This window comes from Pinus tabuliformis, chromosome 8 (genome assembly GCF_031772625.1).
Source record: "Pinus tabuliformis cultivar Carrire ecotype Pingquan chromosome 8, CPIR1, whole genome shotgun sequence".
NCBI lineage: Eukaryota > Viridiplantae > Streptophyta > Pinopsida > Pinales > Pinaceae > Pinus > Pinus tabuliformis.
In genome coordinates, this window is record NC_142294.1 from 1067889787 (window position 1) to 1067961875 (window position 72089).

A 72089-nucleotide genomic window follows, 5' to 3' on the forward strand; every position below is an offset into this window, starting at 1 on the left:
TACAACGATTTTCCTTGTACTTGGCAATCCAGTATTTATTACAATGTAGGAAAAACTGACTAATGTAGCCAAGGATTGGCCACGCTGAGAAAATTGGTATAGGTGTCCCTCTTTTATAGGATGTTGTTGCCTAGAGTATTAATTTGACTAGAGTGGTTTTGCTGGCGTGGTTGGTGCTGACTCATGCCTGTGTGGCCACTCTAGTCATCCTTGTCTCGTTCTTCCTGGTAGTCACATAAGTCACTCCACGCTTCCTCCTATGGGATCTTGATCTTATTTCATCTTCTATAAACCTCATTAGCATCAGTGTATTTGGAAAATGAAGGCTTGACCAAAAACACATGCTTCAGCTCATGTTCAATGTAAATTTGATTGTTAATTGCTTCTAGTAAAGCCTTTCATGTTATGCTGCCCTTGATGTTGGATAGATTTGCAGCATCTGTGGCTATGCCCTATAATTTCTTGGCATAATCCCCTATGTCCATGAGTTTTTCATTTATAACAAATAGAGAGGGAAGGTATTTTTGATGTAGAGGTTGCATTCTGTTGAAAAATCTGTTGACCTTCAACTCTAGAACTTGGCATTTTTCTTGAAGCTGTACATTTAAACTCTTCTTTGTCAGCACCTTTTTAACTTGTAGTATGGTCTCTGTCCTATCCTCTACTCCCAATTATTCCAGCTCATATCTGTCTCTTGCATTCAAAAACTTGATAATTTTTTTTGTTGTTGATGGCATATCTCCCAACTCTATATTGGTGGCTGAAATGGCTTCTTTGGCTCTCCACTAAATCTTTCTGCTCAAAAATAATTTGGATCCTAGGCTAAATTTCATTCATACGTGCTATTATTTTATGCCAAATGATCTCCTTAACCCTCCCTAGACTATTCCAATGGAGGATTCTTTTTCTGACTTCTGAAGCTTCTCTATCAATGCCTTTGCTCTCTGCATCTCTACCAAGGGATTGTTTTCAGCACTTCTAATATGATCTTGTAGCACACCAACTTGGGATTCCAACCTCTTGATTTATTCATTATGAAGATTCATTCCTTCCATAGATCTTGCCAACTTTTTTGCACTACTTCCTTCTCATATGGCTGCACCTGGTGGAGTAGTCATGGGTAGGGCTATTAGAGGAAGGGCCTCCACTGTTGTGCTAGCCATCTGTGCTTCTTTTTCTTTCTCCTGCACGATATTTTCCATCTCTATCTCCATCTGTTTCATTTGGATGGACTGATCCACTATGAGTTTCATCATGTCAGCCTTTATGCTCTTTGTTTCCTCTATTTCCTTAGTCAGTGGGTCATGTGTAGTAGGCAGCTTGAGTTGCTTCTTCGGAGCTGCAATGTCTAACTCTTTCTTCTTTATTACTTCTTCAGATGCTTTTTTATCTAAGCGATCATATCCAATTTTTATTACTAAGTCTTCCAAAGACTTAATCCTGGTGTCCTTTGACAATGATGAAATTCTCTCCATCTTCAACTGAGACTGAGCATTTGAGAGGGCCACCTACATTTTGAATAAATTCATGGAAGTGTTGGTTAAAGTAGATGAAATCATTTCCCCTGTTTGCTTGTGCATCTCCAGCTAATCCATTGGATGGACATTCTTGACATCAAACTCAAAGAAAGTCTACTTGTAGTCTGCTCGAGTTTTGGGCTCTAATTTTTGTGCCTCCAAAAATGGTATATGCATTTTTCCCTTCTCTGAGTCAAAGGTAGAGTAAAGTTTTCCTTGTGGAGTTTCACTCTACTTCCAAAACTGAGCATAGGTGCTCTTATTTAGTATTTCATTTCTGATTTTGACTTCTCTCAAGGTATCAAAAATTATCTCTTCTTTCTCTTCAGTCACCTTTGAAGATAAGGACACTTGAAGAGAATGTTGTCTTTCTGAAATTAGAGTAGAAGGAAATTATTGTCCTCCATCTGGGGATGAGTCTGGAATATCATATATGTTGATCACCATCTGCGGTGGTGATCCTTTATCTCTGTCCATGTGTTTTCTAGCTTTTTTTTTGTACTTCAACGTGAATTCTTTCATGAAAATATCAGTTCCTGGTGACTGATCTTCTCTTGATCTCCTCCCTGTTATTCCTTGTTCTTGTGCTTTCCCCTTTTTTGTCCTTTCTTCAGTAATTTGTTTCTCCTACTGTCGTGGAGTTTGTGCACTAGAAGAGGAAATTACTTGCTCCTCAACTTCCTGTAATGTGTCTGGCATCCAGTCTATTTGATTCATATATTTCTCGATTTTGGGACTTTGAGTGTGGATGTAGGTAGTGGACTCCACCCTCTTCTTATAAATAATGCACCATAGATCATAATACCATGTGAAGCTATGGGTAAAATTCATCTCCCTTAATCTTTTGTCTGCCTCCTCTACTCAAGTGCTTGTTCAATCTCTTGAGTGAAGTCCTGCTACTATGACTGCTCACCCTGTATACTTGGTGCCAGTTTTTCAGATGAGTCTACTAGCTGTACCTACACAGTTTCATCTGTGTGTACATGTTGTGCCCCCTTCTGTACCTGTTCTTGCTGCACTTCCTTTTCCTGTCTATGCAGCTCCTATTCCATCTGGAGTTTCTCCTTTGACTTATGCAACTCCTTCACTATTTCTTCCATCCTATGTTTTTCTCTTTGCCTTTACGCGGTCCTCCTATTGCATTGTTGCCTCTTCACCTCTATTGCCAAAGCTTCTTTCTACACAAGTGGGTCTGCTTTGAACTTGCATCTTTGTTCCGCATCTACGCAGTCGACAATCTTCCTCTGGCCTGTTTCGCATGCCGATATGTTTACATCTACTGTTGCTGCTGGTTGTTCTCTCCTGGATGCTGCTTCACTAACCATTCCATAGCAATGTTGACCAGTTCATTGGGCCTGGAGAAGATGTAACAATATCTCCATGGGTCTTCCTCCACCAAATGACATGCCCCGTGGATCCGCTAAAAAATGTACTCTCACGCAGTGATCTTTCATAATACAATGTAGGTCATACGGATTGAAGCTTCGAATGTTGAAAGGATATTTCTTGATATACACTATTTCAAAATCTGCATGCTTGAGGTTCCATATCTCGTACAACCCAATATGTAATGGAAGAGTGGGCCAAGGTGCCTTCTTCTTCCGATGTAACCTAGTTGACAGTGCTACCGAGATGTGGTATGATACTTCTTGCATGACGAGCTTGTCCATGGAAAACTTTGGCAAAACATGCAGAGGCTTCTTCGTGCTGTACATCCGTATGAAGGTGTCATTTGGTGAGACATACCAATCCATGATGTCGATCAGTGCCTCCATTACTGCCTTTGACATGCAAGGTGGATCCTGCTAAAATATCATCTTGTACACCGGGGTGAAAAATGATCTGACAGTTATGTGATAACTCCTCTGAAGCGGCATTTGGAAAAAAATTTACAATAAGTATTGACAGAGGTTTCCGCCAATTTCCATGCCCACTTCATGCCCAGGAAATCCTGAAGGGCACAGATTGCATCCAAGATGTAAGCAGACATGTATTTTTTTGCTTGCTGATCTTTGCGTGGTTGCCAAGCTCCTATTACCTTTTCCTTCATCCTGTGAGCCAATATGTCAGACCATTTGCATGATTTACCTTCACTAGCCAATTGGTCCAACGTGATCACCCAACTCTCCGGGCAGGTCTCCATGCTCTCTTAGCCATACAAGTTGTTATTGTTCTGTGATTTTGAAGATTGGCAAGACAAAAGTCACAAAAGATACATCAAACCACTTATGAATCTAGGACCTAGCCTTCTTGGACTCAGAGAGGGCTCTCTCTATTTAATTATGATTTAAATTTGTTTTTAGTGTTATAATGTTTTAGGCTAGATATTAAGAAAAAAATATTTTGTTTGTTTGTTTATTCATTTGGTTGGGGAAAATGTCATTTTTTTAATATTTTCCATTGGGCTATGGAGTCACAAGTTAGGTGGTAGCATCAATCTTACAGAGCGTTTGCAGGGCAAGCTAATTGTCTCTACTAGATCTTTAAAGTAGAGTGATAAATGGGATGACAGAAAAATGATATCAGTTAGGATTAAAAAGCATTCAAGTATTTTTTAATCATACTTCAGAGGAAAACATATAGATTATAAACACAGAGAGCAATAAGCTGCTCCAACAACATATCTTAAACTATAATTTCTACTTCACAATTAGAATGAAAGATGCATGGGTGGATAAACAGAAATACATTAAACACAGAAAGAAAAACATCACCAGGTCAAAACAAATCAAGTATCCTGTAAATTGTCCTTTTTTTATGCTCCAGCTCAAAAGTACAATACTCCAAATAGAAAAATCATTCCAATGACTAGGGTCCAACCCCTAATACTCCCAATGCATGGAGTATTTAAACAAAAAACTACAACGATTTTCCTTGTACTTGGCAATCCAGTATTTATTACAATGTAGGAAAAACTGACTAATGTAGCCAAGGATTGGCCACGCTGAGAAAATTGGTATAGGTGTCCCTCTTTTATAGGATGTTGTTGCCTAGAGTATTAATTTGACTAGAGTGGTTTTGCTGGCGTTGTTGGTGCTGACTCATGCCTGTGTGGCCACTCTAGTCATCCTTGTCTCGTTCTTCCTGGTAGTCACATAAGTCACTCCACGCTTCCTCCAATGGGATCTTGATCTTATTTCATCTTCTATAAACCTCATTAGCATCAGTGTATTTGGAAAATGAAGGCTTGACCAAAAACACATGCTTCAGCTCATGTTCAATGTAAATTTGATTGTTAATTGCTTCTAGTAAAGCCTTTCATGTTATGCTGCCTTTGATGTTGGATAGATTTGCAGCATCTGTGGCTATGCCCTATAATTTCTTGGCATAATCCCCTATGTCCATGAGTTTTTCATTTATAACAAATAGAGAGGGAAGGTATTTTTGATGTAGAGGTTGCATTCTGTTGAAAAATCTGTTGACCTTCAACTCTAGAACTTGGCATTTTTCTTGAAGCTGTACATTTAAACTCTTCTTTGTCAGCACCTTTTTAACTTGTAGTATGGTCTCTGTCCTATCCTCTACTCCCAATTAGTCCAGCTCATATCTGTCTCTTGCATTCAAAAACTTGATAATTTTTTTTGTTGTTGATGGCATATCTCCCAACTCTATATTGGTGGCTGAAATGGCTTCTTTGGCTCTCCACTAAATCTTTCTGCTCAAAAATAATTTGGATCCTAGGCTAAATTTCATTCATACGTGCTATTATTTTATGCCAAATGATCTCCTTAACCCTCCCTAGACTATTCCAATGGAGGATTCTTTTTCTGACTTCTGAAGCTTCTCTATCAATGCCTTTGCTCTCTGCATCTCTACCAAGGGATTGTTTTCAGCACTTCTAATATGATCTTGTAGCACACCAACTTGGGATTCCAACCTCTTGATTTATTCATTATGAAGATTCATTCCTTCCTTAGATCTTGCCAACTTTTTTGCACTACTTCCTTCTCATATGGCTGCACCTGGTGGAGTAGTCATGGGTAGGGCTATTAGAGGAAGGGCCTCCACTGTTGTGCTAGCCATCTGTGCTTCTTTTTCTTTCTCCTGCACGATATTTTCCATCTCTATCTCCATCTGTTTCATTTGGATGGACTGATCCACTATGAGTTTCATCATGTCAGCCTTTATGCTCTTTGTTTCCTCTATTTCCTTAGTCAGTGGGTCATGTGTAGTAGGCAGCTTGAGTTGCTTCTTCGGAGCTGCAATGTCTAACTCTTTCTTCTTTATTACTTCTTCAGATGCTTTTTTATCTAAGCGATCATATCCAATTTTTATTACTAAGTCTTCCAAAGACTTAATCCTGGTGTCCTTTGACAATGATGAAATTCTCTCCATCTTCAACTGAGACTGAGCATTTGAGAGGGCCACCTACATTTTGAATAAATTCATGGAAGTGTTGGTTAAAGTAGATGAAATCATTTCCCCTGTTTGCTTGTGCATCTCCAGCTAATCCATTGGATGGACATTCTTGACATCAAACTCAAAGAAAGTCTACTTGTAGTCTGCTCGAGTTTTGGGCTCTAATTTTTGTGCCTCCAAAAATGGTATATGCATTTTTCCCTTCTCTGAGTCAAAGGTAGAGTAAAGTTTTCCTTGTGGAGTTTCACTCTACTTCCAAAACTGAGCATAGGTGCTCTTATTTAGTATTTCATTTCTGATTTTGACTTCTCTCAAGGTATCAAAAATTATCTCTTCTTTCTCTTCAGTCACCTTTGAAGATAAGGACACTTGAAGAGAATGTTGTCTTTCTGAAATTAGAGTAGAAGGAAATTATTGTCCTCCATCTGGGGATGAGTCTGGAATATCATATATGTTGATCACCATCTGCGGTGGTGATCCTTTATCTCTGTCCATGTGTTTTCTAGCTTTTTTTTTGTACTTCAACGTGAATTCTTTCATGAAAATATCAGTTCCTGGTGACTGATCTTCTCTTGATCTCCTCCCTGTTATTCCTTGTTCTTGTGCTTTCCCCTTTTTTGTCCTTTCTTCAGTAATTTGTTTCTCCTACTGTCGTGGAGTTTGTGCACTAGAAGAGGAAATTACTTGCTCCTCAACTTCCTGTAATGTGTCTGGCATCCAGTCTATTTGATTCATATATTTCTCGATTTTGGGACTTTGAGTGTGGATGTAGGTAGTGGACTCCACCCTCTTCTTATAAATAATGCACCATAGATCATAATACCATGTGAAGCTATGGGTAAAATTCATCTCCCTTAATCTTTTGTCTGCCTCCTCTACTCAAGTGCTTGTTCAATCTCTTGAGTGAAGTCCTGCTACTATGACTGCTCACCCTGTATACTTGGTGCCAGTTTTTCAGATGAGTCTACTAGCTGTACCTACACAGTTTCATCTGTGTGTACATGTTGTGCCCCCTTCTGTACCTGTTCTTGCTGCACTTCCTTTTCCTGTCTATGCAGCTCCTATTCCATCTGGAGTTTCTCCTTTGACTTATGCAACTCCTTCACTATTTCTTCCATCCTATGTTTTTCTCTTTGCCTTTACGCGGTCCTCCTATTGCATTGTTGCCTCTTCACCTCTATTGCCAAAGCTTCTTTCTACACAAGTGGGTCTGCTTTGAACTTGCATCTTTGTTCCGCATCTACGCAGTCGACAATCTTCCTCTGGCCTGTTTCGCATGCCGATATGTTTACATCTACTGTTGCTGCTGGTTGTTCTCTCCTGGATGCTGCTTCACTAACCATTCCACAGCAATGTTGACCAGTTCATTGGGCCTGGAGAAGATGTAACAATATCTCCATGGGTCTTCCTCCACCAAATGACATGCCCCGTGGATCCGCTAAAAAATGTACTCTCACGCAGTGATCTTTCATAATACAATGTAGGTCATACGGATTGAAGCTTCGAATGTTGAAAGGATATTTCTTGATATACACTATTTCAAAATCTGCATGCTTGAGGTTCCATATCTCGTACAACCCAATATGTAATGGAAGAGTGGGCCAAGGTGCCTTCTTCTTCCGATGTAACCTAGTTGACAGTGCTACCGAGATGTGGTATGATACTTCTTGCATGACGAGCTTGTCCATGGAAAACTTTGGCAAAACATGCAGAGGCTTCTTCGTGCTGTACATCCGTATGAAGGTGTCATTTGGTGAGACATACCAATCCATGATGTCGATCAGTGCCTCCATTACTGCCTTTGACATGCAAGGTGGATCCTGCTAAAATATCATCTTGTACACCGGGGTGAAAAATGATCTGACAGTTATGTGATAACTCCTCTGAAGCGGCATTTGGAAAAAAATTTACAATAAGTATTGACAGAGGTTTCCGCCAATTTCCATGCCCACTTCATGCCCAGGAAATCCTGAAGGGCACAGATTGCATCCAAGATGTAAGCAGACATGTATTTTTTTGCTTGCTGATCTTTGCGTGGTTGCCAAGCTCCTATTACCTTTTCCTTCATCCTGTGAGCCAATATGTCAGACCATTTGCATGATTTACCTTCACTAGCCAATTGGTCCAACGTGATCACCCAACTCTCCGGGCAGGTCTCCATGCTCTCTTACCCATACAAGTTGTTATTGTTCTGTGATTTTGAAGATTGGCAAGACAAAAGTCACAAAAGATACATCAAACCACTTATGAATCTAGGACCTAGCCTTCTTGGACTCAGAGAGGGCTCTCTCTATTTAATTATGATTTAAATTTGTTTTTAGTGTTATAATGTTTTAGGCTAGATATTAAGAAAAAAATATTTTGTTTGTTTGTTTATTCATTTGGTTGGGGAAAATGTCATTTTTTTAATATTTTCCATTGGGCTATGGAGTCACAAGTTAGGTGGTAGCATCAATCTTACAGAGCGTTTGCAGGGCAAGCTAATTGTCTCTACTAGATCTTTAAAGTAGAGTGATAAATGGGATGACAGAAAAATGATATCAGTTAGGATTAAAAAGCATTCAAGTATTTTTTAATCATACTTCAGAGGAAAACATATAGATTATAAACACAGAGAGCAATAAGCTGCTCCAACAACATATCTTAAACTATAATTTCTACTTCACAATTAGAATGAAAGATGCATGGGTGGATAAACAGAAATACATTAAACACAGAAAGAAAAACATCACCAGGTCAAAACAAATCAAGTATCCTGTAAATTGTCCTTTTTTTATGCTCCAGCTCAAAAGTACAATACTCCAAATAGAAAAATCATTCCAATGACTAGGGTCCAACCCCTAATACTCCCAATGCATGGAGTATTTAAACAAAAAACTACAACGATTTTCCTTGTACTTGGCAATCCAGTATTTATTACAATGTAGGAAAAACTGACTAATGTAGCCAAGGATTGGCCACGCTGAGAAAATTGGTATAGGTGTCCCTCTTTTATAGGATGTTGTTGCCTAGAGTATTAATTTGACTAGAGTGGTTTTGCTGGCGTTGTTGGTGCTGACTCATGCCTGTGTGGCCACTCTAGTCATCCTTGTCTCGTTCTTCCTGGTAGTCACATAAGTCACTCCACGCTTCCTCCTATGGGATCTTGATCTTATTTCATCTTCTATAAACCTCATTAGCATCAGTGTATTTGGAAAATGAAGGCTTGACCAAAAACACATGCTTCAGCTCATGTTCAATGTAAATTTGATTGTTAATTGCTTCTAGTAAAGCCTTTCATGTTATGCTGCCTTTGATGTTGGATAGATTTGCAGCATCTGTGGCTATGCCCTATAATTTCTTGGCATAATCCCCTATGTCCATGAGTTTTTCATTTATAACAAATAGAGAGGGAAGGTATTTTTGATGTAGAGGTTGCATTCTGTTGAAAAATCTGTTGACCTTCAACTCTAGAACTTGGCATTTTTCTTGAAGCTGTACATTTAAACTCTTCTTTGTCAGCACCTTTTTAACTTGTAGTATGGTCTCTATCCTATCCTCTACTCCCAATTATTCCAACTCATATCTGTCTCTTGCATTCAAAAACTTGATAATTTTTTTTGTTGTTGATGGCATATCTCCCAACTCTATATTGGTGGCTGAAATGGCTTCTTTGGCTCTCCACTAAATCTTTCTGCTCAAAAATAATTTGGATCCTAGGCTAAATTTCATTCATACGTGCTATTATTTTATGCCAAATGATCTCCTTAACCCTCCCTAGACTATTCCAATGGAGGATTCTTTTTCTGACTTCTGAAGCTTCTCTATCAATGCCTTTGCTCTCTGCATCTCTACCAAGGGATTGTTTTCAGCACTTCTAATATGATCTTGTAGCACACCAACTTGGGATTCCAACCTCTTGATTTATTCATTATGAAGATTCATTCCTTCCTTAGATCTTGCCAACTTTTTTGCACTACTTCCTTCTCCTGTGGCTGCACCTGCTGGAGTAGTCATGGGTAGGGCTATTAGAGGAAGGGCCTCCACTGTTGTGCTAGCCATCTGTGCTACTTTTTCTTTCTCCTGCACCATATTTTCCATCTCTATCTCCATCTGTTTGATTTGGATGGACTGCTCCACTATTAGTTTCATCATGTCAGCCTTTATGCTCTTTGTTTCCTCTATTTCCTTGGTCAGTGGGTCATGTGTAGTAGGCAGCTTGAGTTGCTTCTTCAGAGCTGCAATGTCTAACTCTTTCTTCTTTATTACTTCTTCAGCTGCTTTTGTATCTAAGGGATCATATCCAATTTTTATTACTAAGTCTTCCAAAGACTTAATCCTGGTGTCCTTTGACAATGATGAAATTCTCTCCATCTTCAACTGAGACTGAGCATTTGAGAGGGCCACCTACATTTTGAATAAATTCATGGAAGTGTTGGTTAAAGTAGATGAAATCATTTCCCCTGTTTGCTTGTGCATCTCCAGCTGATCTATTGGATGGACATTCTTGACATCAAACTCAAAGTAAGTCTACTTGTAGTCTGCTCGAGTTTTGGGCTCTAATTTTTGTGCCTCCAAAAATGGTATATGCATTTTTCCCTTCTCTGAGTCAAAGGTAGAGTAAAGTTTTCCTTGTGGAGTTTCACTCTACTTCCAAAACTGAGCATAGGTGCTCTTATTTAGTATTTCATTTCTGATTTTGACTTCTCTCAAGGTATCAAAAATTATCTCTTCTTTCTCTTCAGTCACCTTTGAAGATAAGGACACTTGAAGAGAATGTTGTCTTTCTGAAATTAGAGTAGAAGGAAATTATTGTCCTCCATCTGGGGATGAGTCTGGAATATCATATATGTTGATCACCATCTGCGGTGGTGATCCTTTATCTCTGTCCATGTGTTTTCTAGCTTTTTTTTTGTACTTCAACGTGAATTCTTTCATGAAAATATCAGTTCCTGGTGACTGATCTTCTCTTGATCTCCTCCCTGTTATTCCTTGTTCTTGTGCTTTCCCCTTTTTTGTCCTTTCTTCAGTAATTTGTTTCTCCTACTGTCGTGGAGTTTGTGCACTAGAAGAGGAAATTACTTGCTCCTCAACTTCCTGTAATGTGTCTGGCATCCAGTCTATTTGATTCATATATTTCTCGATTTTGGGACTTTGAGTGTGGATGTAGGTAGTGGACTCCACCCTCTTCTTATAAATAATGCACCATAGATCATAATACCATGTGAAGCTATGGGTAAAATTCATCTCCCTTAATCTTTTGTCTGCCTCCTCTACTGCAGCTCTGCTATTGCAAATGAAGGGACCAATTTGGGACTTGATAATGAATTGGGATTTCTTCTTGGCTGATACAAAATGCATCTCATCTACGCTAATCATCTATCTGATGTACTCCATTGAAACTATCCTCATGGGGAGGAAATTTGGCAGCTTGTAGGGGCCTAACTTACAGCCATACATTCTTATTTCAGTGTAGTTTCGGTACAAGTACCAATCACCAGTTCTCGCTTGATCAGAAGTTGCATAATTCTATTTATATATTCATTTATCCTTGGTTTTGTTGTCCCACTGAGGAGGCTCATGGTTGGGTGGACAAACATTTCCACAAATGTCTTGTAACTGAAGTCCTTTTGATCTTTCATTACCAAGGTTGTCAAAATTATCACTAAATGAGGTTCACCTTCCTCATTCATTTTGTCTAATGAAAACTGGAACCTGTCTTCCTGATAATATAAAAACATGTAAACCAACACTGAGGAGTAATGAAAAAAATCATCTGTGAAGAAATTGACCAGTTGTTCATGGATTGCATCTGATAGAAACTAGCTAAAGTTGAAAAGGACATAAGGCTTGGATACAGTTGAGAGGATAGATAGGAAAGCTATAATAGCTTCATCAATCCATTGGTTAGAATAATAGCCAATTAAATAGGAAAGGAATGTGGCAATATGTCTGGTTCTGTCAGGGAAAACAAAGGAGGAAAAAAAAGGGTTTTTGCTTGGATTAGGTGTGTTCTCAGCCATGAAAAGTTCTAATGTCTTAGCTCTATTGGATAAATCAAGATTTTGGTACATTTCAATCAGAACTTCATGTGAAAAAGGAACATCTCCTTCAATAATCGGGGCTTGCATCATCTGCATAATGGATTGAGCATCAATTGTGAACAAAATATCTCTTGTTGGGGCCATCACTGCTCTTTGCTGTGGATTGTAACATGAATGACACTTCCTGGTTGGTGTCCCAAAGGCCCATGTCATCCATTTCTTCCATGAATTTTTCCTCCCAACAGCAATATATATTAAACAGATCAAATTCTGAGAGGGTTTCATGGATCTTGTAATCCCTATCGGCTAGTGGTAAATGACGTAAATCCAGTGGTGGGTGCACCATTGGGTTGAATACTTCTGGTTCTTTCTTCTTTGGTGCCATTGATGCTTTCTCTACAACTTTCCTCTCAGAATTGTCCTGTGCTAAATATGTAATAGAAAAGGGATAAAAGAAGTGGGATTTCAGTGACGGAGAGAGAATAGGGATTTAAACAAAAATGGGATTCGAGAGTGGGGAATGATGATTGCTACAAGAAAATGAGTAATCCTGCACTGTATTACTGTACTTTGGCTTCACTATGCATTCTTGATAATGGCGGAATGGAGTGGAAAGATGCCTGCAAGTGCACAATAACAGTTAAAATTCGAAATCAGCGTACTAGTAGTTTTATGATTTGTAATCGTGCCCTTGGATTGGTCTGATTTGGCACAGGTCTGTTGGCTAACAGCCCAACCCATTTATTTCCCAATGGTAAGAATTGGAATTGATTGGGTGGATGGGACAACTTGGCGCAATGAGGTGGCAGGTGTCCAACGATCAAATGGGTGAGCAGTTTATGGTATCGAATACAACTTTTCGGGAGGCCTGGGGAGCGATATGTGGTATGAGAGGGGGGTGTGAACTCATGAGGGCGTGACACATAGGGGAGCGAAAACCGTCGTCTTTGGACCCCCCTTGGATTAACTTTTGGAGGGTGAGCGAGGGTCGAAAGAGGACATGGGCCATTAGATCAGGTGGAGTGAGCTGGGTTGGAGCGATAGCTGGTGGGTGGATTAAACATGATGAGACAGGTGAGTGCGTGGTGGGGTTGGGTGATAAATGAGGGATAAACTATAGGTGCAAGGTGGTAAATATTTAAAATTTAGGGGAATAATGATATCAAAGTAATATAATGCCCCTTCCTTGGTTTTTCTTTTGATTTTTCTCTCCGACCTTAGGACAACATTAGCATATGTCCTTCTATTCTCAATCTACCTGCCCTTGTTCTATAGCGTAACATTTTTGTTCTTTTCCATTTGTAGGGTGAACTTAGACTTGCAGACCCTTTCCTCTTTTTTTATCTCTTTTTTCTTTCAAAAACTAAACTACTCTATCACTTATTTCTCCTCTTGGTCTAGATTAAACAATTGAACCAATTTTATTTTCTACCTAGCTACTAATTTGCCAAGATTAAGTTGTTTGGAAAATCTTTATTTTCTAACCTATGAACATAAATTGAAATTTGTTCAGTCATGATTAAACTGTATGATTTGAACAACATTTGGGGCTCTCTTTTCTTTTCTTTTTCTTCTTTTTTATATACCCTCTTTTCATTTCTTTTCTCTTTTTTCTCTTTTTTTTTTTATGAAATCAATTTAAAATTGACATCTTATGAACAATTTGAAACCTGCAAACTATGAAATGCTTAATCACCTTGAGATCCTATAAATTATAGGACCTTAACAGTGTCTCCAGCTGGGGATGGAACTTCTCAGCTTGAAGTGCCAAGAACGCATGACTAGTAGCCTTGAGTCTTTCAAATCTGCTTTGTATTCAATCTGATTTCTTCTTGTTAAATGAACTAACCAACTAAACCTGAAAACTGTGATATTTATAATGGAGTAGGGAAATCTCTCTGCTTATGAAAAATAATGTTTCAGCATCCTGCCATTGACAGGACCTCCTGATAATTCTGTTCCATCCAATTCTTTGAGAAAAAATGCATTATTCCCTCTGAAAGCTGAAATGATATACAGACCCTTCCAAAGATTCTCAAATTTGCCATGTTTTCCTTTGTCTTCTCTTCTTGAGTCACACTTTAACACTTTGTCTCCTATTTTGAAATCATTAGCCTTAGTTCTTTTGTCAAAAAAATTATTTATATTTTCTTGGACAACTTGAGTTTTGTTGTATACTTCTTATATGGATTGTTGCAATTGAATAGTTTGATATATCCTCCTTTGTATATCATTAGGTTCACTTTGTATCTCCTCGATGACCTTCATAACTAGTACTCCCATGGAAGAAGGAAATACTACATCTATACCATAAACCAATTGAAATTGGGACATGCCAATTGATTTCTTTGTAGTCAATCTATCAACCCATAATGCATAGATCAATTTGTTGTGCCATGACTTCTTATTGTCCTCCAGTATCTTCTTAATAATGTTTACCAAACTTTTATTGGAAGACTCGGCCAACCCATTACCTTGATGGTAACAAGTTGTTGAATGTCCCAAAGAGATATGATATTTGTGACAAAAATCCACCATCATTTTTGACTTGAAATCTACAACATTATCAGTAATTAGTTTCCTAGGACAGCCAAATCTAGAAAGGATATTGGTTTCAAGGAACTTTATTATGACAGAATCAGTAGCAACTCTTGAAGGAGTGGCTTCTATCCATTTGGTGAAGTAATATGTGGCAGTTAGGATCCATTTATGTTGGGCAGAGGATGAAGGATGAATTTCGCCAATGAAATCCAATCCCCACTGTTGGAAAGGGATTTCAACAAAGATGGGTTTCAAAGGCAAAGGTAGTAATTTTCTCTTTCTTTCAAAGAGTTGGCACTTGTGGCAAGCAATTACCATCTTATGGATGTCTGGGAATAATGTAGGCCAATAATAACCAGCTCTAAGGATTTTATTAGCAGTTGTCTTCCAATAAAGATGGCCTCCATAGTCACCTTCATGGAATTCCTGCATAACTTTGTCAGCATCATCCTTTAACAAACATTTGAGTAAAACACCTCTAGCATCTTTAAAATACAGTATACCATCAACAATACAAAATTTGATAGCTTTTAATTTGAGAAATCTAGCTTTTTGGATAATCCAGGAGGAGCATTTAAATTGAAAAGAACATATAAATGGTCTGCATACCAGGGATAATTTAAATATGCCTCATCTATTGGTGGAGTCGCCAGTTCCTCAAGATCATCCAAAGGAAAGACCATGTTGATGTCTAAAGCATTGAAACTTGATTCATCCATCCATTTGGCTAATCCATGTCCTTTGATCAACTTGGTGGGCTTGATTTCTATATCATATTCCAATATCACAGCTATCCATTTGCCTCTCTTCCCATCTGGTCCATTTTGAGTAATAATATCTTTTACCACTACATTGGGCACATAAGTAATGATATGAGAATGGAAAACATAAACCCTGAAGTCTTTGATTGCTTTAACTAAACAAAATCCTTGTCTTTCCATGACATTGTACTTCAAAGAAGCATCTCTCATAGCTTTGCTAAAGAATGCTATTGGTTGTTCATGTCCATCATTTTTTTTCTGCAATAACACAGGAGCAATAGTTTGTTCAGATGCAAAAGAAAATATTATGAAATCCTTAGTGAAATCCGGGTTGTTTGAAATTGGAGCTTGTGTTAATGCATGTTTGACTAGCTCAAAGGATTACTTGGCTTCCATATTCCATTTGATTTCTGTGTCCTTTTTGAGCATGTTTGTTATATTTCTGAATAATTCAGCCAGATTTGGTATGAATCTTCTTTAAAAATTGATTTTTCCATTAAAAGATTGGAGTTTTTTCATGTTTCTTGGATGACTAATTTTAAGGATGCCTTCAATCCTACTAGTGTTAATCCTGATTCCATCGTTAGAGATGATATGGCCTAAAATATTTCCTTCTTCAAGCCCAAACAATTATTTCTTAGGATTAAGTGAAATACCAAACTTTCTGCACTTTTCAAATACTTTTCTTAGATGTGCTAAGTGTTCTTCATTATTTTTTGAAAATACTGTGATGTCATCAAGATAAATCACAATGAAATACCCAATATGTTCTGAAAAAGAAATGTCCATTGCTCTCTGAAAAGTAGCACCTGCATTCATTAATCCAAAAGGTATTTTAATATATATGAAACTTCCCCAAGGGGTAATGAAAGCAGTTTTATCTTGATCATCGGGATGTAATAAAATTTGATTGTATCCTAAGAAACCATCTAACAAGGAAATCCTACTAGAACCTACTACCATTTTCAATATGTGATCCATATTTGGTAGGGGATAGTTGTCCTTATGAGAAACCTTGTTTAAATTTCTAAAGTCAATGCACAGCCTTATTTCGCCACTTTTCTTTCCGGTAGGCACAATGTTGGATACCCATTTATCATATCTAATTGGGACTATGATCTTAGCATCATACATATTTTTTATTTCTTTTTCTACTAGAGGCATTAGGACAGGGCTTATCCTGCATAATTTATGTTTGAAGGGCTTTTGATCTTCTTTGATTGCAATCTTGTGTTGTATAATGCTAGTATCATAGGATTTTAAATCTTCATAACTCCATGCAAATACATTTATGAATTCTTTGAATAGAGCTATATATTTTCTTTTAGCCATGAGAGGTAGTGATTTTGACAGTTTTATGATTTTGGGGTTCTGTTCACTACCTATGTTGCATTCCTCTATGTTTGTTCATGTTGGTTCCATTTTTGGTTTTCTAGCAACATCATTAAAATCAAATAGTTCCTCTAAAGGAGCAAGTCCTCTAGGCAGAACATTATTTTTGAGTTGCAATACTTTGAATTCTTCTTTTTCTGTATTTTTATGTATTTAAGTTTTGTGTACAATTTTATTTATAGGAAATTTCTCCTCATAAACAGTAGTTTGATTTAAATGAGTAGCAATTTGATCCAAATCACTATGTACAATAGTGTGACTATCTATTTCACTTTCCAAATCTATGTTGCAGTCTTCAAATTCATCTTTTGATTGCAAAAAGCTTTCAATTTGTTTTTCATTCCCAAAAACTTGCCAGTATCTCATGTTATCAAGCACTACAGGACGATGCTTTACTTCAACTATGTATTGTTTGTTTGGATGAGGTAATTTGCAGGTGCTGGCTGAAAAAGCTAGTCCATTAGCCAGAGCATTCTGGAGCCTAGGTATAATAGCAAGGTCATACTCTTCAAGTGTTTTGAGGAAATCAATTACCACATTTTGATATTCTCTCAATCTAGGGTGTTTAGCCAATTATTGTCCTTTAATTTGTCTAATGATAAGCTTAGAGTCTCCTTGAACATAAATCCTTTTAGCACCTATCTTTTTAAGCAACTTCAAGCCTAATAATAATGCCTCGTATTCTGCTATATTGTTTGTGCACAGGAAATTCAGTTTATAAGAGCAACCTTGAGCCTGATTAGTTGTTGGATTATATAACCAGATTCCTGCCCCTAATCCTGTTTTACCACATGAGGCATAAAAAGTCATATTCCAAAGAGGTTATGTTTTAGGGTTTTGCTGCATAATAGGCACTTGAGTGTCATGTTTTTCATTGAATTCATTTTATTCATGTTTTACCTATGTATCTATGTCTCCATCATCTTCATTATATAGAATAAAGGAATCAATATCAGTGTGAATTGAGTAGAGGGGATAATTGTATGGTCTTTCTTGACTACTCACCATGTACTTCATTAATGTTTCTCTATATAGTCTCCTTGATTGACCAAATACTGGTATTGTGGCATATGTCATATCCATTTTAAGTGTTCCCTGCAACTTAGCCCCCCAAGACCTTGATAATAACATACCATACTTAGGAGGAATATTTGCTACTACAATATCCATCACTAAACTTTTGGCTACTATTTGGGCTAGTGTGACACAAAGGTCCTTAATTAGACCTAGACATCTAACCTTGCTGGAGTCAAAAGAACAAAGATATTTGTATGGTCTAGTAACTTCCAGTCCAAGTTTTTCCATAACAGTCTTTGGCATGAGATTATGTGATGCACCTTAATCCAACATGGCATTATGAAGAATCTTATCATGAATATTAAGACTGACATAAAATGGAGGAATGCCCCCTTCTTAAGGCTTGCCATCCACTTCTGGTCCAAACAAGAGTTCAGGCTGGTCATCATTTAAATTCACTATATATATGTTCTCTCCTACATTGAGTGCCTTTAAGACTTGAGACCTATAGATATTCTTGTTCACCAATTCAGTAAGGGCGATAGAGACCTTGAGTTTTGAAATTTCATTCTCAATACTAAAGGGTGCTTGACTTTTTAGTAAGTTTGAGAAATCTGTTTTATCAGCTACGGTCTTTGTTACAAGTTCATCTTGTTTACTTGTAGTAGCTATTTTAGTTTGGACAGATTTTGTTGAGACATCAATTGTTTTCTTGATAACATTTTCTGTATTTCTCTTTTCTGAGTTGTTGTCATTTCTCTTTGAGCTTTCAGTTGTTTTCTTAGGGTAATATTCTAATGTTTTCTTACCATAATTATTCAAATCTTTTCTGTTTGAGCTATCATTGTTTTTCTTGCTCCTTAGATTATATTTTCTGTGGAATTCTAATATAGCATTTTCAAAACCATGTTTATAATCGTCAGATTCTTCAGATTCCAATTCTGTTTGAGTTAAAAAAAAAAAATCATGTTCTTCTTGTGTAAGGAAAACAGAATCATCTTCATTAGTTCCCATTAAATTTATCTAATTCTCCTCCACTTCTTCAACTACACTTGTATCATTAGCATAATTTTCCTGAAATGGTGGCCTAATTTGTTGATCTAGGCCTCTTTGATCTCTTTGTCTGATTTATGGATTGTTTCCCCTAGGGTTTGGATTTTGGTTCTATTAGGCAGGTGTATTTTCCCTAGGAAAATTCCTATCATTTATACTAATTCTCTCCATCATCCTTTCCATAGTCCTTACCAAGGAACCAATTTTGGCTTCTGCAACAGAAGTTGAAGCTTCTTCCTTAAAAGTCACTTGTCTTTCAGTGCTCATCCTAGCTCTTTTAGCTCGTAAATTGGTCTCTACACTCACAACATCTCTTTGTATTGCTTCTAATGTTGGATAATTTCTTTCCCTAAGCTGGTATGAAATATCTCCATCAAAACCATCTGGGAACTTTATCAAGGCTAAACCCTAGGGTGGTTTGAGATTTACAGCTATTGCATTATAACTATTGTTGAATCTAGCACAATAATCATGTACACTTTCACCTACCTCCATTTTATATTTTCATATTCTGATAGAATTTATAAAGGGTTCTTCTTGACTTCCCATCTATTGAAAAAATTTTGGTGAAATGTAGGGAGATCAGTTATACTATTTACAGGCAAATATTTGAACCACTTTTTGACTTCTCCTCCTAAACTTTTAGTGAACATTCTGAGCTTGATACTTTCATCATCTACCTCATGTAGGTCAAAATATTCATTCATTTTGTCCACATGTTTTTGGGCTATTAAAGGACCTATCCCACCAAGCAATACAATTTTGGATTGATAGTCTTGTGGCATATTGGCCAATGGTGTAGGTAGCACCAAAGGAGAATATCTGGAAGCCATGATTGGTGGTGGTGGTGGAGGACCACTTAAAGGAAGTTGAATAGTGGATGAGGTAGGCTGAATAGTGCGTGAAGTAGGACTAGTGCTAAGCGGGAATGAGAGAATGGGAATCTGAGTAACCTTATGTTGAAGGATGAAAGAAGGGGTGGGAATTATGGAGGCAGTAGGACTTAGTGACTGAATATATGCAGGTGGATATGTGAAGGAGGAAGCTGCGAAGTTTAAAGCACTTAATTCTACTGACTATCGGAGGTAAGCATCATCAATTTCAGAGGTGAGGTCTGTCACTAGATCTTGCAGTGTCTAACTCTTTCTTCTTTATTACTTCTTCAGCTGCTTTTGTATCTAAGGGATCATATCCAATTTTTATTACTAAGTCTTCCAAAGAATTAATCCTGGTGTCCTTTGACAATGATGAAATTCTCTCAATCTTCAATTGAGATTGCTTTTGAGAGGGCCACCTGCATTTTGAATAAATTCATGGAAGTGCTAGTTAAATTAGATGAAAACATTTCCTTTGTTTGCTTGTGCATATCCAACTGATCTATTTGATGGACATTCTTGAAATCAAACTCAAAGGAAGTCTGATTGTATTCTACTGGAGTTTTGGGCTCTGATGTTTGTGCCTCCAAAAATTCCATATGCATTTTTCCCTTCTCTGAGTTAAAGGCAGATAGAAGTCTACCTTGTGCAGTTTCACTCTACTTCCAAAATTGAGCATAGGTGCTCTTCATTAGTATTTCGTTTCTAATTTTGATTTCTCTGAAGGTATCAAAAATTGTCTCTTATTTATATTTAGTCACCTTTGAAGATGAGGACACTTGAAGAGATTGTTGTCTTTCTGAAATTAGAGTAGAATTAAGTGATTGTCCTCCAGCTAGGGATGAGTCTGGAATATCAATTATGTTTATCATTGTCTGTTGTGGTGATCCATTATCTATCTCCATCTGTTTTCTAGCTTTCTTCTTGTACTTCAACCTAAATTCTTTCATGGAAATATTAGTTCCTGGTGACTGGTCTTCTCTTGATCTCTTCCTTGTTATTCCTTGCTCTTATTCTTTCCCCTTTTCGAACCCTTCTTCAGTAATTTGTTTCTCCTACTGCCGTGGAGTTTGTGCACTGGAAGAGGAAATTACTTTCTCCTCAACTTCCTGTAATGTATCTGGCATGCAGTCTATTTGATTCATATATTTCTCGATTTCGGGCCTTTAAGTGTGGATATAGGTAGTGGACTTGCTTTCCACCTTCTTCTTAGAAATAATGCCCCATGGATCATAAGACCATGTGAATCTATGAGTAAAATTCATCTCCCTTAATCTTTTGTCTGCCTCCTCTCCTCCAACTCTATTATTGCAAATGAAGGAACCAATTTGGGACTTGATCCTAAATTGGGATTTCTTCTTGGCTGATACAAAATACATATCATCTGCACTGTCATTGGTCTGATGTACTCCAATGCAAAAATCCTCATGGGGATGAAATTTGGCAACTTGTAGGGGGTTAACTCATAGCCATACACTCTTATTTCAGTGTAGTTTTGGTACAAGTACCAATCACCAATTCTAGGATGATCAAACAGTTGCATAATTATCTTTATATCTTCACTTACCCTTGGTTTGTTGTCCCACTTAGGAGGCTCATTGTTGGGTGGAAAAACATTTCCACAAATGTCTTGCAGCTGAAGTCCTTTTGATCTTTCATTACCAATGTTGTCAAAAATTACTGATTGAGGTTCACCTTGCTCATTTATTTTGGTTAATGAACACTGGAACCTGTTTTCCTAATAATACAAAAACATGTAAACCAACACTGAGGAGTAATGAAAAACTTCATCTGTGAAGAAATTGACCAGTTGTTCATGGATTGCATCTGCTAAAAATTGGCTGAAGTTGAAAAGGATAGAAGGCTTCGATTCAGTTGAGAGGATAGATAGGAAAGTTATAATAGCTTCATCAATCCATTGATTAGAATAATAGACAAGTAAATAGGAAAGGACTATGGCAATAGGTATGGTTCTGTCAGGGAAAACAAAGGAGGAAAAAGGACGGTTTTTTATTGGCAGAGGTGTGTTCTCAGCCATGAAAAGTTCCAATGTCTTAGCTCTATTGGAGAAATCAAGCTTTTGGTACATTTCAATAAGAACTTCGTGTCAAAAAGGAACAAATCGTTCAATAACTGGGGCTTGCATCATCTGCATGATGGATTGAGCATCAATTGTGAATAAAATATGCCCTGTTGGGGCCATCACTATTCTTTGTTGTGGATTGTAACATGAATGACACTTCCTGATAAATTCTGGGCAACTATGTGTTTTAGGGAAGATATAGAATAGAAGGTTGGTGTCCCAAAGGCCTATGTCATCCATTTCTTCAATGAATTTGTCCTCCCAACAGCAATATATATTAAACAGATCAAATTTTGAGAGGGTTTCATGGATCTTGTAATTCGTGTCAGCCAGTGGTAAATGGTATAAATTCAGTGGTGGGTGCACTATTGGTTTGAATACTTCTGGTTCTTTCTTCTTTGGTGCCAGCTTCTTTCTCTACAGCTTTCCACTGGAAATTGTCCTGTGTTAAATCTGTAACAGAAAAGGGATAAAAGAAGTGGGATTTCAGTGAGGGAGAGAGAATAGAAACAGAAATGGGATTCAAGGGTGGGAAATGATGATTACTGTAAGAAAATGAGTAATCCTACATTGTATTATTGTACTTTGGCTTCACTGTGCATTCTTGATAATGGCATAATGGAGTGGAAAGACACCTGCAAGTGCACAATAACAGTTAAAATTCGAAATCAACATACTAGTGGTTTTATGATTTGTAATCGTACCTTTGGATTGGCCTAATTTGGTGCGGGTCCATTGGCTAATGGCCCAACCCATTTATTTCCCAACAACATGAATGGAAGTGATTGGGTGGATGGGATAGCTTGGCACAGTGAGGTGGCGGGCGTCCAACGGTCGAATGGGTGAGTGTTTGTGGTATCAAATACAACTTTTTGAGGGGGTTGGGGAGCGATAGGTGGTATGAGAGGGGGGGTGAAAACTCACGATGACGTGACATGTAGGGGAGTGGAAACTGCCAGCGTTGGACGCCCCCCCCCAACCCCGGGATTAACTTTCGGAGGGTGAGCGGGGGCCGAAAGAGGACGTGGGCCATTAGATCAGGCGGAGTGAGCGAGGTTGGAGTGGTAGCTGGTGGGTGGATTAAACACGATGCTAAGGGTGAGTGCATGGTGGGGTCGGGTGATAAACGAGGGACATACTATAGGTACAAGGGGGTAAATATTAAAATTTAGGGGAATAATGATATCAAAGTAATATAATTCCCCTTCCTTGGTTTTCCTTTTTATTTTCCTCTCCAACCTTAGGACAACATTAGCATATGTCCTTCTATTCTCAATCTACCTACCCTTGTTCTATAGCCTAAAATTTTTGTTCTTTCCCATTTGCAGGGTGCACTTAGACTTGTAGACCCTTTCCTCTTTTTCTATCTCTTTTTCTTTCAAAACCTAACCTACTCTATCACTTATTTCTCCTCTTGGTCCACATTAAATAGTTGAACCAATTTTATTTTCTACCTAGCCACTGATTTGCCAAGATTAAGCTGTTTGGCAAATATTTATTTTCTAACCGACGAACTTAAATTGAAATTTGTTCAATCATGCTTAAATTGTATGATTTGAACAACATTTGGGGTTCACTTTTGTTTTTGTTTTTCTTCTTTTTTATATACCCTCTTTTCATTTATTTTCTCCTTTTTCTCTTTTTTTTTATGAAATCAATTGAAAATTGACATCTTATGAACAATTTAAAACCCGCAAACTATGAAATGCTTAATCACCTTGAGATCCTATGAATTATAGGACCCTAATAGTGGCTCTAGCTGGGGATGGCACTTCTCAGCTTGGAGTGTCAAGAAAACATGACCAGTAGCCTTGAGTCCTTCAAATCTACTTTGTCGTCAATCTGATTTCTTCTTGTTAAATGAACTAACCAACTAAACCTAAAAACTGTGATATTTATAATGGAGTGGGGAAATCTCTGTGCTTATGAAAAATAATGTTTCAGCATCCTGCCATTGACAAGACCTCCTGATAATTCTGTTCCATCCAATTCATTGAGAAAAAATGCATTATTCCCTCTGAAAGCCGAAATGATATACGGACCCTTCCAAAGATTCTCAAAATTTCCATGTTTTCCTTTGTCTTCCCTTCTTGAGTCCCACTTTAACACTTTGTCTCCTATTTTGAAATCATCAACCTTGGTTCTTTTGTCAAAAAATTTATTTATATTTTCTTGGACAACTTGAATTTTGTTGTATGCTTCTTTTATGGATTGCTGCAATTGAATAGTCTGATATATCCTCCTTTGTGTATCATTAGGTTCACTTTGTATCTCCTCGATGACCTTCATAACTAGGACTCCCATGGAAGAAGGAAATATTTCATATATACCATAAACCAACTGAAATGGGGACATGCCAATTGATTTCTTTGTAGTCAATCTGTCAGCCCATAATGCATAGATCAATTTGTTGTGCCATGACTTCTTATTGTCCTCCAATATCTTCTTAATAATGTTTACCAAAATTTTATTGGAAGATTCAGCCAACCCATTACCTTGAGGGTAATAAGTTGTTGAATTTCCCAAAGAGATATGATATTTGTGACAAAAATCCACCATCTTTTTTTACTTGAAAGCTGCAACATTATCAGTGATTAGTTTCCTAGGACAACCAAATCTAGAAAGGATATTGGTTTCAAGGAACTTTATTATGACAGAATCAGTAGCAGCTCTTGAAGGAGTGGCTTCTATCCATTTGGTGAAGTAATATGTGGCAGTTAGGATCCATTTATGTTGGCAGAGGATGAAGAATGAATTTCTCTAATGAAATCAAATCCCCACTGTTGGAAAGGGATTTCAACAAAGATGGGTTTCAAAGGAAAAGGTAGCAATTTTCTCTTTCCTTCAAAGATTTTTCACTTGTGGCAAGAAATTACCATCTTATGGATGTCTAGGAATAATGTAGACCAATAATAACCAGCTTTAAGGATTTTATTAGCAGTTGTATTCCAATAAAGATGGCCTCCACAATCACCTTCATGGAATTCCTACATAACTTTGTCAGCATCATCCATTAACAAACATCTAAGTAAAACACCTCCAACATCTTTCCAATACAATATACCATCAACAATACAAAATTTGATAGCTTTTAATTTGAGAAATCTAGCTTTGGTTTTGGATCATCCAGGAGGAGCATTTAAATTGAAAAGAACATATAAAAGTTCTACATACCAGTGAGAATTTAAATATGCCTCATCTATTGGTGGAGTCGCCAATTCCTCAAGATCATCCAAAGAAAACACCATGTTGATGTCTAAAGCATTGAAATTTGATTCAACCATCAATTTGGCTAATCTCTGGCCTTTGATCAACTTGGTGGGCTTGATTTCTATATCATATTCCAATATCACAGCTATCCATTTGCCTCTCTTCCCATCTGGTCCATTTTGAGTAAGAATACTTTTTACTTCTACATTGGGCACATAAGCAATGATATGAGAATGTAAAACATAAACCATGAAGTCTTTGATTGTTTTAACTAAAGAAAATGCTTGTTTTTCCATGATATTGTACTTCAAAGAAGTGTCTTTCAGAGCTTTTCTAAAGAATTCTATTGGTTGTTCATGCCCATCATTGTTTTCTACAATAACACAACAGCAATAGTATGTTCAGATGCAAAAGAAACTATTATGAAATCCTTAGTGAAATCCGGGCTGATTAAAACTGGAGCTTGTGTTAATGCATGTTTGACTAAGTCAAAGGATTGCTTGGCTTCCATATTCCATTTGATTTTTGTGTCATTTTTTAGCATGTTTGTTATATTTATGAATAATTCAGCCATATTTGGTATGAATCTTCTTAAAAATTTGATTTTTCCCATAAAAGACTAGAGTTATTTCATGTTTCTTGGATGACTGATATTAAGGATGCCTTCAATCCTACTGGGGTCAATCCTGATTCCATCTTTAGAGATGATATGGCCTAAAAGCTTTCCTTCTTCAAGCCCAAACAATGATTTCTTAAGATTGAGTGAAATACCAAAATTTCTGAACTTTTCAAATACTTTTCTTAGATGTGCCAAGCGTTCGTCATCAGTTTTTTAAAACACTATGATGTCATCAAGATAAATCACAATGAAATACCCAATCTCTTCTGAAAAAGAAATGTCCATTTCTCTCTTAAAAGTAGCACCTACATTCATTAATCCAAAATGCATTTTAACATATATGAGAGTTCCCCAAGGGGTATTGAAAGCAGTTTTATCTTGATCATCAGGATGTACTAAAACTTGATTGTATCCTGAGAAACCATCTAACAAGGAAATCCTACTAGAATCTACTACCCTTTGCAATATGTGATCCATTTTCGATAGGCGATAGTTGTCCTTACGAGAAACCTTGTTTAAATTTCTAAATTCAATGCATAGCCTTATTTCGCCACTTTTCTTTCTGGTAGGCACAATGTTGGATAACCATTTATCATATCTAATTGGGACTATGATCTTAGCATCATATATCTTTTTGATTATTTTTCTACTAGAGGCATTAGGAGAGGGTTTACCCTGCCTAATTTCTGTTTGAAGGGATTTTGATCTTCTTTGATTGGAATCTTGTGTTGTATAATGTTAGTATCATAGGCTTTTAAATCTTCATAACTCCATGCAAATACATCTATGAATTCTTTGAATTGATCTATATATTTTCTTTTCGCCATGAGAGGTAGTGATTTCGACAGTTTTATGATTTTGGGGTTATGTTCACTACCTATGTTGCATTCTTCTATGTTTGTTCCTGTTGGTTCCATTTTTGGTTTTCTAGCAACATCATTAAAATCAAATAGTTCCTCTAAAAGATAAAGTCCTCTAGGGAGAACATTATCTTCGAGTTCAAATACTTTGAATTCTTCTTTTTCTAGATCTTTATGTATTTCAGTTTTTTGTACAGTTTTATTTACGGGAAATTTCTCCTCATAGACAACAGTTTGATTTAAATCAGTAGCAATTTGATCCAAATCACTATGTACAGTAGTGTGACTATCTATTTCACTTTCCAAATCTATGATGCAGTCTTCAAATTCATCTTCTGATTGCAAAAAGCTTTCAATTTGTTTGTCATTCCCAAAAACTTGCCAGTATATCATGTTATCAGGCACTGCAGGACGATGCTTTACTTCAATTGTGTATTGTTTGTTTGGATGGGGTAATTTGTCGGTGTTGGATAAAAAATCTATTCCATTAGCTAGAGCATTATGGAGCCTAGGGATAACAGCAAGGTCATACTCTTCGAATTTTTTGAGGAAATCAATTACCGCATTTTGACACTCTCTCAATCTAGGGTGTTTAGTTGAGTATTGTCATTTAATTTGTCTAATGAGAAGCTCAGAGTCTCCCTAAACAGAAATCCTTTTAGCACCTATTGTTTAAGCAACTTCAAGCCTAATAATAATGCCTCATATTCTGCTATATTGTTTGTACATTCATCTTATAAGAGTAACCTTGAGCCTCATTAGTTGTTGGATTATATAACTAGATTCCTGCCCCTGATCCTGTTTTACCACATGAGCCATCAAAAGTCATATTCCAAAGAGGTTCTATTTTAGGCTTTTGCTTCATAATAGGCAATTAAGTGTCATGTTTTTCATTGAATTCATTTTCTGCCTGTTTTACTCGTGTATCTATGTCTCCATCATTGTCATTATATAGAATAAAGGAATCAAGATCAGTGTGAACTGAGTAGAGGGGATAATTTTCTAGTATTTCTTTACTAATCACCATGTACTTCATTAAAGTTTCTCTATATAGTCTCTTTGACTGACCAAATACTAGTATTGTGGCATATGCCATATCCATTTGAAGTGTTCCCTGCAACTTAGCCCCCCAAGACCTTGATAATAACATACCATACTTAGGAGGAATATCTGCTACTACAATATCCATCTCTAAACTTTTGGCTGGTATCTGGGCTAGTATGACACAAAGGTCCTTACTTATACCTAGACATCTAACCTTGTTGGAGTCAAAAGAATAGAGATATTTGTATGGTCTAGTAATTTCCAGTCCAAGTTTTTCCATAACAATATTTGGCATGAGATTATGTGATGCACTTGAATCCAACATGGCATTATGAAGAATATTATCACGAATATTAAGACTAACATAAAATGGAGGAGCACTCCCTTCTTAAAGCTTGCCATCCACTTACGGTCCAAACAAGAGTTCAGACTGGTCATCATTTAAATTCATTGTATCTGTTTTCTCTCCTACATTGAGTGCCTTTAGGACTTGAGAACTATAGATATTGTTGTTCACCAATTCAGCAAGGGGGATAGAGATCTTGAGTTTTGCAATTTCATTCTCAATACTGAAGAGTGCTTGACTTTTTAGCAAGTTTGAGAAATGTGTTTTGTGAGCTATGGTATTTGTTACAAGTTCAACTTGTTTTCTTGTAGTAGGTATTTCATTTTGGACAGATTTCATTGAGACATTAATTGTTTTCCTGATAACATTTTCTGTATTTCTCTTTTCTGAGTTGTCATTTCTCTTTGAGCTTTCATCTGTTTTCTTAGGGTAAGATTCTAAAGTTTTCTTAGCATAATTATTCAGATCTTTTCTGTTTGAGCTATCATTGTTTTTCTTGCTCCTTAGATTATATTGTCTGTGGAATTCTAATATAGCATTTTCAAAACCATGTTTATAATCGTCAAATTCTTCAGATTCCAGTTCTATTTGAGTCAACAAAAACAATTCTTGTTCTTCTTGTGTAAGAAAAACAGAATCATCTTCATTAGTTCCCATTAAATTTATCTGATTCTCCTCCACTTCTTCAACTACACTTGTATCATCAACATAATTTTCTTGAAATGGTGGCCTAATTTGTTGATCTAGGCCTCTTTGATCTCTTTGTCTGATTTGTGGATTGTTTCTCCTAGGGTTTGGATTTCGGTTATGTTGGGCAGGTGTATTTTCCCTAGGAACATTCCTATCATTTATACTAATTCTCTCCATCATCCTTTCCATAGTCCTTACTAAGGAATCAATTTTGGCTTCTGCAACAGAAGTTGAAGCTTCTTCCTTAAAAGTCACTTGTCTTTCAGTTCTCATCCTAGCTCTTTTAGCTTGTAAATTGGCCTCTACACTCACATCATCTCTTTGCATTGCTTCTAATGTTGGATAATTTCTTTCCCTAAGTCGGTACGACATATTTGCATCAAAACCATCTGGGAACTTTATCAAGGCTAAATCTTGGGGTGGTTTGAGATTTACAGGTATTGCATTATAGGTATTGTTGAATCTAGCACAATAATCTTGTACACTTTCACCTACCTCCCTTTTAATATTTTCATATTCTAATAGAATTTGTAAAGGGTTCTTCTTGACTTCCCATCTATTGAGAAAAGTTTGGTGAAATGCAAGGAGATCAGTTATACTATTTGCAGGCAAAGATTTGAACCACTTTCTGACTTCTCCTCCTAAACTTTGAGCGAACATTCTGAGCTTAATACTTTCATCATCTACCTCTTGTAGGTCAAAACAATCATTCATTTTGTCCACATGTTGTTGGGATGTTAAAGGACATGTCCCATCAAAAAATACAATTTTGGATTGATAGTATTGTGGCATATTGGCCAATGGTGTAGGTAGCACCAAAGGAGCATATTGGCAGCCATGATTGGTGGTGGTGGTGGAGGACCACTTGAAGGAAGTTGAAAAGTGGATGAAGTAGGTTGAAAAGTGGGTGAAGTAGGACTAGTGCTAGGCGGGAATGGGAGTATGGGAATCTGAGCAACCTTATGTTGAAGGATTAAATAAATGGTGGGAATTATGGAGGTAGTAGGATTTGGTGACTTAATATATGCAGGTAGATATGTGAAGGAGTAACATGTGAGGTTTAAAGCACTTAATTCTACTAATTGTTGGGGGTAAGCATCATCAATTTCTAAGGTGAGGTCTGTCACTAGATCTTGCAGTGTATCAAAATGTTGTAACAGTTGAAGATCTAATTCAGTCTGTGAGGAAAGTTCTCTTACTGGGCTCTTAGGTAAGATTGATGGATCAAAGATGATATGGTCTTTCCAATTCTTGATTTAGTCCTGAATAAGCCTTGTTCAAAGTGTAAATCAAACTGGATATCTAGGAAGGTGATAAAGTTTTCAGGGAGTGAGTTATCTTTGTGAAGAAATCTACTGCTTGTCTGACTCTTAGTTCTAGGAGTTTTCCTAAGGATTTTTTCAGGATTATCTACTATGGTAGGAGGGTTGTATGGGATCTTGTAGAGATTCTTTTAGGAGCCAGTGTTCAGATCTAACACACAGACAAATTGAATATTCAAAAACAAAAGATAAACCAATCTTAGGAATTATAATATCATACAAAGCTATTTAACTGGGTACTTTTAATTAGAATGAAAGGATAATTTTTCAATGTGTCCCTAGTATGGTTGCCACAATGTTATAGTTCTGTGATTTTGAAGAATGGCAAGACAAAAGTCACAAAAGATACATCAAACCACTTATGAGTTTAGGGCCTAGCCTTCCTGGACTTAGAGAGGGCTCTCTCTATGTAATTATGACTTAACTTTGTTTTTATTGCTATAATGTTTTAGGCTAGAGATTAAGAATAAAATATTTTTCTTGTTTGTTTGTTCATTTGGTTAGGGAAAAGGTCAATTTTTTAATATTTTCCATTGGGCTATCGAGTCACAGGCTAGGTGGTAGCATCAATATTACAGAGCATTTGCAGGTCAATCTAACTATCTCTACAAGATATTTAAAGCAGAATGATAAATGGGATGACAGAAAAATTATATCAGTTAGGATTAAAAAGAATTCAAGTATTTTTTAATCATACTTCAGAGGAAAACATATAGATTATAAACACAGACAGTAGTAAGGCGCTCCAACAGCATATCTTAAACTATAATTTCTACTTCACAATAAGAATGAAAGATGCATGGGTGGATAAACAGAAATACATTAAACATAGAAATAAAAACATCATCAGGTCAAAACAAATCAAGTATCATGTAAACTGTCCTTTTTATTGATGCTCCAGCTCAAAATTACAATGCTCCAAATAGAAAAATTGTTCCAATGACTAGGGTCCAACACCTAATACCCCCAATGCATGGAGTATTTAAACAAAAAACTACAATGATTTTCCTTGTACACTTGACAATCTATTATTTATTACAATGAAGGAAAAACTGACTAATGTAGCCAAGGAGTGGCCACGTTGAGAAAACTGGGACAGGTGTCCCTCTTTTCTTGGATGTTGTTGCCTGAAGTATTACTTTGACTGGAGTGGTTCTGCTAATGTGGTTGGTGTTGACTCATGCCTGTGTGGAAACTCTAGTCATCCTTGTCTCATTCTTCTTGGTAGTCACATAAGTCACTTCACGCTTCCCCCTATGGGATCTTGATACTAGTTAATCTTCGATAAACCTCATTAGCATTAGTGTATTTGGAAAACGAAGGCTTGACCAAAAACACATGCTTCAACTCATGTTCAATGTAAATTTGATTGTTGATTGCTTCTAGTAAAGCCTTTCCTATTATGTTGCCTTTGATGGCGAATAGATTTGCAGCATCTATGGCTATGCCCTGTAATTTCTTGGCATAATCCCCTATGTCCTTGAGTTTTTCATTTATAACAAATAGAGAGGGAAGACCTTTTTGATGTAGAGGCTGTATTCTATTGAAAAACCTGTTAACTGTCAGCTTTGGGACTAGGCATTTTTCTTGAAGCTGCACATTTAAACTCTTCTTTGTCAGCACCTTTTTGACTTGTACTATGGTCTTTTTCCTATCTTCTACTCCGAATTCTTCCAACTCATATCTGTCTCTTGCATTCAAAAACTTGATAATTCTGTTTGTTGTTGTTGGCATATCTCCCAACTCTGTATTGGTGGTTGAAATGGCTTCTTTGGCTTTAAGTACTAACTCTTTCTGCTAAAAAATAATTTGGATTCTAAGCCAAATTTCATTCATAAGATCTATTATTTTGTGCAAATGATCTCCTTAACCCTCCCTAGATTATTTCCAATGGAGGATTCTTTTTATGACCTCTCAAGCTTCTCTATCAATGAATTTTCTCTCTGCATCTCTACCAAGTGAATGTTTTCAACTCTTTTAATCTAATCTTGTAGCACACCAACTTGGGATTCCGGCTTCTTGATTTCTTCATTTTGTAGATTCATTCCTTCCATAGATCTTACCAACTGTTATGCACTGCTTCCTGCTCCTATGGCTGCACCTGTTGGAGTAGTCATGGGTAGGGTTGTTAGAGGAAGGGCCTCCACTGTTATTCTAGCCATCTATGATGCTTTTTGTTTCTCCTGCACCATATTTTCCATCTTTGTCTCCATCTATTTCATTTGGATGGACTGATCCACTATTAGTTTCATCATGTTAGCCTTTATGCTCTATGTTTCCTCTATTTCCTTGGTCAGTGGGTCATGTGTAGTAGGCATCTTGAGCTGCTTCTTCAGAGCTGCAATGTCTAACTCTTTCTTCTTTATTACTTCTTCAGTTGCTTTTGTATCTGAGGGATCATATCCAATTTTTATTACTAAGTCTTCCAAAGACTTAATTCTATTGTCATTTGACAATGATGATATTCTCTCAATATTCAACTGAGACTGAGCATTTAAGAGGGCCACATGCCTTTTGAATAAATTCATGGAAGTGCTAGTTAAAGTAGATGAAATCATTTCCCCTGTTTGCTTGTGCATCTCTAGCTAATCTATTGGATGGACATTCTTGACATCAAACTCAAAGGAAGTCTTCTTGTATTCTGCTGGAGTTTTGGGCTCTGATGTTTGTGCCTCCAAAAATTCCATATGCATTTTTCCCTTCTCTGAGTCAAAGGCAGAGAGAATTCTACCTTATGCAGTTGCACTCTGCTTCCAAAACTGAGCATAGGTGCTCTTCTTTAGTATTTCATTTCTGATTTTCATTTCTATGAAGGTATCAAAAATTGTCTCTTCTTTCTCTTCAGACACCTTTGAAGATGAGGACACTTGAAGAGATTGTTGTCTTTTTGAAATCAGAGTAGAAGGAAATGATTGTCCTCCAGCTAGGGATGATTCTGTAATATCAATTATGTTGATCATTATCTATTGTGGTGACCCTTTATCTATGTCCATGTGTTTTCCACCTTTCTTCCTGTACCTCAACCTGAATTCTTTCATGGAAATATTAGTTCCTGGTGACTGATCTTCTCTTGATCTCTTCCCTATTATTCCTTGCTCTTGTTCTTTCCCCTTTTCATACCTTTCTTCAGTAATTTGTTTCTCATGTTGCTATGGATTTTGTGCACTGGAAGAGGAAATTACTTGGTCCTCAAATTATTGTAATGTATCTGGCATCTAGTCTATTTGATTCATATATTTCTCGATTCTAGGCCTTTGAGTGTGGATGTAGGTAGTGGACTTGTTTTCCATCCTCTTCTTATAAATAATGCCACATGGATCATAAGACCATGTGAAGCTATGGGTAAACTTCATCTCCCTTAATCTTTTTTCTGCCTCCTCTTGTGCAGCTCTACTATTGCAAATGAAGGGACCAATTTGGGACTTGATCCTGAATTGGGATTTCTTCTTGGTTGATACAAAATGCATCTCATTTGCACTAATCATCTGTCTGATGTACTCCAATGCAAATATCCTCATGGTGAGGAACTTTGGTAGCTTGTAAGGCACTAACTCACAGCCATACACTCTTATTTCAGTCTAGTTTTGGTACAAGTACCAATCACCAATTCTGGCTTGATTAGGCAGTTGCATAATTCTCTTTATATCTTCATTTATCCTTGGTTTTGTTGTCCCACTGAGGATGCTCATTACTGGGTGGCAAAACATTTCCACAAATGTCTTGTAACTGAAGTTCTTTTGATCTTTCATTACCAATTTTGTCCAAAATATTGTTGGTTGAGGTTCACCTTCCTCATTCATTTTAGTTAATGAAAACTAGAACTTGTCTACCTGATAATACAAAAACATGTAAACCAACACTAAGGAGTAATCAAAACTTCATCTGTGAAGAAATTGACCAGTTGTTCATGGATTTCATCTGCTAGAAACTGGTTGAAGTTGAAAAGTACAGAAGGCTTGCATTCAGTTGAGAGGATAGATAAGAAATATATAATAGCTTCATCAATCCATTGGTCATAATAATAGCCAAGTAAATAGGAAAGGGTTGTGGCAATATGTTTAGTTCTGTCAGAGAAAACAGAGGAGGAAAAATGAGGGTTTTTACTTTGCAGAGGTCTGTTATCATCCATGAAAAGTTCTAATGTCTTAGCTCTCTTGGATAAATCAAACTTTTGGTACATCTAAATTACAACTTCATGTGAAAAAGGAATAGCTCCTTCAATAACCGGGCCTTGCATCATCTGCATGGATTGAGCATCAATTGTGAATCAAATATGTCTTGTTGGGGTCATCACTACTCTTTGCTATGGATTGTAACATGAATGACACTTCCTGATCAATTCTAGGAAACTATGTAATTTATGGCATATATATAATGGCAGGTTGGTAGCCCAAAGGCCTATGTCATCCATTTCTTCCATGAATTTGTCCTCCCACCAGCAATATATATTAAATAGATCAAATTCTGAGAGGGTTTCATGGATCTTGTAATCCCTGTTGGCCAACAGTAAATGATGTAAATCCAATGGTGGATGCACCATTGAGTTGAATACTTCTGGTTATTTCTTCTTTGGTGTCATTGCTACTTTCTCTGTAGCTTCCCTTTTGGAATTGTCCTGTGGTAAATCTGTAATAGAAAAGGGATAAAAGAAGTGGAATTTCAGTGAGGGAGAGAGAATAGGGATTTAAAAAGAAATGGGATTTAAGAGTGGGAAATGATGATTACTGCAAGAAAATGAGTAATCCTACACTGTATTATTGTACTTTGGCCTCACTGTGCATTCTTGATAATGGCAGAATGGAGTGGAAAGACGCTTGAAAGTGCACGATAATAGTTAAAATTCAAAAATCAACGTACTGGTGTTTTTATGATTTGTAATTGTGCCATTAGATTGTATTGATTTGGGATGGGTCTGTTGGCTAACGACCCAACCCATTTATTTCCCAACGGTGGGAATGGAAGTGATTGGGTGGATGGGACAGCTTAGCGCAGTGAGGTGGTGGGTGTCCAACAGGCGAATGGGTGAGTGGTTTGTGGTATCGAACACTACTTTTCAGGGGGCCTGGGGAGAGATTGGTGCTATGAGAATGGGGGGGGGGGGTGTTCTAACTCATGAGGATGTGACACGTAGGGGAGCGAAAATCATCAGCTTTAGACCCCCCCCCCCCCCAAGGGGATTAACTTTTGTAGTGTAAGGGGGGGCCAAAAGAGGGCACGGGCCATTAGATCGAGTAGAGTGAGCGGGGATGGAGTGATAGCTGATTGGTGGATTAAACATGATGCAACGGGTGAGTGCGTGGTGGGGTTGGGTGATAAATGAGGGATAGGCAATAGTTACAAGGGGGTAAATATTTAAACTTTAGGGGAATGATTATATCAAAGTAATATAATGCCCTTTCCTTGGTTTTTCTTTTGATTTTTCTCTCCAACCTTAGGACAACATTAGCATATGTCCTTCTATTCTCAATCTACCTACCCTTGGTTTATAGCCTAACATCTTTGTTCTTTTCCATTTGCAGGGTGCACTTAGACTTGTAGACCCTTTCCTCTTTTTTATCTCTTTTTCTTTCAGAACCTAACCTACTCTATCACTTATTTCTCTTCTTGGTCCAGATTAAACAGTTGAACCAATTTTATTTCCTACCTACTGATTCGCCAAGATTAAGGTGTTTGACAAATCATTATTTTCTAACCTATGAACATAAATTAAAATTTGTTCAAACATGCTTAAACTGTATGATTTGAACAACATTTGGGGTTCTCTCTTCTTTTTTATATACCCTCTTTTCATTTCTTTTCTCATTTTTCTTTTCTTCTTCTTTTTATGAAATCAATTGAAAATTGATATCTTATGAAAAATTTGAAAACTACAAACTGTGAAATTCTTAATCACCTTGAGATCCTATAAATTATAGGACCCTAACACAAGTGACATGCGAAGATGGCCAAGTATTGATACGCCTTCTGCAGTATCTTAATCTTGTAAATCTAGTTGGGTATCATCCTAAATTTGGTTAGATCCTTCACCCAGTTCTTCAAGATATCCCTGGAGTTGGCATTGCTATTGGGTATGCTCAAGGGTGTCTCCATGGTGATCACTCGCTTCGAAAAATGGTATATCTGGTAATAATCATGTTCCTTGAAGATAGCAATCTCTATCCCGCTGAAATTGTTCAATGTCATTGTGTCGGGAACAGTGTGTGAGACAATCCAATGTATCATGTCCGTGCATGTGAACGCAGAATACTTGCATTCAATCTGGTACAAGCTGGACTTTTGAATGTTCAGATAGACTTGGCGTTCTTCGATATGTTCCCTAGATGTGCCTGAGAATGAATCATTGACCTCTTGGCATTTCAGCTTGATTTCTTTGTCTACGATCAGCTTGGCATCTTCATAGATCGACAAACTCGTAGACACTCGCTCAACTATTGCTCCACTTGCACTTCCGTCGGTGTCTTTTGATCTTGCTCTTATGGAGGCCATTGATCCTGAATTATTGAGAGACAGACGAACACCTTCTATATCTAGAGACATGGTCACATGCATGGAAAGAATTTTGTCAATTAAAACCAAAGCAAACTTGAGGAATGACATGCAACATACCCGTGGACTGACTCGCAAGGATTGCACAATTTTCACTGGGAGGCCAAGAGACTGACTATCGGAACTGCAAAAAAGGAAGTCCGAACCATTGGGAGGGTGGTTGACTACAGGAATTGTGCAATGCACAATCCAGACTGGCCTGCTGGGTGTTGAGATGGTGCAATGCGCAATTTCAGCTGGCAAGTGATGCAGGCCCAGGGACTGCATTGCGGAATTTTCTGGGCCACCAATCACTGCCTCTCAAAATTGCGCAAGGCAATACTGGAGGATAGTCACTGCCTAGAATTGTGCACTTTCTAGGAGGAAGTCAGAGCCTTCCCTCTCAAAATTGTGAAATTTTGTCTTAGTGGCGCAGAGTCCAGGCAAAGGTGGCCCAAACGAGCCGACGGGCAACTAAAATCAAATGAAGATGTAAATGAATGGAGACACTAAGTGTAAGCAAGATTGAATGATCATGCATGCAAACAATGAATGGAGGATTCAAAAAACGGAACAACATGCATGTGTGTGAAACGAATCGCCGAATCGGCGACCGTTCATGTAAAACAGTGCCATGCATGCGACAACAATGAGATACTAACAAAAACTGAAACGATGCTTGTATAAGCTAATATGCATGCAAACGATAGCAAGAAATCACAAAAATCAAGTAGACAACACTCACACAATCCAAAACACAAAAAGTGATAGTAATGCTGCCAAAGACAAGTTAAGCGGACATACCCATAAATAGTTGAGCTGGATGTGTCGAACACTCTTGGATGTGCTATTGATCCAAAAGGGATTTTGGATAGATTCCTAAGTCTAAGTGTTCCTCACATAGGAAAATGAAAGTCCAAGGAAGTTCCTGGAAATAGCCTCATGGTAGAGATCTTTTCATTCTGAATCTACTGCGACTTGAATGGGAAAAAATGGACTTAGGATGCAAAAGTTATCACTGAAATAAGATGCCCTTTTTTTCTTTGGAAAAAGAGGCAAAATCCCCTAAAATGGGCAAAAAACCCTTATAAGGGGAAATTGCATCGAAGGAGGTCTGAAAGGCGGACTTAAGCATAAAGGGGAGAAACCCCCGATTGTTTATCCCCGACATATCGGGTCAGAGGCAGGCTTGTGCATATAACCTAAGGCAAGGACCCCAAGACGATGCAATATTGCGATCACCGATATCGGTGGATCATAGTCGGCGATGCCACGAGGCAAAGGTAGGGACCCTGAGCCAATGCAATGTTGCAATTGCCGATATCAACGAATTGGCATCGGCGGTGGCATGAAACAAGGGACAGACCACTGGGCCAATGCAACTTGCGATTGCGATTTATCTCATCGCAATGTCACATCGCAACGATGTACAAGGGGTGATAATACCAGACCGGATGGACTTTATAGGTGCGACCTGGTAAAATTTGAGTTTCGGTAAAAGGGACTTTTCTGTGCACTAACGCTTTTCGGTGTAAAAACCGAAATACAAAGGAAAGCGATAAAATGAACCCGAAGGGGAATTATAAACGCGGCGCCGTATGATTTGAGTTCCATAAGCAGGATTTTGTGCAGGCCTTAACTGGTATTGGGCCAGCTCCGCCCGATCCCATACAATGAACGACGTGTGGCTAGTGGAGGAGAGAGGAAAATTGCCTTTTAGGGCGGGTAACCTCCATATTCTTAAGTCACCCGAAATTGCATATTGATCGTTGGATCGGAGATCCCGTAGATCGACGGTGGACTTGCGACAGCGCCTAATGGTAGACCCGATATGATTATAGAAAGGATTTAATGGATTTTGAAGTCCAATAAAAGGATTTTTGTCGTGTTTTCCATGTTTTCTTGTGTATTTGGGATTTTACACAATATTCCTGTGCGATGCGATATAACACCAAATGGCGGACCCGATAGGGATTTTAGGGGTGATTGAAGGGAATTTCACGTCCGAAAATCATGCCCGATAGTTAATTTGCGGACAATCTTTGCGTAATGGGATTTTCTCCATTTTTGGGTTTTTGCCTAAGAGAAGGCCCCGAAGCCTTTGTAACCGTTCTAGATCATCATGAACGCTACAAGCAAGCATTTTTATAGGTAATGATGCATCTTGAAGGCACAAAGCCACAGAGTCAGATGGCCAGCCTAACTGACAAGGAGCAGAGAAGCTGCAAAGTCGCAGAGGGATAATGAATTGCAAAGAAACAGCTGGGGTAGCCGAAAAGCCAGAAGAGGACCTCAAAGGAGGCAGAGAGCTTAATTTAGAGCAGCTAATGCAGAAGGCAGAAGCGAGAGGGTGAAAACTAATGCGCAGAGGAGTTGAGGGAGTCTCCAGACAGTCGCTTGGAGGTCAAGCGGACTACTGAGAGCTCAGAGAAGCCAGAGCCAGAGCCGATGAGCTAGAGCTAGAGCCAAGATCCAAAGCCAAGAGCCAGAGTTAGGGTCAGAGCCAGAGCCGAGAGCCAGAGTGAGAACGCAGAGCCAGAAAGTTGAGAAATTCAAGAGTTGAGGATAAGATGGTGTCTAAACCCATTGTTTTATGTGTAAACCAATGGAGTTGAGCCAAGAGCTTGTAAAAGGACTTATACCATAATCCCAGAGAGCCTAGTTGAGTTAACTAGAGCTCATGGAGATGTAGCCCAAGAGTTTTGGGTGAACTCCTAATTAAATTGTTGTCTTATGTGTTTGTTTTACTACTACATTATTTACTGTTCTATGTAGTTATATATCAGCGTAATCACATCAACTTAAAGCACATAAACAGTTTAAAACAGACTAGCATACACCTTATTTTCAAGCACATATTTAATTCCGCATTCGTTAATCATAAAGACTTGGGAATATTTAAGCTTTGGAAGTAGGAGAGGTTCTTGTAAGTTAGACAAGAAGCCTAAGAGCCCCATTTTCAGATCAGATGGTATCAGAGCGGTTGTTTGATTAACACCACCTTCAAAGAAGGTTATATCATAATGCTTGATTGATAGAGAAAAGATTGCTTGTCTAAAAGGTGTTTAAACAGTCAGAGGTTGATTGTATGCCTATTTGCAGACTGACTATTGTTTGAGTTTGCAGAGGTGAAGGGAAAATTATTGATAGCTCAGTCCAGGAAGGACAAGAAGGAAGAAGGGATGAAGGCACTCTTCTATCCCAAAGGACCTCAAGGCAATCCTTGAAGTACAAGAGGTTTTTTGCAAAAGGTTGTTGAATAAGCTCTTTATTAATCTTTTTTGAATTTCTTTTGTTCATTGGCATAATGACAACTTCTACAATTGAGTCCTCAAATTCTTCTTTCTTCACAAAAATCTTTGATGAAGACATGAAGCAAGACCTAGCCACCATGATGGATATGGTGAGAGAAATGTATGAGGATGGAAGGAAGAGCAGCATACTTAGAGAGCAGTTGAATTCCATGAAGGAAGAGAAGCAGTTGCTTTCTAACAAATTGAAGGAAATGGAAAGGCGATGCAATATGAACCTGAAAAGGATGCATGAGTTGGAGTCAGAGCTCTTTGTTGCCAAGGAAGCCTTGGTCAAGTATCAGCTTTAAGAAGAGGTAAACCATTCCAGTTTTTCTTCAAATTCTTCTAAGAATGCTTATATTGGTTCTTTTGAAAAACATACTAGAGGCATAGGTTCCAAGCTAATGTCCAAGATGGGCAATGAAGGAAAAGGCTTGGGTATACATGCACAAGGTATTGTTGAGCCAATAATAATTGAGGAAAGGCATAAGTATTTGGGTCTTGGCTATCAACAAGCTTATGGAGAAAGTTCCAAAGCTGCCATGAAGACCATTAAAACAGCTCCAAGAAGGAGTTGCATTGAAGAGTGTGAAGATTGTATTCAGGAGGAATGCAATATCTTGAAACATCATTTGCAAGATGCAGGTGTTCAGAAGTACACACTTGAACCAGAGAGTTGTGGAAGCTCTAACAACCTTGAAGAGATTGATGGTGTTCCAAAGGGAGCCACTTCTTCATTCAATTCACCTCCTCATAAATGTAATAAAGGTGAAAGAGAAAGGTATAAATCTAGTTCTAAACATATTCCTTTTGATTATGTAAAGCAAGGTAAATTTCCACATAGATATGGGAAAAGAATTGCATGTTCCTTTTGTGGTTTGGACAACCATAATGTTTTTAGATGTTGGAAGAGAATGGCCACATACAGGAAACTTTTGAAGGAAAGGAAACAAGAAGCCAAAGGTCCATTGGACAAGGAAAGTCATGCTATCAAGAGGATGCACATGCAGTGCACTGACTACCATAAGCAAGGACATCTTATTGCAAAGTGTTGGAATTTGAATCCAGCAATGTTTCCACAAAAGCTGAAGAAACTGTAAAGAGAAGATGGCAGAAATGGAAAGGAAGATTCCATGATTGATGTGTTTCAGGATGATTCACATGTTGATGATGATGTGTAGACAAATGTAGTACCTTTGAAAGGGATTGGTGAGGAATGGTTAGATTTCTTATCCAATTAACATTGTATGTCTATTGATGCATATATTTGCATTTCTTTGTTAATGAGGTGCAAGTTGCAGGTTTTTACCAAGAAGGTGAATGGGAGAAGTTGAGTAGGAGACTCACTTTGTTGCTGCAACATTATGTTTCATTTTAGTTTCGAAAGTATAGTGTGCTTAAGTGAAATTTGAAGGATGAAAGGCATGCATAAGCTTGAGATGCATGAACACAGGGATGTTGATGATTTCCTTGTATTTGAACATGTATGTGTAATTAACTTGCAGGGTTGATTGCTTTCACATGCATTTGATGTAATGTTGACTTGGGAGAAGTTAACTTGGTCTCCAAGATGGAGATAATAATGAAGTGTTTCATCTTTTGAAAAAGAGTCCTAATGGTCTTTTTCTACATGCTTGACTTGAAGGGTCATTTTTTTAAAGGCATTTTTTGTGGGCTTATTGTCTAGTCCATCATTTGTGTGCAGATGTAAGACATGGAGGTGTTCACAAGATGTGAAATCTATTTCTTTTATTGAAGCACGAGTCTAGGCCATCCAGTATTGTCTGTATTTCTATTTTTGTTAACAGTTGTTGTTGACAACTTTTCAAATAGGTACAAATGAAAGTTTTGTGGAGCATATGTACTTCACATTTGTTTGAGCGACCTTGGATAAATGATCAAGGCAGAGAAGTTCAAACTACCTTTTATGACCATTTCAGCAGGAGTTCTGCAGGAACGCAAGGAGGAAGATAGTTCTTCCCAGGAGGACCAGCCCATCTAGGAAGGGAAGTGGTTAGAGACTTTGGTTCAGAGGCACTGTCCAAGGCAAGTGTGTGGAGGATGAAAGAAGAGGGTGTTGTTACTCTCATTTACTGTTTAAATCAGTATATCAGTCTTTTGAAGACCAAAATTTCTTTTAGTGGGAAGGCATGATCCAAAAGGGATTTTGGATAGACTCCTAAGTCTAAGTGTTCCTCACAGAGGAAAACGAAAGTCCAAGGAAGTTCCTGGAAATAGCCCCATGGCAGAGATCTTTTCTTTTGAATCTACTGCAACTTGAATGGGAAAAAATGGACTTAGGATGCAGAAGTTATCACAGAAAGAAGATTCACTTTTTCCTTTGGAAAAAGAGGCAAAATCCCCTAAAATGGGCAAAAAACCCTTATAAAGGGAAATCGCATTGGAGGAGGTCGAAAATGTGGACTTAAGCTAAAAGGGGAGAAACCCTCGATTTCTGATCCCCGACATATCGGGTCGAAGGCAGGCTTGTGCATATAACCTAAGGCAAGGACCCCGGTTGATGCGATATTGTGACCGCCGATATTGGCAGATCATAGTCGGTGATGCCATGAGGCAAAGGTAGGGACCCGGGTTGATGCGATGTTGCGATTGCTGATATCAGCAGATCGGCATCGGCGGTGGCATGAAACAAGCGACAAACCCCCGAGCTAATGCGACTTGCGATTGTGATTTATCGCAACGCAGCGATGTACAAGGGGTGATAACGCGGACCCAATGGATTTTATAGGTGCGACCTAATAAAATTAGAGTTCCAGTAAAAGGGACTTTTCTGTGTATTAACGCTTTTCGGTGTAAAAACCGAAATACAAAGGGAAAAGATAAAACAGACCCGAAAGGGAATTATAAACGTGGCGCCATATGATTTGAGTTTTGTAAGCAGGATTTCGAGCGGGCCTTAAGTGGTAAATGGTATTGGGTCAACTCCACCCGATCCCATTCAATGAACATCGCGTGGCTGGTGGAGGAGAGAGGAAAATTGCCTTTTTGGGCAGGTAACCTTTGTATTCTGAAGTCACCTGAAATCGCATATTGACCATTGGATCAGAGATCCCGTAGATCAATGGTGGGCTTGCGACATCGCCTAATGGTGGACCCAATATGATTATAGAGAAGATTTAAGGGATTTTGAAGTCTAATAAAAGGATTTTTGTCGGGTTTTCCACATTTTCCCGTGTATTTGGGAGTTTACCCAATATGCCTGTGTGATGTGATATACCACCAAATGGCAGACCCGATAGGGATTTTAGGGGTGATTGAAGGGAATTTCACGTCCAAAAAATCACACCCGATAGTGTATTTGCGCACAATCTCTGTGTAATGGGATTTTCTCCATTTTTGGGTTTTTGCTTAACAGAAGGCCCTGAAGCCTCTGTAACCGTTCCAGATCATCATGAACGCAACAAGTGGGCATTTTTACAGGCAATGATGCATCTTGAAGCCACAGAGCCGCAAAGCAAGATGGCTAGCCTAACTGATAGGGAGCAGAGAAGCCGCAGAGTCGCAGAGGGATAACGAATCACAAAGAAACGGATGGGGTAGTTGAAAAGCCGAAAGAGAGCCTCAAAGGAGGCAGAGAGCTCAATTGAGAGTAGCAATTCAGAAGGCAGAAGCAAGAGGGTGAAAACTAATGCGCAGAGCAGCTGATGGAGTCTCTAGACAGTCGCTTGGAGGTCAAGTGGACTGTTAAGAGCTCAGAGAATCCAGAGCCAGAGACGAAGAGACAGAGCCAGAGCCAAGAGCCAGAGCCAGAGCCAGAGCCAGAGCCGAGAGCTAGAGCGAGAGTGCAAAGCCAAAAAGCTGAGAGCTTCAAGAGCTGGGGATAAGATGGTATCTAAACTCATTGTGTTCTATGTAAACCAATGGAGTTGAGCCAAGAGCTTGTAAAAGGACTTATACCATAATCTGAGAGAGCCTAGTTGAGTTGACTAGAGCTCACGGAGACGTAGCCCAAGAGTTTTGGGTGAAATCCTAATCAAATTGTTGTCTTATGTGTTTATTTTAGTGTTGCATTATTTACTGTTGTATGTATTTATATATCAGCTTAATCACATCAACTTAAAGCACATAAATAGTTTAAAACAGACCAACATACACGTTATTTTCAAGCACATATTTAATTCCACATTGGTTAATCATAAAGACTTGGGAATATTTAAGCTTTGGAAGTGGGAGAGGTTCTTGTAAGTTAGACAAGAAGCCTAAGAGCCCCATTTTCATATCAGGTGGTATTAGAGCAGTTGTTTGATTAACCCCACCTTAAAAAAAGGTTATATCAGAATGCTTGATTAACAAAGCAAAGATTGCTTGTCTGAAAGGTGTTTAAACAGTCAGAGGTTGATTGTATGCTTATTTGCAGACTGACTATTGTTTGAGTTTGTAGAGGTGAAGGGAAAGCTATGATAGCTTAGTACAGGAAGGACAAGAAGGAAGAAGGGTTGAAGGCATTCTTCTATCCCAAAGGACCTCAAGGAAATCCTTGAAGCACAAGAGGTTTGTTGCAAAAGGTTGTTGAATAAGCTCTTTATTAATCTTGTTTGAAGTTCTTTTGTTCATTGGCATAATGACAACTTCTACAAGTGAGTCCTCAAATTCTTCTTTCTTCACAAAATTCTTTGATGAAGACATGAAGCAAGACTTGGCCACCATGATGGATATGGTGAGAGAAATGTATGAGGATGGAAGGAAGAGTAGCATACTTAGAGCACAGTTGAATTCCATGAAGGAAAAGAAGCAGTTGCTTTCTAACAAATTGAAGGAAATGGAGAGGCGAATTCTTATTGCAAATATGAACGTGAAAAGGATGCATGAGTTGGAGTCACAACTCTTTGTTGCCAAAGAAGCCTTGGTCAAGTATCAGCTTGAAGAAGAGGTAAACCATTCCAGTTTGTCTTCAAATTCTTCTAAGAATGCTTATATTGGTTCTTTTGAAAAACATACTAGAGGCATAGGTTCCAAGCTAATGTCCAAGATGGGCTATGAAGGAAAAGGCTTGGGTAGACATGCACAAGGTATTGTTGAGCTAATAATAAATAAGGAAAGCCCTAAGTATTTGGGTCTTGGCTATGGATAAGTTTATGGAGAAAGTTCCAAAGCTGCCATGAAGACCATTAAAACAGCTCCAAGAAGGAGTTGCATTGAAGAGTGTGAAGATTGTATTCAGGAGGAATGCAATAGCTTGAAACATCATTTGCAGGATGCAGGTGTTCAAAAGCACACACTTGAACCAGAGAGTTGTGGAAACTCTAACAGCCTTGAAGATATTGATGGTGTTCCAAAGGGAGCCACTTCATTCAATTCACCTCCTCATAAAGGCAATAAAGGTGAAAGAGAAAGGTATAAATCTGGTTCTAAACATATTCCTTTTGATTATGTAAAGCAAGGTAAATTTCCACATAGATATGGGAAAAGAATTGCATGTTCCTTTTGTGGTTTGGATAGCCATAATGTCTCTAGATGTTGGAAGAGAATGGCCACATACAGGAAACTTTTGAAGGAAAGGAAGCAAGAAAGTAAAGGTCCATTGGACAAGGCAAGTCATGCCATCAAGAGGATGCACATGCGGTGCACTAATTGCCATAAGAAAGGAAATCTTGCTGCAAAGTGTTGGACTTTGAATCCAGCAATGCTTCCACAAAAGCTGAAGAAAGTGGAAAGAGAAGATGGCAGAAATGGAAAGGAAGATTCCATGATTGATGTGTTTTAGGATGATTCACATGTTGATGTTGATGTGCAAACAAAGGTAGTACCTTTGAAAGGGATTGGTGAGGAATGGTTAGAGTTATTATCCAATTAAGATTGCATGTCTATTGATGCATCTATTTGCATTTCTTTGTTAATGAGATGCAAGTTGCAGGTTTTTACCAAGAAGGTGAACGGGAGAAGTTGAGTAGGAGAATCACTTTGTTGCCGCAACATTATATTTTATTTCAGCTTCGAAAGTACAGTGTGCTTAAGTGAAATTTGAAGGATGAAAGGCATGCATAAGCTTGAGATGCATGAACACAGGGATGTTGATGATTTCCTTGTATTTGAACATGTATGTGTAATTAACTTTCAGGGTCGATTGCTTTGACATGCATGTGATGTAATGTTAACTTGGGAGAAGTTAACTTGGTCTCCAAGATGGAGATAATAATGAATTGTTTCATCTTTTGAAAAAGATTCCTAATGGTCTTTTTCTACATGCTTGACTTGAAGGGTCATTTGTTTTAAAGGCATGTTTTGTGGGCTTATTGTCTAGTCCATAATTTGTGTGTAGATGTAAGACACGGAGGTGTTCACAAGATGTGAAATCTGTTTCTTTTGTTGAAGTAGGAGTCTAGGCCATCCAGTATTGTGTGTATTTCTATTGTTGTTAACAGTTGTTGTTGACAGCTTTCCAAATAGGTACAAATGAAAGTTTTTTGGAGCAGATGTACTTCACATTTGTTTGAGCCACCTTGGATAAATGATCAAGGCAGAGAAGTCGAAACTACCTTCTATGACCATTTCAGCAGGTGTTCTGCAGGAAGGCAAGAGGAAGATAGTTCTTCCCAGGAGGACCAGCCCATCAAGGAAGGGAAGTGGTCAAAGAGTTTGGTTCAGAGGCATTGTGCAAGGCAAGTGTGTGGAGGCTGAAGGAAGAGGGTGTTATTACACTCATTTACTATTCAAATCAGTATATCAGTCTTTTGGAGACCAAAAGTTATTTTAGTGGGAAGGCATGATCCAAAATGGATTTTCGATAGAATCCTAAGTCAAAGTGTTCCTCACAGAGGAAAATGAAAGTCCAAGGAAGTTCCTATAAATAGGTCCATGGCAGAGATATTTTCATTCTAAATCTACCACAACTTGAATGGGAAAAAATGGACTTAGGATGCAGAAGTTATCACAGAAAGAATATGCCCTTTTTTTCTTTCGAAAAAGAGGCAAAATCCCCTAAAATGGGAAAAAAAACCCTTATAAAGGGAAATCGCATCGAAGGAGGTCCAAAAGACGGACTTAAGCAGAAAGGGGAGAAACCCCCGATTGGCGAACCCCGACATATCGAGTCGGAGGTAAGCTTGTGCATATACCCTAGGGCAAGGACCCCAGGCTGATGCGATATTGTGATCGCCAATATCGGTGGATCGCATTTGGTGATGCCACGAGGCAAAGGCCTGATAAAATTTGAGTTCCGGTAAAAGGGAATTTTCTGTGTATTAATGCTTTTCGGTGTAAAAACCAAAATACAAAGGAAAGCGATAAAACATACCCAAAAGAGAATTATAAACGCAGTGCCATATGATTTGAGTTCCGTAAGTTGGATTTTAAGTCGATCTTAAGTGGTAAATGGTATTGGTTTAGCTCCGCCCGATCCCATACAATGAACGACACGTGGCTTGTGGAGGAGAGAGGAAAACCACCTTTTCAGGCGGGTAACCTCTGTATTCCTAAGTCACCAGAAATCGCACATTGACAGTTGGATCGAAGATCCCATAGATCGATAGTGGGTTTGCAACAGCGCCTAATGGCGGACCCGATATGATTATGGAGCGATTTAATGGATTTTGAAGTCCGATAAAAGGATTTTTTCCGGGTTTTCCACATTTTCCCATGTATTTGGGATTTTACCCAATATGCCTGTGCGATGCGATATACCACCAAATAGCGGACCCAATAGGGATTTTAGGGGTGATTGAAGGGAATTTCACATCCGAAAATCACGCTCGATAGTGTATTTGCGGACAATCTCTGTGTAATGGGATTTTCTCCATTTTTGGGTTTTTGCCTAAGAGAAGGCCTTGAAGCCTCTGTAACCATTCTAGATCATCATGAATGTTGCAAGTAGGAATTTTTACAGGCAATGATGCATCTTGAAGCCACAAAGCCATAGAGCCAAATGGCCAGCCTAACTGACAGGGAGCAGAGAAGTCGCAGAGCCGCAGAGGGATAATGAATCGTAGAGAAACAGTTGGGGTAGCCGAAAAGCCGGAAGAGGACCTCAAAGGAGGTAGAGAGCTCAATTGAGAGTAGCTAATGCAGAAGGCAGAAGTGAGAGGGAGAAAACTAATGTGCAAAGCAACTGACGGAGTCTCTAGACAGTCACTTAGAGGTCAAGCGGATTGCTGAGAGCTCAGATAAGCCAGAGCCAGAGCCAGAGCCAAGAGTCAGAGCTAAGAGCCAGAGCCAGAGCCGAGAGCCAGAGCTAGAGCGCAGAGCCAGAAAGCTGAGAGCTTCAAGAGTCGGGGATAAGATGGTGTCTAAACCCATTGTGCTCTGTGTAAACCAATGGAGTTGAGCCAAGAGCTTGTAAAAGGACTTATACCATAATCCTAGAGAGCCTAGTTGAGTTGACTAGAGCTCACGGAGATGTAGCCCAAGATTTTTGGGTGAACTCCTAATTAAATTGTTGTCTTATGTGTTTGTTTTACTGCTGCATTATTTACTGTTGTATGTATTTATATATCAACTTAAGCACATCAACTTAAAGAACATAAACAGTTTAAAACAGACCAGCATACACCTTATTTTCAAGCACATATTTAATTCCACATTGGTTAATCATAAAGATTTGGGAATATTTAAGCTTTGGAAGTGGGAGAGGTTCTTGTAAGTTAGACAACAAGCCTAAGAGCCCCATTATTAGATCAGCTATGGGATGTTAGAGCTCCAATATCAATGTGAAGAATGAGCTCTGAAGTGTCGAATAAATAATTTTGAGGCCCATGACGTGCATCCACAAATCGAGGAAGAAGCGACACTTGGAGGAAAGTTTCTAAAATGATCTTTGCACGTAACCTCCAACTGCTAAAAATAGATCCCTAAAATCTAGGGATGCTTCTTGAATATTTATTTTTGTTATTTTTGGAAAAGGTAGCCCGTGCATGCAAGTCAGGTTTTCTTGGTCTCTGGTGGAACCCGTCAGCCTGAGGGCACATGCAATAACCTTCTTGACTAGGGGAGATTTTTGCGCAATTTTTGGGAGGAAGTTGGGCTAGCTGTCCAGAGGGATTACAGAATTTATGGGAGGAGCAGTTGAATTCTGCCCAGAATTGTGCAATTTCTAGGATGATCTATCCTGTTGGGCCAGATTACGCAGTTTTCACTAGGAAGGTTGTCTCACAGGATTGCGCAGTTTTTGAGCCCAATAGGTTGCCAGTCAAATTTGCGCAATTTCTGGAGGTAAGACTAGTTCCCCTCTAGAATTGCGCAATTTCCTGAGGGAGTTGCTCAACCAGCTGCTGGACCAAGTCTGGGTAAGTAACCTATGAGGGGAGTGAAACAAACTATCATGCACAGGTTGGCAAGCTGCTAGAAAACCAATGAAGCTCATGTACTTGAAATTGCAAGACATTTTGCTGAGGATGGTTTGTAAGGAGGCTACAAAACGAAGCTAAGGAAAAATTTTGGAGGGTGGTTGTAGCCACTACAACACTTGGCAACACACTAGTAGAACTCCATCTCTTTGAATGGAGCTTGTTCGTGAAAAGCAAGACTAACATTGTTCAGTTGTCTGTTCACCTTGGTTTCCACACTTGCTTGATTATAAGATGTAGCATTTTTAAAGCTCATGGTCGGTCAACACACATTCAAAGCCAAGCCAACACATTTGTTTCGATTAGGGATGAGGGGTATATTGGTGCACAAGCAGTATAGTCGTCAGAGTTTAGTTTCATTTCTGGTGTTGCTCCGCTACCAGCACGCCTGGATAGTACCCCGGCAAAGTCACGCAAGAACAAAAGCATCGCTCCGCTACTAGAGAGCATGGTCAGTACCCCGACCAAGTTATTTGCATCACCTCTCTGTGCAGGAATCCTTTCTCTTCTTTCGCCTTATTCATTTTTCATTTTTTTCGAAATTTTTCACTTTTCAATTTTTCAGTTTCCATTTTCATAATTGTGCATAACACTTATTCATTTCAGAGGCGGAAGAGGGGTACCAACATATTGAGAGAATAAGAGGTTTTTCCTTCAGAGAAGTAGTTTATATATACCTCTGACATTCTTGTTAAGGTTTTCCCCCTCACCTTACTCTACTTGACTAAGCTGATAAGGATTAACCCACAAACAACTGACTAAGTAGGTGACACTAGTTAGCACGCAAGCGTTGTGCTTTGACCAAGGTTCACTTCGAAAAATACGTATTTTCCATCAATGTATCATGGACTAAAGATAACAAGTTCTTCATACAGAGGTACGACAGATAACCAAGTATTGATAACTAGACAAGTCCTCTTGTACTTTACCCAGCTTGTTTCAAGAGTCGCACATGATTTCATGCGAAACTAACCTACGAATGTAAAAAATAAAACAAACACAAAACAAAGTGAAAGCAAAAGTAAATGTGTAAGAAAAAAAGCATGCAAGAAAACAAACATGCGTGGTAAAAATAAAACATACATGCAAGGTAAGAAGCAAATATACATGCAAGAAAACAAACCAAAAGTAAACACTACTTCTACTCCTAAACTAATGGTCCATTGGTCTTATCATGTGAAGTGATACTTCCATTGCAATCACTGACACATTGGTCGACCCATGTTGGTGAAGGCATGGTTCATGAACAACGCAACTATGCGAACCGCCAAACATGAAAGATATAAAAATGAAGACAAACACAATCCAATTTTAATTGTGTTCACAGAACATAAGTGAGTGCAAGTACATGACATGCAGTCTGTGGACTTATCATAGTGTTGTGCGACACTACATGCAACTGTTAAGAACATGCATACACTTGACTGTGACATGCAAACACCTGTGGGGAAAGTAGACCACTTATGTTGCGCAAGTGTGCTTGCTGAGTAAGATTCCTCCATTGCATGAGCGATGGGATCGTGTAGTTTGAGTGGAGGATGTGAAATCTGAGTGTGAGATTGATATTTAGTGCATACAGATGAGTGAGAAGGAGCCTTAGGTGTTTGAACAATTTCCTGATCATAAATGAAACCAACCTCAGGACAACAAGGACCTGACATAACCATCAGCTCGAGCTGAAGTGCCTCGATAGTCTGCGGGGTTTCGGCTTCATCGACAAATAGATTATTGTAGGCCAGTGTCTTAGATAGATTAAAAATAGTTGAATCAATATCGTGATCGGATGAAGAAGTAGATAGATCATGACAATCAAGATAAGAAAATGCAGGATGTTTGTTGGCATGCTCATGATTTGATGAATCATACAGAGGGGTAGATGAGAAGCAAGGATGTTCACCCTCTACGTTTCCAGAAAAATAAGATGAAAAATCAAGTGGATTTTCAATGAATGACTGATCCTCTCCATTTTCGGATGATGGGATGACATACAGTATGTCCTACAAATGATCAACAATAGGTGCATCTGCGGATGGAGACACACACGAAAAATCAAGGATGGCAGGATCATCAAGGATGTTAGGAAAAAATGGAGGAGGTACAGACATACAGGGATGGTCCTCTACTGCTAGTGGATGTTCAATCTCCCAGTCATACTCTTCATGAATGACAGTGCATGTTGGTTGTGCAACACCAACTCTGTTGATGATTTGATCCTCATTCACAACAAGTGTAGAATCCGGAATGGAAGAACACAAGACAATGTCATTCAGAAGATCACCCGAGTATGAAGGTGGAGGTTGACGTACAAAATGCATGTGATAAACCAATGGATTCACAACCAAGCTTGCGCAAAAATCATAAGGAGCAAGGTTAGGAGGATGTGACAGTTGAATAGATGTGTGTTCATCCTCTCCCACATCACTCTACGATGGTGGAGATGTTTGATGAGGGGACAATGGACAGTCACTTGTGACAGCAACCGCATCCATCCATGATTGCACAGCTCCATCACCGAAGTATGTTGAACGAGGCTTGATCTTGAACATCTTCTTGGGATTGACTGATTTGTTAAGATAGTAGTTGAATCTGTCCCAAAGGTATGAAACTTTCACCTGGCTTTTTGGAGCTTCAAACTGCAAATCATGGAAGCGCTGCCAAAAATCCATAGGCGATTCATGCGGGGCCTTCTGTCATTGTAACAATATTTTTTAAAGAGGTTCTGGATCAAAAATATGGAAAGTAGATTCAATAAGATCACATAAGTAGTCAAGTGAGTGCATGCCGCTAGGAGGCAGACTCCAGCACCATCATTTTGGGGATTCACGAAGTGTGTATGATAGTAGAAGACTGGCCTCTTCTGCATAGAACTCATCTACATTATCAAGGAATGCATAGAAGTATTCTAAGTACTCAAGCCAGGCTACTTCGCCTTCACCAGCATACGTGAATTCGAACAAGAGATAAAAAAACTCCCTCATGATGTTGAGAGGTTCGACATGCAAAAGACATCGTGGGGGAATGAGTGTAATTGAATCCATGATAGATGTGCAAAGGTTCAAAACAAGATGAGAGGAAAGATCTTGTCATATAGCCCTCCTGCCAGTGCCAGAAATGTTGACAGTGTTCGACCAACCAACATGTCAGGGGATCTCCCCGGTAAGAAGTCCCAACTAGACCTCCAACCATTTGGTGTAGGGGTCCCAGTAGTGGGTCGTATGGTATCACCTTGACCGCGGTTGTGCACAGAGGAAAGTAAGATGTCCTTGTTGGTAGCAAGGGTGTGACATATACAGCAATTCAAGGAAGGTGCATGAACGATTCTAACACACAGAGGGTGAGGTGAGCGTGCCCCTTGGAAACCTATGAAAGCATGGATTTATGAAGGGAACACACGAGAAAATATGCATCACAAACTGGAAGGAAAGTAAGTTAGCAATCCAATGTGATGGTTAAACCAAAACCACATTTCAGTAAGATTCATACATACTTGTACAGAAGAGTCCATACATGCATGCGTAAGAAAACATATACATATATCATTAGAGTAAACAAGTTAGTTGAAATACAATAACAACATGTGCATGAAACGTGTTGGCTCTATCATATTAAGAAGTGAAAGTTCCAATCATAAAATACAACCATACCCAACCACTAGTTCTGACAGCGGAATGTTACAATCACTGCTGCCTGCTCCTCCAAAGAGATATACTATCTCTTCACAGTGAAGAAGCCAAGGCTCGTTACAATACTCTCCAAGCTTTCTCTAAGATACTGCTATCAGAATCTTGGCTGACCAAAAGCCTATACGATGATTTATGAGAGACTATATATAAAAAAGGGTGGGGTGGCCCTTGATATTCCCCTTTCTGTCTGTTCATCTACCCTCATGACTCTTCATCTACTCTATGACTATTACATCCAACTATTGACACTTGAAATTCTACTTGAGAAGACGTTACATAAAATCTGTACATGTACCCATGTGAGACAAAATAGGCTTAAGAAAGCCATGCAAGACATCACTATGAATCGGACAAATATGGGAAGACCAACTCTTTGACATCATCACGATGGTCGATGGTAGCGAACTGATGCCAGACTTGGTAGTCCACGATGGTGTCTGTGTACTCTGTGGTGACATCTTTCTAGAAATGAACTCTTACCTCTATAGCATCTAAGTACACTGCTCTAGATCCTCTATCCAACTCGTCTAATAACATGTGCATCATTGTCTTGAGTCCGGCCAAACCAGCGACATACTGACGCATGGTGTCTGCACTGATCACCAAGTCTGCGTTGGTGGCTATGTGCATCAACTCGTCAAAGTATGAGTCAAGATCCAGTCGAACTTGTGCCATCGTCTTTGCCTCGGTGAGTGTCCCAATAGATGGGATATCATTTGCGCACACAACAACATCCATACTCCTGAATACCCGTGCATGGGAAGCCAGCAAACTAGTGATGAGCTGTGGGAGATCTTCATAGTTCTGGATCTGACTCTGGATGTGTGCCTTCAGTTCGACCACTCCAGGCTTCATCATCTTCGGCAAGTGTAACGGGGCTCCCTTATATCTCATTGTCCATGTTTGCATGTAGTCAACAATAGTGTGCACGTTTGACAAGATACATGCTCTCCTAGCACATCGCTACTGCCAACCGTTGAGATGGACAACTGCCTTATGCATGGTACCAAACTTGGAATACAATGCCCACATGACTGTCTCAAGGGATGATACTTCATCCAGTATCGCCTTCTTCAACTCTACTCAGGCAGATGTTGTAACTAGCTCCCCTCCCTGCTTGGTCCTCTATAACTTCTTAGTCATTCGCTCATTCTATGCTATCAATAAGCGAACACTCGAGCTAGTGCCTTCGACATATGCTCTGGTAGCATCGGCCAATTCTGTTGGATGCTTTCGCATGTCAGACATGATCACTCATTCCTCAAACTACACAGGAGATGTGTGATCATCCAGAGTAGACACTCTGTGTGATTGCATAACTCTATGTTGCGACTCGTCGAATGATATGTTGTGCATCTCTTCTTCCGGATTGTCTCCAAGGATCCCAGTGTCTCCTTGGTCACTTGGGACTTTCTTTGCTTCCGGATCCGGTGAAGCTGGTGGGTCGACCTCTTGGTGGTAAGGCATGAAGTTGATGTCTTGCTATAACTCTTACTACTCCATATCCGTATCCATCTGTTCAATTTCTTGTTCAATATCTTGAGAAAAGTCCTGCGACTGCAACTGCTCACCCTGTCTTTTGGGTGCCAGCTATTCGAATGAGTCTACTACTTGCATGGGTGCAGTTTCATATGTGTGTACATGTCACACCCCCTGTTGTACCTATTCTTCCTGCACTTCCTTCTCATGTCTGCGCAGCTCCTGTTCCTTCTAGAGTTGCTCCTTCAACTCATGCAACTCATTCACTATTTCTTCCATCCTTTGTTTTTCTCTCTGCGTTTGCGTGGTCCTCCTATCATGTTGTTTCCTCTTCACCTCTATTGCCAAAGTTGCTTTTTGCACAACTAGGTCGTCTCTGAAATTGTAGCTTTGTTCCACCTCTACACTTGCCTTTGTAGCGTGTCGGTATGTTTACCTCTGCTGCTACTGCTACTGGTGCTCTCCTGGATGCTACTTCACTAACCATTCCACAGTGATGCTGAGTGGTTCATTGGGCCTAGAGAAGCTGTAACAATATCTCCATGGGTATTCATCCATTGTTGGCTTGTTGGGGCCTGACCCAAGTTCAGAGTTAATTAGCCAAAAAAATCCCTGTACTACTGGCCCTTTTGGAAACAACCTGCGAAGCGCGGACTGAGTTCTCACCCGAAGTAGTATGGGGGGGTGTTGGAACCAGGTTTCCGCACCCTTGAGATGTCTGAGAGATTAAGAGTTTTGAATGGGTCCAAATGTTAGTCCCTTCGTGCAGGTTACTTCACACACTTCCCCGTCCCTTGTGCCCTGATATACTTGCCTTCGTGCAACCTTAGCTAGGGGTTGTGCTGCTGGAGAAACACTCTGCACTATTTACTTGTCTTCCTACACCAGTTAGTTATCTTCGCGTAATTGGACACCTTATATTATATTTATTTATACAGCACATTCATATGAGTTCGTGCAGCAAATAAACAATACACTTGCAATTCATACCCAATAATACATAAAACAGGAAAAGGTACACATAAATATGGTAAAAGTTCTCTTTATTGATGTTTCCAACGGTTACAGACTCGACCTTCCCTACGCACTCAGCTGCGGACTACTAGGCCTCTGCGCACTCAATTGTATAGCCTTCTCCTACTCTACGACCCAACGACACACTTTACACTTCGACTCAAGCTCTTAGACTCATCATCTTTCTATTCTATTTCTTCATTAATTATCTTCTACACTTAGAGCCTCACTCTATTTATACAATCCCACGGTCCGCGGACCATGGGTGGATATTTCAAGCTAACATTACATTTACAAAAACAAGGGTAGACAACGTTGTGACTCTGTTATGACTTCGCACTCCACGCCCACAAATCACGGAGTCTTTACAAATGACTTGTTCAAAACTTGGGCTTTAAGTCCCAAAACATGCCTTGGGGGGATTCCATGCCCAACAGGCCCCCAACACAAACATCGTGACTTGCCCCCAAGTCACTCTGTCAGTGCAGAGATCTTTGCATGGAGTCCCTCCAATTCTGCTTGAACCGTTGCGAGGTCGACAGCGCACTGAGTGGCTGCCTGCTGGATCTCTAGTACCCATTGTTTCGAGACCGCGGTGTCAGAACTTCTTCCCTGGAACTGTTCCTACATCCCCTGCATTTGTGGGAGCTTGCCTTCAATTTCTATTATGATAGTGAAGGCCTCGTCAATCCAAGGCTGAATGCATGCCTTCAGGACTGCTTCTTTCTATCGTGCTACGTCCACCTACTCTTTCAGTGCTTTAGCTTGTTACATGTGCGCGAGCCTCTCAATGAGGGAAATCATCTGCGCGGTCCCTTTGACGATGTTGTACTGCTGCTGGAGCTCACTCGCCTCTGTTTCTAAACGCTGGATGTTGGGGTTCTCCTGCAGATTGACGACCTCAAATGACTCCTCCAACATTATGGTGCAGACCCTTACTGCACTGCCGATCTCTTCCAGCCCTGATGTAATAGCGTTGGCATGTTGTTCTCTTACTTCCGGAGGGATGGACAGTTGCGCCTTCAACCACAGCTCTGCTATCTGAAGGTTTAGCTCCAGCTTAGCCTTATTCATTTCTTCTTGCGCCTCATGCACCCCTGTTGCTTGTTGGTGGATGTGTGCCTTTGCTGGTGCGTCTGCTGGGATGGCCAGCTCAGGGACCATCTGATAGGCTTCTTCTAGTACCTATACCATCTGCCTGTTCTGCGACACCACTTTGTCACGCTGCAAACTCAACTACTCCATGTTGATCTTTTTCTAGCTTAGTACTTGCAACACGTGGCTCTCCCTAGCTTGCAGTTCTACAGTAATCCCATCCTCTAGAATGTATAATGTCTCCCATTGGAGCGCAGCCATGTTGATCCCGATACCTTTGATTTCACTAATCATAGGCCTGTCGGCCTCATTAGTGGTGACCAGTGCCCCTTCTGCCAGCATGATGGTGTTTGTTGTCCAGGCGTGCAGCATCTGCTCTACTGCGGTTGTCCCCACTGTAATGTTGGTCGAGAGGGTACCAGCCTGAGGAGTGCACACCTGCAACACCTACAACTATGCTCTGAGGGCCCCCAACACAATCTGGTTCTTTTTTGTGAAGTTTTGGAGGGCCCCCAACATAATCTGGTTCTCTTGCGCGAAGATCACCCTCAGTAAGGGTGATCAGGTCAATAGACAACTTTGATGCCTTAACCTTCTTGTGCGGCCCTGTCCGCTCACTTGGGTGATGGTGCTTTAGTTGTGTTGACACAGTTTGTGGGTTCGTGCTGCCCTCCTCTTCCTTTGTTTCTTGCCCATGCAAAGGCGAATTCTAACCCTCGCGCGCCTTCTTGGCTGCCTCCTGTGTTGTTGTTGCTACTGCGATCTTTTTCTATTATGTTGTTGTCTGTGTAGTGCCCCGCGCCTCCTATGATTTTGCTGCCACTTTTTCTTGCCTTCTTTTCTCTGCCAACTATGTCATGCGCAATTTGGCCTCCTCTTTCCTTATTCTAAGCCGCAGACTTCTCCATTTCCGCAATGTTTAGGGCGTGCCACTTCGGCGGCCACGTCTCTAGTACATCGAAAACTACATCATCTATGGCTACAAAGGGTAGGTCACTCCATTTCTTAGCCGAGTCCTTGTGCACTCTAATGTATATGCTGTGAATGTCCTCTTTAAACTCCGAAAAACTTTGCAGGCTATTGTAGACAGTAGGTGATAACCGCAGCTTGCGATTAATCCCCATTTTGAGGTTCATTTCCATGAACGCCTAGAATATCTTACTATCGCAAATCCAATTTGCATCCTTCATGGCCCAAAGTGAAGCATACTTTATGACCCCTAGCAAATCCATGTCAATTGTGGGGAATTGACTATCCTCCATCAATTCCCCTACCACGAGCACTATGGACAAGAGAAGCCATGCATAGTGGAACATTTTGCCTTATTCTTGGGCCTCACAGCAATTTTCCAGGAACTCCTTGCATAGGAACTCGGACCAGTTGAACTAGACCCCTTCCACACACTGCTCAGCAAGTGCCACCACTGGTGCGAGTACCTCATCCGCGCGACACTTGCGCATAACCTTACTTGCCAGTATTTGGGTCACCACTTTAACTACTTTGTTGTAGATGCTGGATATCGTGTAGCCTCTCTTCTTCTTCGTCAGTTTGTATTTCCTCTTCATGGCCTCCGCGATGGCCAAGTCAATGCTCTTCCCCTCCTAGATTTCTGTGGGGTCCTCTCCTTTGCATGGAAGTCGAGTAATGAGATGAATTAAGTGGTTTGTGATGGGGATGGACTCCTCCATCCACAAACACCCACCATGCACCAAGCAGAGTAGCTGCCTGATGATGAAAATTATTATTGGGGCACGGTGGAATGTGGCACCCAGAGCAAGTTTAGTAACCCTGCTTTTTCTACTCCACGCAACCACTTTCGCGGCTCTAATTCCATAACCGTCGTTGCGGTGTTCTGCTTGGGCTTCATAAGTTGCGTTGTCTCTAGGTGAGGGAACTTCTCATGGTTAGCAAGGTCCCAATCTTCAAATTTCAAGCTAGGCACCTGTCCCAGGTGCGTACCCTCAAAAATGATGTCGTCTAGGAGGAGCGGGGTCTGGAGAGAACTTTTTCTTTCGTCAAGATCCTTGGGCACTTTTTGCCTTCCCCTTCCACAGGGGGATATAGGTGGGCAGCTTTGTTGGAGGGTGCGCAGGCTCAGCTTCTTCCCCCATGCCTTCGTCCTCATCTTCTTTGATGATAAGGTCCTCTAGGTCTTCCTCCTCTGTAGTGTTCTAGCTAGGGTACTAGACTAGACTATATTTTTTATCGACCAGGATGCGTAAGCTTAGAGGCATGCGTCTAAAGTATATAGACATAAAGGATTGTTGGCTAAGTGGTTATGATGTAGGTCACAGGGCTTCTTTACGGAAGACTGGGGTATGTCACCTATCATCCAAACACTCAGGTCACTCTGCTAATATACCTGATTACAATACTATCATTAAATGCATTTACCAAATTACACACTGAAACTAAACACTGTGTATCACTGCAACAATGATATCAATCTCCTTACAAAGACATTACACATAAAACCCTTGTTTAGTAAACACCCAGCATTCACTAATATTTATACAATATCAAAATATACAGAGATCATAAATGGATTTTGAAATGAAAACAAAGTTGATGACAGTGCTTTTAAAAGACAACACAGGGATTGAATCCCTTACAGGACGCACTTCAAGATCTCAGTGATGACTGTTCAGGCATTACCACAAACTCAAACCATATACATTCGATGGAAATCAAGAGCTATGGAAATCGAAACCCAATTAATTGTAACTACTGTGCAAACCATATAATACCTATTGAAATCGAAATCCAATCAATCGTAACTACTGTGTAAACCATACGATAACCTAAGTGCAAATAAAATGAAAAGAACAGTATACCGGTTGAACGCAGGGCCCATCAGCGTTCCAGAGGTACACTGGACTATATTCGACTGAATATCAAATCAATGCACTAGACACAAGTCGTAACTGCAACTGGGTTCTTAGTATTAAGTTCAAAAACTCTGTTTTAGAATGATACAACGATTAACCATTACATCCATTACTCGGACTGTATTTACATATGTCTAGCACAACCATGTCATTTCGATAATGAATGTACATTTGGAATTTGGCTGTTGCCGCTTTTACTACATCGAGCTTTTCAAAATGTTTCTATCCTAACTGATTTCAAAAAGAACAAAAACTAAATCAAATTAGAATGAGCTGTTGTTTCTGCCTTTGTCGCCAGTGTGCCATGCTTTGACCTGAGTTGACCGCGCATGTAGGAGGGTCGATTCGGCTGTAGGATAGGTGTTTGTCCATGCTTGGACATTCTACTTTTCATCCATGCCTTTCGTTCTAGCCCAGCTGTTGTGCCACATGTCAAACAATGAGCTAATTACAGGATGTTGGAACTTCCTGTAACCATTTCACCAAAAACTTCTAATTCTTCAACATAAAATTCCTAAATCAATTTCAATGCATTTTAATAACTATAAGACTATTAATAATTAATTTTCAAGGATTCTAAGAGATATATGATGAAAAGGAATGGGTAAATGATATGTTTTAGGAGGAAAAAGGGGTCTTGGGATGATACCAACATCTCTCCCCGACTTAAGGAATTAGCATGTCCTCATGCTATCCCCGAAGTGCTTCCCTTGAACTCTGTCCCTGCCTGGATCTCTGCTGCCTTGAGAAATGTGTCCACATTCTTTTTCACCTGGTTATCTTTCTGACCCTTGAGCTCCTGTTTTAACCTTTTGTATTTTTCTTTGAGGGTCTTCTTCTGATTGTACCACTTAGTGGCCCAGTTAGAAATCTCAGTTTTCTCAGCCTCCAGTTCACTGATTCTTTCCCTTAACTTTTCATTCTTCTTCTAAGTTTCTTTACTCTGCGCCCGGAGCATTTCATTTTCTCTCTTGATAACTTTTTCTAGCATATTAGCCTCCATGAGCTCTTCCTTTAATTCTTCAATTTGTTTTTCCAGTTTCTTTTGTCTCTTAATGGGAGGTGGTGAACAATTTTCCTGCTTGTTATTGCTTTCCACCTCTATATCAACTTCTGGTCCTGGTAGTGAGTGGTCACCACTCTCAACATCCATTTGTGCAGGTTCATTGGATTCAAGCTGGTCTTCTTGTGACTAGGCTTTTGGTGTCCTCCTTGTTCTTCATGAGTAAGTGGTGAAAATTTTATCTTTTTCGGCCCTCTTAGCATCTTCTTTTCTCATGTTCCTAGTCTTTATGCTGCCCACAGGTAGAGGTGCCTTGCTGGCTTTGGATACTGGGATTTCTTCATCAATGTCCTTCATGAACCCTGAGTCCTCATGCACTTCTTCTTTATCTTCCTCATCTCTAATTTGATTAGCAGCTAGGAATTCTTTCCACAGTTTCCCTCTTCTCTGCAATTCATGCTCAATAAGAATTTTAATTAAGCCAAACTGATATAGGCTCTTGTCTTCATTCCCCTTCTACTTCTGGATAGTCTTGGACATCTTGGTTAAGCTTTGTAGTAGAAAATATGGTAGACTGATAACACATTGTTTCTTCAAGTGGAGGAGTAGTTTAATGTGGTATAGATAGACAATACTGTAACGGCATTCACAGGTTATGAATTTTTGAAGGATGTAGACCATCTCATCCCAGGGATGCATCAACCAACTTCTTGGAACACCCTTCTTCCAGTTCACTGAGGAGACTCTGGATCTAGACATAAACTGTGTCCACGATTTCTCTTTAAATTGCTTGGTTTTAAAATACTTCTCCCCTTCTGGACTAATCCCTATTGCCTGAGCTATAGTATCCTCTGAAACCCTGAATGAGAAGTTACCTATCAGGGCTTTCTCTCCATTGAATTTGAAAGCAAATTGCTTGGTAACCTCCTCATTGCTTCCATGAAATTTCTCTAGAAATGGTAACCACTTTATTTCTCTGAGAATTTCAATGCAATCCGCATGATATTGTGAACTGTCGAACACACTCGGCTCAACCCTATTAGTCATAGTGGCAGAGGGTCGTGCTTCTAACCCTTCTCTATTTATGTTCTTACAATTTTAACAAAGAAATTTCAAATTTGTTACCTGGTGTATCGCTTCCCTTAATCTTCAATATGATGCTCGGCCGGTCGATTGTCTTATGACTGTGGTGGGAGTCAAAATAGAGTGGTTATACTTTCCTCTTTCGGTGCTCACTGCTTCCAATCCTCACTGTGTAAATCGAACCCAAATGATAATACTTCTTTCAGCGCTCACTGCTTCTGATTCTACTTTGGAAGTTATGGGAATCAAATGCGGAAATGATGGTGGGATAACCGGCTGTACTCACTTCACAGCGTATTCATTCATTTTAGAACAGAGGAGTGTTGTACGCTTACATAGATGTCACCACAAGAGCGCTGGGAACGTATATATATATATAATGTTGGGTATGATTTCGGGAGTCCCTTGAATCATTGGGTACGTCGGGTGGTGGAGTCATGATTTGGCTGTGTTGAATGAAACGGATAGGCCGCTTTACATTTGTCTCTTTCCCTTGTATTTAAAAACACAATCCGCCACGTGTCCTATATCAGTTGGCATTCGGTCGGATGGAGGATGTTGGTATGGCAAGGTTAATGTGTTGGTAATGGGTTTAGAAGTATGAATAGGTTGAAGAAATGATAAGAATCGGTGGAATAAGGGATGATAGGAAATGTAGGTGTCCTTGAAATCAATCATAACAGTTCACAGTCATCAAATTTACATTAAAAATCAATCTAAGTAATTAAATGTTTAAGAATAAGAAACATATTACTCTTTTGTTGGTTGTTGTTTTATTGACATGCTGAGTAGGACTAGTCCCTTTTGACTGTTCTTTTGCTTGTTGTAACAGGTCCTCTAAGAAAGATTGAATGCACAGGTCCTTTGAGAAAAATTTGAAGATATAACAGGTCCCTTGAGAAAGATTGAATGTAACAGGTCCCTTGAGAAAAATTTGAAAATGTTCATGCAGCTCCTTATATTGATACAGGTTCACTGAGCTTGGGCATTTGATGGAGTCTTTGTGCCCAAATCCTTGTAGAAACTTGATGAAACTTTGTTGAAGTAGCCCTTGGTGTCAATTTCTTTAACAGGTCCCTTATGAATGTCTTAAACAGGTCCCATTACTGCTGGTGTTGGTAGCATAGTTGTCTGGACAGAACAGGTCCCCCTGCATAATGTTTATAACCAGGTCCCTCTGAGATAAAACAATGACAAAACAGCTTATTTATTGAATTCTGGAATGCTGGAACAAGCTGCTTTGGAAATTTACAGTGAAGATATAGGATAAGAAATCTTTAAGAATTTACAATGGAGAGATAAAAGAACAAAGTGTTGATGGCTCTCTCCCCGACTAAAATTTTGACTTGTCCTCAAGTCATGATTCAGCTGATAAATCAAACAGTGAACAAAAGAAAGAGAATTCATACCCGCCAACGAATTGGTTTTCAAGTAGGAATTCGAGGTTAGAGTGTGCCAGAGACTAGTTTTCACATCTAACCCATTATTTTTTTATTTTTATTTTTTTATATATATATTTTTTTAGTTTTTGTTTTATATTAAAAAAAAATTATTATTTTTTTTTATTTCTTTTTTACTCTGAAATTGAAAGGAAATGAAACTAAGGCAGTGATACTGCAGCTGAGGGCTGCAATACCTCAACCTCCCTTTGCTGAGATAATGTATGTAGAAAATCTTGCTTGCTGATGGGCTTGGTGTATAGGTTCAGGCGATGACCATTGACTGTGAAGGAGTGACCTTCTCCATCAATAGTTTTGAGCTTGACTGAACCATTGTCATAAGCCTGAACAATTTCATAGGGGCCCATCCAATGGGTGGTGAACTTGGCTTTATGATCTCTGAATTTTGAGTCAAAAAGTAAAGCCCAGTCACCTTCCTTGAACTGCTTCTCCTTAATATGTGCATCATGCCACTGCTTCCTTTGTTTTTGCATGAGGATTGTGGTTTCCTCTGCTTGCTGCCTCATCTCATCCAGCTGGTTCAACTGCTGAATTCTTTCTTTTTGTGCTTGGTCCAAATCAATTTGTAAATCTGTAGCCAGTTTAAAAGTATGTATTTGGAACTCAATAGGAAGCATTACCTCTTTGCCATACACCAATTGATATGGTGTAAATCCTGTAGTATCTTTCCAGGTAATCCTGTAAGCCCAGAGTGCATCTTTGAGCTTCTCTTCCCAATTCTTCCTGTTCATTGCAACAGTTTTTGTAATGATGCCTTCCAAGGTTTTGTTTGTTGATTCCACCTGCCCATTGGCCTGTGGATGGTAAGGGGTACTTTTCCTATGCTTGATTTGGTATTTGTCTGTGATGTCCTTCACTAACTTTGAGGTGAATTGAGTACCTTGATCAGTCACAATTTCCCTTGGTACTCCATACCTCACAAAAATCTCCTCAAAAAGGAAATTGACTATTGTGTGTTCGGTTGCTCTAACCAGTGCTTTTGCTTCAGCTCACTTTGTGACGTAATCAGTACATACTAAGATGTACTTCTTACCATTGGAGGTTGGGTTAATGGGTCCTATAAATTCTAGAGCCCATTTGTCAAATGGCTCTAAGTGAACTTGGGGCTGAAGGGGCATCTTATCGGTAGCTGTTGGTCTGCCCATTCGTTGGCAGCTGTCACAACTCTTTACATACTTCTTGGCATCCTTGAAAATGGATGGCCAGTAGTATCCAAGAGTAAGAACTTTGAATGTTGTCTGCTTCGCTGCAAAATGCCCACCACACGGTTCATCATGGCAAGATTTTAAAATATTAATTACCTCATCATTTCTTACACATCTCCTAATAATCATATCATAACCGGTGTAAAATAAATCGCCATTAAGCCATGAATATCTAGCACTTTGTTTGACTAGTCTCTTCCTTTCCTTTGCAGTAAAGTGTGGAGGTGTCCTTCCTGTAGACAAATAATTGGCCAAATCAGCATACCAAGGAGTTACTATGGAAATTGCAAATAAGTTTTCATCTGGAAAAGAATCTTCAACTGGAACAACCTCACCTGGATTTTGCAGTCTAGAGAGAAAATCTGCCACCTGGTTCTCTTTGCCTGGTCTATCTAACACTGTGATGTTAAATTCCTGTAACAATAGTAGCCATCTGGTAACTCTGCCACTAGTTATTGGTTTATTCATTAAATGTCTAATGGCCGAATGATCAGTATGTACAAAGACCTCATAACCAGTTATGTAATGTCGGAATTTATTCACAGCATAAATGATGGCAAGTGTTTCCTTTTCTGTAACTATGTAGTTTAACTCTGCAGGTGTTAGATTTTACTAATGAAATAAATGGCATAAGTACAAGATTCCTCTTTTTGGCCTAAGGATGCACCTACTGCAGTGTCAGATGCATCTGTAAAGATATGAAATGGTAGGCTCCAATTAGGCCCTCTCAAGACTGGTGCGGTTGATAGCTTCTTTTTGAGTTGTTCGAATGCTTGTTGGCAGTTCTCATTCCAGTTGAAAAGTACATCTTTGGTTAGAAGTTTAAACAAAGGTAAAGCTATCTTACTAAAATTTTCAATAAATCTACGGTAATAGCTTGCATACCCAAGGAAACTTCTTACCTCTCTTTGATTCTGTGGAATTGGCAAATCAGCAATGATCTGGATCTTGGCTGGGTCAACCTGGATGCCTTGAAAAGAAATATAGTGGCCTAACACTATCCCTTCGTTTAACATCATAAAGCACTTTTCATTGCTGAGGGACAGGTTAGGTTCAATACATCTTTTCAAAATTCTCTCAAGATTTTCTAATGCATGTTCAAATGAATTTCCATATACTGAAAAATCATCCATGTAAACTTCAACACAATCATGAATTAAATCAGCGAAAATAGCTAACACAGCTCTCTGAAATGTAGCTGGAGCGTTACAAAGTCCAAATAGCAAAACATTGTAGGCATAGGTGCCCCAAGGACAGGTGAATGTGGTTTCGTCCTGGTCTTCAGAGGCGATCCTGATCTGGTTGTAGCCACTGAAACCATCAAGAAAAGAAAATGATGATTTGCCAGCTAGGGTGTCTAACACTTGGTCAATAAATGGCAGTGGAAAGTAATCTTTGAGCGTTGCTTTGTTCAGTTGTCTGTAATCAACACAAATGCGCCACTTACCATTTTTCTTGGGTACTATAACCAATGGGGATACCCACTGACTGTCAGAAATAGGATATATAAAATTAACTCTCAAAAGTTTTTGCAGTTCCTCTCTGACAATATCTTGGAGCATGGGGTTCATTCTTCTCTGTGGTTGCCTCACTGGTTTAATGGTGCTATCTGTATAGATATGGTGAGTGCATGTGTCGGGGCGAATCCCATGCATATCAGTGTAGTCCCAAGCAAAGGCTTTTTGGTATTTTCTCAAGAGTTTAATCAATTTCTCTTGTTGAGATGAGTCTAGGTGGTTGCCTATGTTCAGAGTTTTCCCTGGACTAATCTCTATGATCTGACTCTGTGTATTGGTGATGGATTGAACAAGAAAAATGTCGTGAAATGTAGTTTGCAAAGATTGGATGGTGCATGTTTCGTGAAAGCTTTGAGCCAGAAGTACATCTGCAGTATGATATTGTTCACTTCTCAAATTTTCAGACATATCAGGTTGAGAAAGGAATAATTCTACCAAATCATTATTGTCTTGGTCCTGGAAATCATAGATTTGGTCAATACTAAAAACAGATTGTACTTCTTCTTTATCATTAAATTTATCATCAAGCCACAAATTGTGTGTTACTGCTGGCGATTGTGCCGATGGATAAAGGGTGAGTTGTTTTCTTTCGGTCCCTCTTGAAATGATCATGTTGCCCAATCGACATCCTATGAATGCATCAGCAGTCGCTAACCATGGTCTACCTAGGATGATAGGGTGTCCTCCTAAATTGGATTTGGGTTGAAGGACTAGGAAATCCACTGGATACTCCCAAAAGTCCAGTGAGACAATGATGTCTTCCAAAATCCCTTCAGGAATGACTTTGGACCTATCAGCTAGTTCTAGAACAATCGTGGTATGTTGCAAATTTATGAGCTGGAGTGTTCTCATGGTTTCAAGAGTCATGACATTGATTGCGGCTCCAAGATCTATCAAAGTGTTTGGAATTCGTATGTTGTTAATGATGGTGGTCACTTTGGGAATGCCAGGATCAACATACTTCTCCATGGAGATGGTATTGGTCATAAGGCCTGCTAAATTTCCTAAAACATGAATGGTTTGAGGATCAATCCTTTTCCTAGCAGGCTTCTTGAGGCACATGTCTTTGATGGCTTTGGTATAGATAGGAATTTCTTTTATAGCTTGCAGCAGTGGAATTTTTATGTAGACATTTTTAAGTTCATCTAAGACATCAAATTGTGGTATAGACAGTGGTGGTTTTACTTGGACCAATCGGTCTGGAAAAGGTGGATGCAGTGGTTGCATCTATTTATCTTTGGTATCATTGTTTGGTTTTGTTTGATTTGTCATTTCATTTTCCTTTTCTGAGTTTTCTTCTTGCTTATCTGTTATTGGAGAATCTTTGTGGAGCACCCTACCAGACCTCAAATTAATGTTTTGCAAAGGCAGTGTGGAATATGAGGTTCCTTCTTCTACATTGTAGGCTGGCCTCTCTGCTCTATTATTCGGATTTGGGACAGTTTGAGCAGGAATTTGAGTGGGTCTGGGAGGTTGTGAGTTAGCTGGAAATTGGAGTTGTGGTGCATTTATTGGTGGAGGAGCAGGCAGTGCTTGTTGAGGAGGCTGGGGCTGATAGACAACTTGCTGAGGATACTGCTGATATGGTTGAAAATGTGATGGATACGGCTGTTGGTATTGTTGATATGGTTGTGAGTAAGGTGGGTATGATTGAGGATATGTATGATAAGATTGGGAGTACTGTTGAGACGGTCTCCATTGGTGTTGTGGTTGGTTTTGGTGCTGCCATGGCATGGGTACATTCCATGAGTTTTGTGCATACATTTGATCATTCATAGGAAATTGCAGATTTTGATTTGGAAACATACCTTGGGTTGCTGGCCTTGGCTGCCATGGTCGCTTTGTGCCCATGTAATACACGTTTTCCATCTCTGTATTGGCTGCCATATTACAGTTCTGCAAAACTTTAACTTTAGGACAGTTAAACATATCATGATGTTCAGTACATAAAGCACAAACTTGGATGTTCTCTAGAGGGCAATCTTTTAATGCATGTTTCTTTCGGCAGTTTGGGCAGAAGATAGCCATGATATGATCTTCATCTTCTTGTTTCTTCTTGGCTTTTAAAGTGTCAATTTGGTTCCCTAGAGTGCTTAACAGATCTGTTTTAAACTCCTCTAAAAGATTCCCTATTTCGGCCCTTGTAACACTTGCAGAGGCAGATTTTGTGACCCTTGATGACATGCTTCTCTTTCCCATTTTAGCTTTACTCCTTGAATACTTTCCACACAAATCAGCGATTTCTTCAAAGGGTAAGGCAGAAATGTCACCTTTTCCCATCAAGTTGAGATCATCCATGTATTCCTCTCAGATACCTTTCAAGAATATTGTGCGGACCAGATCAGGAGGCATAGTTTGGTGTTTAGATTTTTGTAGGTTGTAGACAAACCGTTCTAAATATTCCTCTAAGGTTTCATCCTCTTGCTGAATCATTCTAAAGATATCATCTTTAGAGTCTTTGGATCTGCAATAAGGCTGATATTTCCTAAGAAATATTCTCCTCATACCATCCCAATCAACTATAGCATGCTCAACAAGCCCCATGAACCATTTTAAGGCTGATGCCTTTAATGTGGCTGGGAACAATCTAAGCCTATGGGCATCATCTGTATAGCCATAAGTTTGACATACAATGTCAAACTCGAACAAGAATGAGTCCGGATCCTTCGAAGCCATACCATAGAAATTTGGTAGCACGGATGGGGGTATGTTTTTCATTTTGATCTCCTCATCCTCCTGTGGTTCATGTATAGGGAACTTAAAAGTTGACTCCTCTTCATATCCTTGGCGTGGTACTGATCCGGATCCTTCCTCAGCCATTCTAATTGGTCTCTCTGTGTCAGTGTCACTTGGTGGAAAAAGGAGGAAGGAAGATTGTTCGGTAACTGTACTACTTTCTCCTTGTGTAGAAGGTCTAGGAAAGTGCTTCTTCTGTGATTTATGTGTGAATAAAGTTTCCCTCTCAATAAGAGTAAGTTTCTGTCCTGAATAAAATTTTTCTGCCAATGTTTGGATAACTTCCTCAGCTGGTGTTGTATTCCCTAGAGAGTCTGCTCCTGCTGATGATGGGTTAGTTTTTAGATGGTGGGGGGTTTTTACAAATCTCCCTTGACTGTCTCTAAATCTAGGCATAAATGAACATGATTTCTAACTGTGTTTTTGTTTATTTTTGTGTGTTGAAATTATTTTTTTTTGTCTGAATCCTTTAAGTACGCATCCCCGGCAACGGCGCCAAAATGTAGTGTTCTAGCTAGGGTACTAGACTAGACTATATTTATTATCGACCAGGATGCGTAAGCTTAGAGGCATGCGTCTAAAGTATATAGACATAAAGGATTGTTGGCTAAGTGGTTATGATGTAGGTCACAGGGCTTCTTTACGGAAGACTGGGGTATGTCACCTATCATCCAAACACTCAGGTCACTCTGCTAATATACCTGATTACAATACTATCATTAAATGCATTTACCAAATTACACACTGAAACTAAACACTGTGTATCATTGCAACAATGATCTCAATCTCCTTACAAAGACATTACACATAAAACCCTTGTTCAGTAAACACCCAGCATTCACTAATATTTATACAATATCAAAATATACAGAGATCATAAATGGATTTTGAAATGAAAACAAAGTTGATGACAGTGCTTTTAAAAGACAACACAGGGATTGAATCCCTTACAGGACGCACTTCAAGATCTCAGTGATGACTGTTCAGGCATTACCACAAACGCAAACCATATACATTCGATGGAAATCAAGAGCTATGGAAATCGAAACCCAATTAATTGTAACTGTTGTGCAAACCATATAATACCTATTGAAATCAAAATCCAATCAATCGTAACTACTGTGTAAACCATACGATAACCTAAGTGCAAATAAAATGAAAAGAACAGTATACCGGTTGAACGCAGGGCCCATCCGCGTTCCAGAGGTACACTGGACTATATTCGACCGAATATCAAATCAATGCACTAGATACAAGTCGTAACTGCAACTGGGTTCTTAGTATTAAGTTCAAAAACTCTGTTTTAGAATGATACAACGATTAACCATTACATCCATTACTCGGACTGTATTTACATATGTCTAGCACAACCATGTCATTTCGATAATGAATGTACATTCGGAATTTGGCTATTGTTGCTTTTACTACATCGAGCTTTTCAAAATGTTTCTATCCTAACTGATTTCAAAAAGAACAAAAACTAAATCAAATTAGAATGAGCTGCTGTTTCTACCTTTGTCGCCAGTGTGCCATGCTTTGACCTGAGTTGACCGCGCATGTAGGAGGGTCGATTCGGCTGTAGGATAGGTGTTTGTCCATGCTTGGGCATTCTACTTTTCATCCATGCCTTTCGTTCTAGCCCAGCTGTTGTGTCACATGTCAAACAATGAGCTAATTACAGGATGTTGGAACTTCCTGTAACCATTTCACCAAAAACTTCTAATTCTTCAACATAAAATTCCTAAATCAATTTCAATGCATTTTAATAACTATAAGACTACTAATAATTAATTTTCAAGGATTCTAAGAGATATATGATGAAAAGGAATGGGTAAATGATATGTTTTAGGAGGAAAAAGGGATCTTGGGATGATACCAACATCCTCCTCATTGATTTCCAAGTTAACGGCTTTCCCTTTTTCCTCCATTATTAACCTAGTGTGTAGCGAGTTTCATAGGGACACACGTACGGGAAACATCGGTTGTTTATCTTTCTTCGGCCTCGACATGTGCGATGATTTAGGGATTTCTGCCACAATCTCGACGCCTTCAGGGGCATCCCCCACAGTCAGGACCTGCACAGCCTCTTCGGCAGTCATCTCTGCAATTTCCATAACTTCCTCAGATGGTTCCATCATGTCCATCTAGAAATCTATCACTCGCATAAGCGGGGGCTCAATCAACACTCTGCATAGGTCAAACAAGGCTCTGCTTAGAATAGGTGGGGTATACAACAACTCAATTCGCAAATGACCAAGTGTTGTTTGCTGGGTAGGCCTTTGTAATTATAGTGCCTTTTGAATTTGAATTTGACCGTTCCCCCCAAATCTGATTCATTAATGCTCCCTTAGCAGCAGATTTTCCCAAATCTTGCCCATAAATCACGTCTTAAATTCCTGTTGCCTGCTCCATTTGGTCTCAAGTCGAGTATCACATTGTGAATAGTGACTCTAACGGTCACTTTATGGCACACCCGCGTGGGGGCACGGTCCCACTTGCGCGGTCGCAGACCTTCTGACTCTTTACTTCTGCACGCAGCTCCCGGGTAGAGTATTTTATAGTCCCGTGCCTCCTTTCAACTGCCTGGAGCACTAAGACTGTGCTTCCCCCAACTGGTCAAGTGGTTGCCACCTGTATATAGTTTCCTCAGGTCATCCATCACTTTTCCTGGAAAGCACCCACCTTTTATTGTTATTGGCAGCATCGCGCACTTTATCATATGAAGCGCGCCACCATGGTTGATTCGTGTAGTAATATGTGGTCCAAGCCAAGGAATCAGACTGATCAATTCACAACGATAGTCCCCAAATTTGTCAGTGTGATCGTGCGCACCCTATGTTATCACCCTGTTCTTCTTATCGAGAAAATATTCCTTTATCTCGTCCTCAAGCTTCTTGACTTCTGCTTCCCCCAGAGCGCTTTTCTCCCTTAATCGCACCCTTTCTTTCCCAAGTTCTTGGAGCCTAAAATTACCTTGTTGGATTTCTTCCTCAGGTCCGAGCATTGTGCTTCATTCAGCTGTGCAATCCCTTCTTCCAAGGCTCCGTGAAAAGTCGTATTTTCTGGTGCTGCCATGCACAAACTAGGAATTTCATGCTCTATGGGGATTACAACATTCGCTTCATACTCCATCCTTGGAGGTGCCTGCGCCATTAGTTTCTTGCATGCGGTCCTATAAGCTCATAGAATTGCTAGTACATGTAGGTCCCAGTCAGTCCGCTCCGCATTGTGGGCATGTGTCAACACTTTGCATACTTCATTAAAGGCTTCTGCATGGATAACCGTCTGTGCACTTGGTCTTTCCACACTTAGTGGTTCCAACCGAAGGGGTCATTCATGCCATTGCCTCACCCGCACATGCTTACTGATCGTGTCTCCTAACGTGAAGATTGTTTGCATCCACGCAGGTTTCGTACCATGTGCCTGTATCCACCTGGAAAGGTGGGCAAGTGGACCATTTCGTCTGGCAATCTCGTCTGTTAACCGCATCTGAGGCTTCCCGAACCGCATGCACATCTTCCTCCTGCATTCGTGCCAGTCCTCAAAGCTTCTTTGGTGCGTACCCCACCACCTCGTGGGTGTAGCGCGCAGTTCCCATTTCAAAGCTTTGAAACATTGTTGTTTCGGCACTTCTCTTTCAAATCTGTTCAGGAAGTCATCCACCTCACTTAACCCATCATATGTAGGTAGATCCCTTACCTCCATTGATACACAGCACATTGATCTTTTCATCATCTTACAGTTCAACGTGGTTACCTCGTGTAACCGGTTTTTCCATCGTTCTATCTCCTCATCAGAATCTGATGTGCAAGAGCTTTCACGCTCCCATGAGATTTGTCCATCCACGGCTGGGTTTACCCAGTTTTTCTCTCACGTGGTTATCTTGTAGATGCAGTCCAAATCAGCGTCATTGTCGTAGTCGTGCATTGGCTCCGTGTAGCATGATCCTTCTGCAAGGTCCAAAGGTACAACTATGCGCAGAGACTTTTTCCCAAAAATCATCTTGTGCTTCTTCAGATTTATCACCCCATTCATGTGAGTGGCCTAATCTATTCCTATGAGCGGGGTAGGGGTTGTTGTCATCAACAATATTTATC